Below are 72089 nucleotides of genomic sequence, written 5' to 3' on the forward strand. Positions count from 1 at the left end.
GTGTGTGGTGACTCGTGTATGTTTATAGTAGGTACTGATACCTATAATAACATGACCTTCTTTGTTGACAGGCATGTGCTCTGAAGCGTTCCCGTCATGTCTGCGGGTGACGGCATGGTTCCTATGATCCATACCTTAAGTGGCTCCCTCCCCCCCCCCCCCCGCGACTTTTTTGAATTACTTTAGTGGTTCGAGAAAGCAATTAGATTTGTATGGTTCTAGTAGTCTTCTTTCATATTTGTTTTTGTTTGTTTCCCCCTAGTTATTGTTGACGGGTTGAGATCCGCCAACAATTACTTATATTATGTGGACTTGTTTTTAATTTCGTGCCCCCGCTGAATGGTGACGAGTTACGATCTGTTTTTGTAATAAAATTGCGACGTTTTGTTTGCTTAGCCAAACTATTTTGTGATAAAATAGCAACTTAGTCTTCTTTCATATTTTTTTTTGTTTGTTGCCCCCCAGTTAATGTTGACAGGTTGACATTAGCCAACAATTACTTAGATTATGTGAATTTGTTTTTAATTTCGTGCCCCCACTGAATGGTGACGAGTTACGATCTATTTTTGTAATAAAATTGCGACTTCTTGTTTGCTGAGCCAAACTATTTTCTGATAAAATAACAATTTGTTGTCTTCGGCTAGTCATCTTATATTTGTGGTTGAATTCTAACTTGTTGTCTACTTGTAGTCAGCCCATTGTGATAATTTTTGCAAATTATTGTTTGCGGGTAGGCAGCCCGATTTTGTGATAGGTTTTCAACTTGTTGTCTCCAGGTAGTCAGCCCGTTTTTGTGATAATTTTGCAACTCGTTGTCTGCGGGTGGTCTGTCTGTTATGATTAATTTGCAACTTGTTGTCTACGGGTAGTCTGCCCGTTTTGTGATAAAATAACAATTTGTTGTCTGCGGGTAGTCAGCCCGTTTTCTGGTAGTTTTGTAACTTGTTGTTTGCGGGTAGACAACCTGTTTTTGTGATAGGTTTGCAACTTGTTGTCTGCGAGTAGTCAGCCCGTTGTGATAATTTTGCAACTCGTTGTCTGCGGGTAGTCAGCCCGTTGTAATAAATTTTCAACTTGTTGTTTGCTGATAGTTGGTCAAATGTTTGACTGAGCTGGTACCATCACAACTGGAACTGGCTTCAAATCATGAACAGGGATCATATCTATCAGTCCTCTCCGCAAATGAGATTTCGACTCTTGCCAAGTTCATGAAAAATCGATATAGGGCTTGCTTCTATTTTGATTGGCTTTCATATAGAAGTTGCGACTCATTTAGACAAAATTGCAGGTATTCATTTGCGTTTGATCATCATTAAAAACTTCGGAGTTGTGCATCATGATTAATTAGCTGGGAACCAACAAGAAAAGCCTCGATTCGTCGTTATCTTCACAAAGTAAAAGTATTGTTGATCCTTCATCATAAATCCGATGCTCTTTTTGGTTATTATATGTTGCCTGGTTGCTCAGGATAGATCCGGGACATGTTACAGGTCCCCTGGAGGCTTGACAAATTGCTAGAGAGTGAGAGTGGATCTGAAATTTTTCTCATGTCGCCATCAAGGTAATAACCAATGTTTTCAAGAATAGGATTCCTGCTGAAGCTTTATTAAGTCCTCATCTGTATTGTAGATCAAGCAATACTAGAGGACCAGAGTATTTGACTTTCCCTGGAACAAGGTCCTGGTTTGAATAAAGACAAATTCAGATTATATAGTAGCTCTTGCAAGGCTTGTATTATTTTGATAATTGGCTTGGGAGGCCTGAGTTCTTCATTCCTATTTTGTTAAGGACTTCATTTGGCTGCTTGATAATGATTGCTATCTTGTGCCCCAATTCTTTAATAGTTGAGAGAATGTTGGCCCTAATTATTATGTGTTCCTTTTGATAAGTTCTGGAAGTTTTGTCGAGCTTTTGGGGGCTTGAGATGGATTGCCCAGATAGAAATTTTGTATGACATTTTTTCATCGAGATTTGAGCCAGCAGATTAGTACAATCCTGTCTACAAACTTTTGATCTAACAGGGCTATAGTATATACCGAATAAGTCATAGAAAAGTGCAGGGGCCATGTCTTTCGAGATCACCAAATATTAAATTAATTCAGAACTCATGTGTCATTTCTGGTATAAATATGAGACTGTTATGCTGCTGAGCCTGGTATCGAGAGATTACAGCTTATTTATGACCTTTCTTTAAAAAGTTATGTTGATGAGTGAAGCTCTATTTTTGGATTTGGCCTTCTTAAAATCTTTGTTCTTCATTCTCTTTAAAGCTCCAAGTGATATGTTGTAAGATGGCTGACTTTCATGTCGATGCTTTCTTTGTATTAACTTGTACCGGTACCGGACCATTTGATTTTGCAGTTTCTGGATAACTATGGTGCATATCAAGAAACTTTGAGCTGTCTGCCGCGATCAACTGGCTTTAAGGCTGCAAGTATAGTTTATGTCGGTATAATTCTCCCCCAGTTGTTTGCTGTTGATAGAATCAGGAAGAAAAACGGAGCCCTTCCGGATTCATCTTACTGAGTTCTTGATTCATTAGCCTGCTTTGCTTGTATCACATAATTCTCTGTTGATTCTTTGCAGTTCCCTTGACAAGTCCTGGAAACAGTGATGAACAACTTAAGGAAGCTTGGAATCCTCTTGCCAAGAAGTGTAATTTTCAGCTTTTGTCTTGTATCTCCCTCAAAGCAGCAACTAGGAGAAAATTTATATGATAATCCAGCATGATAAGCTTCAGGTCAATACTCCCATTGTCATTTCCAAGAAATTTATGATTACGCTGAAATGGAATTCTCTAAAGGAATTTCCAGCAGAAATGAATCCCCACTGACGCCAAAGTTGAAATGAAAGCGTTTTTTAACCATAAAGCTTTGGATTACTCAAAGCACTGGAGCTCCCAGGACCGAGGAGACTGCGGCTGAGTAGATTTTCTTTATCTTTTCTCTTTTGCTGAGAGTTAAACTTGAATATACAAATACTTTTTCTTTTCGCCTTTGCCAATATGGTTCTGCAGCTACTTCAGAACACTTGAAATAAAGCAGAGTGAAGGCAACAATAGATGCCATATAATTATTAGGAATTTAGCTAGACTTGAAAAGTAGTTAGAGACATTTATATGCATTAAAGATGATGCTTGCAGGAGTATAGAATGTTGTTATTTTGATATGTTTACCAGACTTGCCCTTGCAAATTGATTTGTTTGGATTTATACAACTCTTTCCCAATATATCAGCGTAAATCAGTGTCAACATGGATGCCATATAAACATCCATTTATTTGAACATATATAAAGATTCTGCATACATGTAGAGTTGTAAAAACGTGCACTTCACTTATACTTTTAGAGTCTACTAATCATGTAAAGAATGAGGCCAGGACCGGATTTAATCTCGGGTAAAGAGTTTATCAGATTTTCATTTACATGCAAGTTCTCTGAATTATCTATTCCGCCAAGTTGAGAGTAGTATTACAGACAAAAATTAGGCGATTAAGAGGTTTAAAAATAAAATAATAACATTGAATTGCTCGAGTCCAGGCAGGAAGACTAAGTTGGTCGACAACCGAAGAGAAGTAATAAACTGAAAATAAACTAAAAAGCCGAGAAGAATTTTTCCATTAAAGCAATTATAACACTAAATCAACATTGCAACAAATCATGAAGCTATTTCTTATTTATGAATATAAGCAATTTATCGGTAAGTAACTATGAGTTAATTTGTCTCTACAATATTGCCAATATAAATTATAGCCTCAATCACATCATGTAGGTGATTTTTTACTAGAGCAAGTACATTGGATGCTTCTGGCCTTACAATTACCAACTAAATACCATTTAAACACAAGTATGCAAATGAATACTCCCTCCGTCCCATATTAAGTGACCTCGTTTGACTTTCACGGAGATTAAGGAAAAAGTAGTGAAAGTGAGTTAGTTGAGTTGAAAAGTGGGTAAAGTGGTGGGACCCATTAATATTTTAATAGATAGTGGAGGAAAGTAGTGGGTGTAATAGTGTTTGTTTAATAAAGAAGAGTATAAAATAAAGAGATAGTGGGCGTAATAGTGAAAGGTAGTGTTCAAAAATAGTAAGTATGATAGGTTCATTCTTTTTGGGACGTCCCAAAAAGGAAATGAGGTCACATAAAATGGGACGGAGGGAGTATAATTTCTTTCCAGGGACACATGAACGGAGGAGCTATTAATACTTAGAGCCGCAGGGGTTCCTTAATAATATTGTCGTATATGAAAGATGTACCCAACGATAGTATATACAAAAGAAAAGACTGGTTTTGGATGGAAAAACGTTTAAAGAAAGCCAAGATATTGCGAGTGAGCAAAGAAATGGTAAATTTGTTATATAAAAAAATGATACGTAGAGTTCAATAATGTAGTAAGACTAAACAATAAACGACTATATTGACAATGTTCAGAGACAATTAAGTGTGTGAAGTAGCAACATTGTGAAAGTGAACAATGTGTTGAACTAAGCTGACAAGAGTATACGCACCAAACTTGTGAAATATCATGCAAAGTATAGTAAGAAACAAAACGTAGAAGAATCAGTGAAAATGCTCCAATATAAACGCAAGTGCAAAAGTAGAAGAATCAGTGAGCTGAGTTAAAATACTTTGACAGAAGAGGATTGTGCAATAAATATAGTAGTGTTGGTCTATTTGAATAGTACGTAAAAAGAAAATGATATATTGATAGATGTAAGGAGCTTGGTACTGTAAAACACAATTTCAAGCAAGCCAGCTAGAAAAGACTGATAGATGTAGGGAGCCTATGCTAGTGAGGCTTGTAATTACCTCTGTACTCTTTGATAAAATAATAGCTTAACTACTGCTACATTAGTGAGTGTAAATTCGGTTAACAATAGCAGAAAAGGTTTAGCCTCTAGTACATGATTTAACAACAACACGCAGAAGAAGCTCAAGGCTACCAAGTCAATATATATGAAGTTCTGGGAACGTTAAATCTAGCGTATAGATCATAGATAAATATATTGAGTACTGTAATCAGAGCAAGCACTCTCAAGATTGATACCATTGCTAGTATGAATTAGTGCTTAAGAAATATCAGGCAGGGAGTCACGCCCTTTCTTTTACAAGTATATATTTAAGCTCGCATATATTAAGGCACACAAATTTGACAAAGCTAAGCAGAGTAATAAATGTAAACATCTTAATAATATGAGAGTGATTTTGGTAATTGCAATTCTTCACTTAAAACATGTGTTGAGTATACAACAAAGAAAGCAAAACCCAAAAGCGAATAAACAAGAACAAGAAAATAAACGACAATCACACAAGACAAAGATTTACGTGGTTCAGAAAATCCTACTCCACAAACCACACTAATTTTATCGATCTCTCACAATTTTGTTGTGTTGTGATTATACAATTACATGGGAGTATTTATAAGAAAAGAAATTGGCCTAACCAAAATAGGAGTCTAACTTTGAAATACCTAACTCTAATTGGAGTCCAAATATTTCTAACCAAATCATAATCCTATTCTGAATCTGACTCCGCAAACCCAACAACCTCCCACTTGGAGTCTGACCTCATCTTCACTTCACTTTAGTACTTGTAAATCTAGTAAAATCCACTACTTCAATCAATAACTCAAACTAGTGTAGTGCCTTCTCATCAATCAATTCTGAAGGCTAGTTAAAGCTATGCAAAGCTTCAACTTTTCACTGGTAACCACCATAGTCAACATATCTGCAGGATTCTTTGAACCAAGGGTTTTCTTCAAGGACAAAGTATCATTGCTAATCAACTCTCTTGTAAAGTGATATCTTAGCTGAATATGCTTTGTCCTAGCATGAAACACAGGATTCTTCGCAAGATGAATGCACTCTGACTGTCGCTATACAAAGAATTGTCCGCCTGTTTCTTACCCAACTCCTCAAGAGAATTCTTCAACCAAATCATCTACTTGCTTGCTTCAGAGATAGATATATATTCTGTTTCTGTGGTTGAAAGAGCAACACTCTTTTGAAATCGAGACATCCAACTCACTGCGGTGCCACCCAAAGTGAAAATATCCCGTAGTACTCCTTCTTGTATCCAAACATCCACCCAAATCTGCATCAGAGAACCCTTCCAAGATAACATCTTTCTTTTTGTAACATAATGCAATATTGGATCTACCTTTCAAGTAGCACAACAACCACTTGACTGCTTCCCAATGCTCTTTCCCTAGATTAGACATGAACCCTCTAACAACTCTCACTGCATGAGCAAAGTCTGGCCTTGTACACACCATAGTATACATTAAACTACCAACTGCAGACGCATATGGAACTTTAGCCATATATTCCGTGTCTTCATCTGTTTTAGGTGACTGCTTCTTTTTAAGATTAAAGTGAGTTGCCAACGGTGTACTTCTGGTCTTCGCATCATGGATACTAAATTTCTCCAACAATTTCCCGATGTAATTCTCCTGGGATAATTTTAATGTACCTTCAGATATATCCCTCATAATGCTCATACCAAGTGTCTGTTTTACAGCACCCATATCTTTTATCTCAAACTCTTCAGACATCTGTCTCTTTAACTTGTTGATTTCCCTCATGTTTGATCCTTCTATTAACATGTCATCAACATATAAAAACAATATGATATATGATGAGTCAAACTGTTTAAAGTAATAGCAATGATCCATTGCACTCCTTGTGTACCCATTCCTCATCATAAAGTTGTCAAACTTCAAGTACCATTGTCGTGGTGCTTGCTTCAAACCATACAAGCTTTTTATTAGCTTGCAAACAAGGTTTTCTTTCCTGGCCATCTGAAAACCCTCTGGTTGTACAATGTAGATGTCTTCATCAAGATCACCATGTAAGAACGCGGTTTTAACATCTAGTTACTCTAGATGTAATTCCTCAGCAGCCACAATACTTAACACAATTTTGATAGTAGTCATCTTAACAACCGGAGAAAATATATCAGTATAGTCAATACCTTTTTTCTGTTGATAACCCTTGACTACTAACCTTTATTTGTACCTCTTGCTACCATTAGGTTCATCTTTGATCCTGAACACCCACTCATTCTGTAAAGCCTTCTTCCCTACTGGTAATTCCGTTAAACACCAAGTATCATTCTTCACAAGAGAATTCGTCTCTTCTTCCATAACTAATTTCCAATTAACTGAATCATCCACCTGAAGTGCCTCTGAATAACACTGAGGCTCTACATCCTCAGTCAATAACATATAATATGCTAAAGGTGAAAATCTTTGTGGTGGCCTCACAGTTGTGCTAGATTTTCTTACCTCAGCCTCTGGAGTAACTGGAACATTATCAAAACTCCCACTATTTCTTGCAAGATCTTCTTCTGTAATATCATCAAGCACTGCCTTCTCTTTTTCAGGTTGTTCCTTTGTAAATTCAAAATCAACTACAAGCTTATCCTTATATACTGCATTCTCATTAAAAGTAACATATCTACTTCTAACAACCTTCTTCATGTGTTCATCCCAGAAATGATAACCCATATCATCTGAGCCATAAATAATGAAGATACACTTGTCCCTGTCAGATTCTTTAATGCGTACATAAGAAACACACCCAAAAACTCGCAAGTGTGAAATATTTACCTCCTTTCCCTGCCACTCTTCTTCAGGAATCTTAAACCCCAAAGGAACTGAAAGTACGCTATTTATGAGATACGCTGTTGTGTAAACTGCGTCTGCCCAAAACATCTTTGGCAACCGTGCATGTAATCTCATACTCCTGGCCTTCTCATTCAAGGTTCTATTCATGCGCTACCCAACCCCATTCTGTTGTGGTGTCTCTGGAATAGTTTTAATCATTCTAATCTTATATTCCGCGCAATAGCTTTTAAACTCATCACTACTATACTCACCACCATTATCTGAAATCAACTCTTAATCTTCAAACCAGTCTGATTTTCAACTTCATTCTTCCACTTCTTAAAAGTTACAAACACATTTGATTTTTTTTCCAGAAAATAAACCCATACCTTTCTGGTGGAATCATCAATGAAAGTAACTTAGTAGCAAGATCCTCCTAGTGACACAACTGTTGTTGGACCATATACATCCGTACGAATCAGCTCTAACTTCTCCGCCTTGGGTCTCCTCTCTGATTTTGCAAAAGTAACCCGTTTCTGTTTTCCAAGAACACATGGCTCGCAAAAACCAACTTCCACATTCTTCAGCTCTAGAATCTTCCCCTTGGAAGCTAACAGCTTCATACCCTTTTCACTCATCTGTCCAAGCCTTTGGTGCCACAAAGTTGAAGAACCAATCTTATCTACAATTGAATTTACTTCACACCTAGATTGTTCAATTATATACAACCTCCTCGTTTTCTCTCCGCGAGCAACAACAAGATTCCCCTTTATAACCTTCTGATTGTCCGTCTCCAAGGTAACTCGATACCCTTCCTTGTCTAACTGACCCACAGATAACAACATCTTCTTCAGTTCAGGAATGTACCTTACATCTTTCAACATCCAATCAGTTCCCAAAGAGGTTTTGAGATTAATATCTCCCATTCCCACAATATCCAAAGTCTCATCATCAGCAAGACAGACTTTACCAAAATTTTCAGCTCTGAAATTTAACATCAAATCCTTGCAAGGGGTAGCATGGAATGACGCACCAAAATCCATAACCCATGATTCAACAGAACATTCAACACAACAAATCAACGCATCGTCATTCACCACTTCTTCAACTATATTAGCCGAATCATCTTCTTTCTTCTTACCTTTAAGAGCTACGGGAGCTGTACACTGATTTCTGAAATGACCCTTCTTTTGACAATTCCAACAAACTATATTTTTGCGATCTTTGGATTGTCCTCTCTTCTGTGACTTCGATCTGTGACGCCCCTAATTCTTCCCCCTTTTGGTCTTTTTACCTCTACCCTCAGCACTCAACAAGGAACCTGACGACTCTCTTGGGTTTCTCCTCCGAATTTCTTCTCCAAGAACCGAATCTCGAACTCCATCAAAAGTCATCTTACCACTCCCTGATGAATTACAAATTGCAGTGACAAATCCTAACCAACTATCAGGTAACGAGGATACCAACAATAAGTCTTGTACTTCATCATGGAATATAATATCTACAGAGTCAGTCTTGATAGTATAGAATTAAATTTGTTAACATGATCAGCAACACGATCACCTTCATTCAATTTCGTGGCAAATAACAAGCGAATCAGATATACCTTATTTGAAGCAGACGGCTTCTCATACACGTTTGATAAAGCCCTGATCAATCCATAAGTTGTCGTTTCCTTGAAGATATTGTAAGCAACGTTCTTCGCCAAAGTCAATATGACAACCCCCATAGCCTGCCTGTCCAATAACTTCCATGTTGTCTCATACATTGAAGCTGGCTTCTTCTCTTCTAACGATTCATGTAGCTTTTTCTGATATAGATAATCTTCTATCTGCATCTTCCAGAACCCAAAATCTCTTCCATCAAATTTCTCGATCTTTATTTTCCCATCTTCTGCCATCGCTCCCACTAGCCTGAGAACCTCGGCTCTTGATACCAGTTGTTGAGTATACAACAACGAAAGCAAAACCCAAAAGCTAATAAACAAGAACAAGAAAACAAACGACAATCACACAAGACAAAGATTTACATGTTTCGGAAAATCCTATTCCACAAGCCACACTAATTTTATTGATATCTCACAGTTTTGTTGTGTTGTGATTTTAAAATTACATGAGAGTATTATAAGAGAAGAAAATGGCCTAACCAAAATAGGAGTCTAACTTTGAAATACCTAACTCTAATTGGAGTCCAAATATTTCAAACCAAATCATAATCCTATTCCGAATATGACTCAACAAACCCAACAACATGAACATCCATCTTGTTCAGGCTCTCAATATCTAATAATTGGCCTTGTAATTATTTAAAATCATACCTGAGATTTGGAATTCATTCGCACATTCCTTACCAGAATTTGTGAGTTAAGATTTCCAGTACAGATGATAAGTGGATTTTATATCCACTTGGAAGCCTTTATTTTGACTTAAACTGATGATCTGGCCTCAATATTTTGATGTTTTTGTTATGTTTTAGTGTTGTGTTGTGTAGGTTTCTTGGAATGAGGATAGAGAGGAAATTCATAGCTTCAAGTGAAAAAAAAGGGCGAAGCAATCGGATGTGCGAGTCAAAAGTTATGGACACGGAAGCACCGGCAGCGCGGGGCTACGGAAGTGGCGTGCCCGCGCCACCTTTGGCGCGCCCGCACCAAGAAATCAGTGGGGTGGCGCGCCCGCGCCAATTGTGGCACGGCCGCCCCACTCTGGACGGAAAAAAAGGCCCGTTTTGCCCGTTTTTGATCCGTTTGAAGGCCCGTTTGCTGGAGAACTTAAAGAAAGGCTTGGGGAACCTAAAATACAACCTAAAAACATTCTAAGGAGCACGTGACGGCTATGGAGGAGATCGAATTTCATTGTTTTTACTTTTGTAATTCTTCGACGTAGGCATAACTTTGGATGCTCATTCGGAATTTTTTTCGCAACTCTTGTTTTACTCTTTTGATATTGTTTAGACTATTTAGAACAATGTTTACTCTTATTCCCATGATGATGAGAAGTTTGATTATGAACTAATCATTATCATGGGATTCTAGCAGATTTATTTATGGATTTCAGTAGTTGATTTGCCTTAATTATTTGTGTGATGAATGTTTGATTTCTTCGTATTGTTGTGCTTATTCTACTTGGATGCGTAGCTAACATCTAAGTTATGTGTTAATCTTTATTGAAGCGACAGTGGATATATTGATTTAGAACTTGCCATGCGAACATAGGATTATGTATTCGATATACATGATTATTGGTGTGATTTTAACCATCTTGCATCGCCTTAAGTAATCTTGATAGATAACTTGATCTTCAACCATTATGTTTGCAAATCTTATAGACATATAGGGTCTAAGCATAACTGATGTCTGTTTACCTTCTATCTTAATTGTGGATGTGAAACAGTATGGTGCACGTATATTGAAAGATAGCGTGTATCAGTTTCGTGTTATATGATTAGTTATCAACCATCACATATCGATAAAGGCATAACTCTGAATGAAGTATATATTGAAGTTAGAAACTCATGTTTTATTCTCATAAGTAATCCAGTTTAATCACTTAGTTATAATTCGAGTTTATTTAGTTAATTTAGACAAAACCAACCAAATTGTTATTTGTCCCAGCATTGAATAATAACCATACATTGTTGCATAAGTGCATATTTCTGAATACACCAGTCTCTGTGGGAACGAACTTGAATTATATTCTATATTACTTGTGACCACGTACGCTTGCGTGATTTTGTGCGAACAAGTTTTTGGCGCTGCTGCCGGGGACTCGGTGTTATAGTTTAGTTTATGTGCTTGTCATCATTGGTCGTTAAAGTTCACTGACTTGGATTCTTTTCTCACTTTTATTTCGTTTGTGTGTGTTTCAGGTACTTGAGTGACGTGTATGCGAGCACGTTCTCAGGCCCGTAAAGAAGCATTGGCAAAAGCGGAAACGATAGTGAGTACTACAATGGGTGATCAACCACCAGTGGCGAATGATACTAAGGCTCTTAAGGCTTTTTCTGAGCCTAAAATCAATGATATTCAGTCGAGCATTGTTAGGCCAACAATCCAGGCCACCACTTTTGAGATCAAACCGAGCACCATTCAGATGGTATAGAACTTAGTGCAGTTTGGGGGTTCTCCGACAGAGGATCCGAATATGCATATTCGGGATTTCATTGAGATCTGCGACACTTTCAAGTTCAATGGTGTTACTGAAGATGCCATCAAATTGAGGCTGTTCCCATTTTCTCTGAGGGATAAAGCTAAGGGATGGTTGCATTCTCTTCCGGCGGGATCTATTACGACATGGGAGGATCTGGCTCAGAAATTTCATACTAAGTACTTCCCTATGGCCAAAACAGCTGCAATCAGGAATGCTATCACTCAATTCTCTCAGCTATCTGGTGAAACTTTATGTGAAGCGTGGGAACGCTACAAGCAAATGCTTCGAACGTGCCCACATCATGGGATGCCTGATTGGATGGTGATTAATTGCTTCTATAATGGCTTGGGACCTCAATCGAGACCAATGCTGGATGCAGCATCAGGTTGAGCTCCATGGGCTAAGAACTATGATGAAGCTTATGAGTTGATCGAGATGATGGCTGCAAACGAATATCAAAATCATACTCAGCGTCTTCATCAGGGAAAGGCAACAGGAATTCTAGGTGTTGATGCTACTACAGCCTTGACTGCTCAACTTAAGGCTCTTATTATGAAGGTGGATTCTTTAGCTAATTTTGGAGTTCAACCACCACCTACTGTTTGAGAGCTTTGTGCGGGTGCACATTCTTCTGATCACTGTGCTATATCTAATGAATCCGCTCAGTTTGTGAGCAACTTCCAGAGGTCTCAGCAGCCAGCTCCTGCCAATTATCATCCCAATAATCGAAATCATCCGAATTTTAGCTGGAGCAACAATCAGAACTTCATGCCACAACCGCAGCAACAGTTTCAGCAGCAAGGAGCTAGACATTTCAACCCTTCTGGTTTTCAACAACAATTTGCACCGACGCAGCAATTCAATCACCTTGGATTCCAGCAACAAAATCATGGGGTGGTTGGACAATCTTTCAAAGAAAGATCTGCATGGGAAGAGATTAAACTAATGATTAAAAGCCAAGCGATGTCAGTCAAGACTTTGGAGAACCAGATTGGGCAGATTGCTAACGCGTTGATCAACAGACCACAAGGAACTCTTCCTAGTGATACCGAAGCCAATCCGGGCAAGAAAGAGGTGAAAGAACATGTACAGGCAGTCACCTTGAAGTCCGAAAAGGTTACTAAGGAAAAAGATTCAGCAACAGAGCATGACAAGGAAGAGAACAATCAACAGGTTGAAACACCCGTGCTCTCATCTAAATCTGATAGTGAAAAAACTATTGTTGATGCTGACAAGAAAGAAATCAACGAGGAGGCAAGCAAGGAATCAGCTGAGAAGTCTAGTCCTAAATCTGATGATGGGGTCAAGCAAGTATATCCACCTCCACCTTTTCCAAAGAGACTTCAGAAGCATAAGCTCGACAAACAATTCGCTAAGTTTCTAGAGGTTTTCAAGAAATTACAAATCAACATACCTTTTGCGGAGGCTCTAGAACAAATGCCGATTTATGCTAAATTAATGAAAGGTATTCTATCACGGAAACTCAAGCTTGAGGAGTTGGAAACTGTAGCTTTGACGGAGGAGTGTAGTGCGGTGTTGCAACAAAAATTACCTCCGAAACTCAAGGATCCGGGAAGTTTCACAATACCATGCACTATTGGCAAGTTATCTTTCGACAAGTGTTTGTGTGACTTGGGAGCTAGTATCAATCTGATGCCATTGTTTGTCTTCAAGAAACTTGGTCTGCCGGAGCCGAAACCTACAAACATGTCCTTACAACTGGCTGATCGGTCCATCACATACCCGAGAAGTATAGTGGAAAACATCTTGGTTAAAGTGGATAAGCTCATCTTCCCCACTGATTTTGTCATTCTAGACTTCGAGGAGGATAAGAAGATTCTCATTATCTTAGGAAGGCCGTTCTTAGCTACAGGCCAAACTTTGATCGATATGCAAAAAGGAGAGCTTACAATGAGAGTTCAAGATCAAAGTGTCATTTTTAAGGTGTTCAACGCAATGAAATTTCCAACAGACGAAGAAGAATGCTTTAAGGTGGAGCCACTAGAAGTTGTAACAACTTCTGAGATTGGGCAACAGCTAAGGCCAGGTACCTTAGAGAGAGTCTTAATAGGGGATTCTGATTTCGAAGATGAAGGAGTAGCAGAGCTTAAAAATTTTCAAGAGCATCTTAAACCATCTATTGAAAAAGCTCTCAAAATCGAACTCAAACTACCACCGGATCTCTTAAGTGATGTGCAGTTTAGGAGGTTGACTCGGCGTATAGATGACATGCATGACATTCACCGCCGTTTTGTAGAGGATTTGACTCAGGCTCTTGGGAGTTCTTTTCGATTCATTGGTGTTGAGGTTGATTGGCCAGTGTTTGGAGAGGGCATGGTATATTCACCACCTGATCCTCCACCCGAGGAGGGTGATCCTCCCGACATCTAGGTACGTGTCTATCCTTATTATCACCTTCAATGAGGACATTGAATATTTTAAGTTTGGGGGTGGTAATCTAAGGATTAGTGGTAGTGTGTGTTCATATAGGTTGCATGATGCATTTAGTTTAGCATATTATCTCATATAGTTTGCATATTAGTACGTGTTTTTTTTTATATATATGCTTCTGTTTAGTATGTGTTAGTAGTTTCATATAGTGCATATGCTTGAATCATGAAAGTTGTGTTCCAAGTTGATTTCCTATGATGAGTTTATGTGCATAATTTCTTGGCTAGTAGTCTTTATCATATGTGATGCCTCGTTACTTGGAAACTGCTTGTGTGTAAATTGTAATTACATTTATGCTCTAGAGATAAGACTTAGACTAACTTATTTCTCGAGTCCTCGCGTTGAGTCAAGCGTAGAGTTTGGATTATTCCCTTTTTGAACTTAAAGTTTGTAAATCTTAAGTTTGGGGGAGTTAAGGGATGAATATGTTTTTCTTAAAAAAAAGAGGGAAAAAAAAAAGAATAAAAATTATCAGGTACTCCTTTGAGATCAATGGGTAGAATTCAATGTCATGTGAAAGGGACTATCCATGTACTTGTGCTGGTATTAAGTGCAAATGTATTAGAATAAGCTAATTCTTGGTGACTTTTCACAACCCTTGATTACTGGAGAATTACTTGATTTCAAAAAAAAAGGAATAAGCGAAGTCGAATGGCGGTCGTGACCCACTTACACTGAGAAGCGTCCCAACCTTAGACTTAGGAAGAAAAAGGAAAAAAATAGAAAAAAATAGGAGAGGCATAGGAATTCTTTAGTGACCTTAAACTGTAGTTGACTCTTTAGTAAAGAGGTGTTTAAACCTTATTCAGATAAACGGCTCATAGTGAGGACTCTGTGTTTGATAGTCTTTGTTTTGTTTCACTAGAGAGCATGCTAGCACACACGATGCACTTCACACTTGTAGTGGAAGAGAGCATGGCTAATATGTGCAAGAGATGAATGCCGAGAATGTTGCATATTCTGAGGACTCTATGTTAACAAGGATCACACTTCATGATTTGATTAGATGTAGGCATTTAGTTGCATTCATGCATTTCATTATTAGTATTTGTGTGTGTGTCTATGCTTGAGGACAAGCATCGATTTAAGTTTGGGGGTGTGATAAGTGGATTTTATATCCACTTGGAAGCCTTCATTTTAACTTAAACTGATGATCTGGCCTCAAGCTTTTGATGGATTTGATACGTTTTAGTGTTGTCTTGTGTAGGTTTCTTGGAAGGAGGATAGAGAGGAGATTCATAGCTTCAAGTGAAAAAAAAAAACAGCGAAGCAATCGGATGTGCGAGTCAAAAGTTATGGACACGGAAGCGCCGGTAGCGCGGGGCTGCGAAAGTGGCGCGCCCGCGCCAAGAAATAAGTGGGGTGGCGCTCCCGCGCCAATTGTGGCGCGCCCGCCCCACTCTGGAGGGAAAAAAGGCCCGTTTTGCCCGTTTTTGATCCGTTTGAAGGTCCGTTTGCTGGGGAACTTAAAGAAAGTCTTGGGGAACCTAAAATACAACCTAAAAACATTCTAAGGAGCATGTGACGGCTACGGAGGAGATCGAATTTCATTGTTTTTACTTTTGTAATTCTTCGAAGTAGGCGTAACTTTGGATGCTCATTCAGATTTTTTTTGCAACTCTTGTTTTACTCTTTTGATATTTTTTAGACTGTTTAGAACCATGTTTACTCTTATTCCCATGATGATGAGAAGTTCGATTATGATCTAATCATTATCGTGGGATTCTAGCGGATTTATATACGGATTTCAGTAGTTGATTTGCCCTAATTATTTGTGTGATGAATGTTTGATTTCTTCGTATTGGTTGTGCTTATTCTTCTTGGATGCGTAGCTAACATCTAAGTTATGTGTTAATCTTTATTAAAGTGACAGTGGATATATTGATTTTAAACTTGTCGTGCGAACATAGGATTATGTATTCGATATACATGATTAGTGGTGTGATTTTAACCATCTTGCATCGCCCTATATAATCTTGATAGATAACTTGATCTTCAACCATTATGTTTTCAAATCTTTTAGACATATAGGGTCTAAGCATAATTGGTGTCTGTTTACCTTCTATCTTAATTGTGGATGTGAAACACTGTGGTGCACGTATATTGAAAGATAGCGTGTATCAGTTTCGTGTTATCTGATTAGTTATCAACCATCGCATATCGATAAAGGCATAACTCTGAATAAAGTATATAATGAAGTTAGAATCCCATGTTTTATTCTCATAAGTAATCTAGTTTAATCACTTAGTTATAATTCGAGTTTATTTAGTTAATTTAGATAAAACCAACCAAATTGTTATTTGTCCAAGCATTGAATAATAACCATACATTGTTGCATAAGTGCATATTTCTGAATACACCAGTCTCTGTGGGAACGAACTTGAATTATATTCTATATTACTTGTGACCATGTACGCTTGCGTGATTTTGTGCGAACAACAGATGCAAAAATGAGACGTGAAGTTCACTATTAGGGCCGAGTTGAAGTGCTGAGCCAAACTGAGTTGCCGAGTTAGGGCCATTTAGCGAGTCACAACTGAGTTGCTGAGTCAAAAAACGAGTTGGACCGATAGTACTCTCTTTTGCTCAGATCTGCAACGATGCTTCCCAGGAAGCTTTAAAACAAATACAAATCCTAAGGTGCATGTTTCAGCGACGCCAAAAAACTTGATTTTTACCATACTTTTGGCAAATCCAGTAATCACTCCGGTCTTTTCATCGCCCGTCCTGGACTAGGTTGTGGCTTTAGGTGTGGTTTGTGGGTGTGATTTTCTTCCGACGCTTTGTAACTTAGGGAAAAGGTCAGGGGAGGAACTTCCACAAATCCACCCCCTTCCTGGCGTGCCAAATGATAAGTACATATTTGTTCCCCCATCTTCCCAGGACTGTGACCGGAGTGATCTTTGTTGTCCAGAGGTTCCTGCAAAACAATGACCAAGGGTGGGGCCCGTTCGGCACCTCCGGCGTGATAATCAGATGACCATTTATTTATGATTTTATGATAGTAGAGGTTGCTAGTGAGAATCAACTTACCTCCAATCTCTCACCTAAGGCTCTTATTTATAGAAGATGCAACACCCGCATCCACTTGTCACGTGTTGGATGACGGGAACACCCGTTGTCTGATGGCTTCTAAGCTATCTGCGGGGAGGCCATGCTGGTGATAACGGGGGTGTAAAGTGGGCCCTATCAGTTAGTAATTTCCTTAAGTGTAAACTCTCCAATTTGTATACTATATGAGCATAAATAATTTCACACCTCTATTTTCTACAAACTTTGTCTCTTTTCCTTTTTCTTTATTCATTTTTGGTTTTGTCTTTCCTGCAGTTGTAGTTTGCATATTTACCAAAATATATAACACAATAAATGCACACCAATCACAGATGTAGTAGAACTTACCCCGAAGCCTGGATTTTGTAGTCTTTGTCTGTGGACCATTACTACCTTTAATAATGAATTAAGGTGATAATGGGGCACCAAATATCTTTGTTTTTGACAACATTCATCAGTATCATGTGATAAATATGTCTTCCTAGGTAGGTTATACATGATGTAATCTAGTAAGAGACGTCGTAAAACATACATGTATTCATCGAAAAAGGTGATAAGGGGCTCTTGAATAACCTTGTTCTCACATTCCCTTTAGAAAATGTCGGATGTTACTTGTGACCCACTTTTGGCTCATGCGTATGTATCGAAGTTAAAGAAAAACCTTCCTCAATCGAAGGCGTGGCTTGTAGCTTCCCCAAACTTGTTGGTATCCTAGGACTATGTTTCTCTAGATTGTGATGCGTACTTGGAAGAAGCACATTGTTTGCAAGAATTGTAATACTCCCTCTGTCTCTCTCATTTCTTTACAGTTACTATTTTGGGATGTCCCTCTCATTTCTTTACGTTACTATAAATAGTAAGTTTTTCTCATCATTACACCCACTATCTTCCCCTACTATCTCATATTTAACAATAAAAACTACTATTACACCCACTACTTTCCTCCACTATCTCAAATCTATTATTAAATCCACCACTTTACCCACTTTTCATCTAACTTTACTCAGTTTTTATACATTGTCTTGGTCTCCGTGTCCCCCTCCAATGTAAACAATTGAGCGGGACGGAGGGAGTAACAATTACTACTAATGTAAAAAGTCATGGAATTTATGTGGAAAACAAACCTTGACTTTGTCCTGGTGTGACTGATAGTGGTTTTTGGTGCCTACGAGGCAACCTTAAGCTGAGAGAGAGAAGCTAACATTTTCAATTTCTTAAAAGTGCTTCTACTTATTTAGACAAACGGGTCAAGAAAAATAGAAAGCAGAAGCAGAATTTGATTCTGCAATACAAACAGGGCATTACCATAATCTATATGAATCAAAACTAACCACCAAACTGTTGTGTACTGGCGTTGGCCTGTGCCATATTACTGGAAAATGATAAATTCTCTTTGTTTTGTTCCATTTCCTTATCATCCGTAGAATATTGTACTTTGTTTAAATCCATACAGTATATTGGTCGGTATACCTAACAATGCGGAAGAAGCCAAACTTATAATCTAATAATATAGGTCTAATATCGGCTCCCTTACTTTTCTAACCAGCTTGAACGTAAAGTTTTCAAAACTAATCAGTTTACGTTCAACTTTTCAAAACTAACCAGTCTAATTCAATTCAACTCGGGCGACCCAAACTAAATTTTGGCCAAAGCATGGGTCGCCCCAGCCATGGACGACCCCTGTATGTATTTTTTTCAGCATGGATCGCCCGTGTATAGGGCGACCTCAGTGCTGGTTCTGGTTTTACAAAGAAGAGGCACATGGAATGGTAAAGCAGGCATGCATGTTACGTTTTTGATTTTTTTTTTTTTATGTAATCTTTGAATGGACTTGAGAATAACCACATATTTGTAAAATAATAACAATAATATAATAATAATATTATTTATAAATATTATAATAATAATATTTGTAAATTCCAATTATAATAATATCATCTTACGAATATTTTTTTTACAAAAATATTTTCTTTTTATTTCCAATTTTGTTTATTATGTTAACCATATTTGTAAATATAATCCGAATAGTTAATATTTTTAAATATTAAATAATAATATTTGTAAAAAAAGAATTCGAATAATATTTTTAGAATAATATTTGTAAAATAATATTGTTATAATCAGAATTTATAAATATTATTGTTATAATCTGAATTTTCAAATATTATTGTTATAATCGGAATTTACAAATATTTGAATTTTTTTTACAAAAATTATTGTTTAATATTTACAAATATTAAATATTTGAATTATATTTACAAATAGGGTAAACATAATAAACAAAATCGAAAAAAAGAGGAAAATATTTTCAAAAAAGAAAATATTTGTAAAATAATATTGTTATAATCAGAATTTACAAATATTATTGTTATAATCTGTATTTTCAAATATTATTGTTATAATCGGAATTTACAAATATAACAATACTCCCTCCATCCCTCTGATTTCTATACACTTTCCCTTTTTGGATGTCCCACTCAATTCTATACATTTCAAAACCTTCTCAAAGTGGTAACCTTTTATAATATAAAAATTCCAACCACCCACTACTTCCATATACTTTTACAAATTTATCAATTATATATTGATGGGTCCCACCACTTTACTCACTTTTCTTTCTCTTTCCTCTCATTTTATATTACTTTATACACTTTTCTTAGTCTCCGTGTCCAATCCAAACGTATACATATCAAAGGGACGGAGGGAGTAATATTTTTACTAATATTATTGTTTAATATTTACAAATATTAACTATTCAAATTATATTTACAAATAGGGTAAACATAATAAACGAAATCGGAAAAAAAAAAAGAATAAAACATTTGTAAAAAAAGAAAATATTTGTAAAATAATATTGTTATAATCAAAATTTGCAAATATTATTGTTATAATCAGAATTTACAAATATTTGAATTCAATATTTTTACAAATATTATTGTTTAATATTTACAAATATTAAATATTCGAATTATATTTACAAACGAAATCGAAAAAAAGAGGAAAACATTTGTAAAAAAAGAAATTTTTTGTAAAATAATATTGTTATAATCAGAATTTACAAATATTATTGTTATGATCAGAATTTTCAAATATTATTGTAATTATCGGAATTTACAAATATTCGAATTCTTTTTTTACAAATATTATTATTTAATATTTAAAAAATGCTAACTATTCGAATTATATTTACAAATACGGTTAACATAATAAACGAAATAAAAAAAAGAAAATATTTTTTAAAAAAAATATTCGTAAAATGATGTTGTTATATCGGAATTTACAAATATTATGGTTATAATATTTATAAATAATATTGCTATAATATTATTAGTATTATTTTATAAATATGTGGGTATTCTTAAATTCATTCAAATATTACAAAAAAAAAAATTAAAAAATGTAACAGCTTGAACTTGTAGCTTCCCCCTTTGTAGAACCAGCACTGAGGTCGCCCTGTACACGGGCGACCCATGCTGAAAAAAATACACACAGGGGTCGCCCCGCTTTGGCCAAACTTTAGTTTGGGTCGCCCCAGTTGAATTGAATTAGGCTGGTTAGTTTTGAAAAATTGAACGTAGGCTGGTTAGTTTTGAAAACTTTACGTTCAAACTGGGTAGAAATGTAACCGTCTAATATCCTCCTTCGTTCTTGGTGGATGGTAATGTTCTTTCATCATTCTGACGTTGTAATTAACTAAGATATAAAAGTAGTCTAGTATAAAGGAAGAAGTCCTAAATCCTTCACAATAGAGACACTCACAAACATTAGACACTAGTGGTTCCTTGTTAATCCGATTTCCCGTAATCAGATGCCAATGGTGTATGACATATTTTGAGTGGACATGGGATTACCTTGTTTGATACGACTGAAATGATTGAGTTGCTTGGGTTGATTCTCGTTTCTGATCAAATCAACATGATCAGCTGTTGATCGGCCGTATTCATTGGATTTCATGGAGGGCGTTGATTTGAAAAACAATGTGATTCAAACTATATATGGACCTGAGTACGCATAAGCCGGATTTGAATCAAGTAATTAAACGCCTAACCAGAAGAAACAGTTTTGGCGGAGCAATTCAAAAAAGACTACAGGGAAGCATTTTTTATGATCGGCTGAAACCCATGTAGAATAGAGGAGAAATAATTAGAAACCGGCTGCACGAGGTCTATACGGTGAGTGTGTACAGCTGTGGCACACTGTTTGAACATACCTGTAAGAATGCAACGAAAGTGAAGAGTGAACTAACACGTGGTTACTATACTGTATTTCTTGTGTAGAGCAATGGCATGCCTTGTAAATACAACACTTTTTTGGAGGATGTTGTAGTTTTTATAGCATGGAAAAGCTTTCGGGTTTTCTATACTTGGGTGATTGCTCTCCATGACTCTACAGTAGGGCTGTAAACAAACCAAACAGTTCGTGAGCTACTTGAACTCGATTCGGCAAATATTTGAATTCGATTCGTTATTAATCGAGCCGAGCCCGAACTCGAACAGTTTGAGCATTATGTCGAGCCGAACCCGAGCTTACAAGTATTTGGTTCGTAGGGTTCGCGAGCCTATTCGAGCTTTAGTTTTATTATATATATTTTAGGATTATGTGTCAATTTATAATTTATGTTTATTTATTATCAAAATTAAGTATTTAAAACCCTAGTATTATTCTTATAATGTTATACGTTCTCTTTAGTTTTAGACTTTTAGTCTTCAGTCTTCACCCACTCCTTCAGAATTCAAACCGTCACTTCCTCTCTTTTCTTGTCCAGCATGTCATCAGAGCCACAATTAAACTCTCCCGATAATGATGTTATTCATAATACCAGTACAAATGACATTCCTGCTAGTGTTGAGAACAATGAGAATGCGGATAAGATGGATATTGAAGAAGAAGAAAATTCCAAGTTTTAAAAGAAAAAGAGACAAAAAAATTCAAACGTGTGGAAAGATTTGAAGGAAATCACTCTTCCAGATGGTACTCTCAAAGCTAAATGTATTCATTGTAAAACAAAGCTTGCAATATTGGAACGTAAGGTTACCAGTCACATGTCAAGGCATTTAAAGACTTGTACACAGAGGAAACTCCACATGAAACAGCAACGAAGACTCAACTTCCAACCATCTTCTTTATGTGAAGTGGCAATGGTGGCTCCTACACTTACTGATGGGAAATTTGATATGGCTAAGATGAGAAAAGCAGCTGCAAACTGGGTGTTAATGCATGAGCATCCATTTTCAATTATGGAGGAAGAGGGGTTTAATATGATGCAAAAGACTAGAAATAAAAAGTTACTTTGTGGCGGCAAATTGCTTCATGTTCGATGTACAGCACATATTTTTAATCTTATGGTACAAGATGGCCTTTCCAAAATCAAGCATATCATTCAAGACATTCGTGATAGCGTCAACTTTCTGAATATATTAGAAGCTCGACTTAATTTATTTGCTGAAATCGTTCAACAGTTGCAAGTGTCTCATAGGATGCTTATTCTCGACTGTAAAACCAAGTGGAATTCAACATTTATGATGTTGTCAACTACAATTAAATTCAAAGATGTGTTTCCAAGATATCAAGAACGTGAGCCTAGTTACTATTGATGTCCAAGTGCTGAAGATTGGTTAAAAGTGGAGAGGGTCTGTGAGCTTTTGGAGGTGTTTAATTCTTCCACTAACATCATTTCAGGAAGTGAGTATCTGACATCAAACTTATTTCTAAATGAAGTTTATCGTGTGAAGGTCGTGTTGGATAAAAAGCATTCAGAAATCACAGATGAAGAGGATTTCGTGTATAGTAATGATTGAAGCTATGAAACAAGAATTTGATAAGTATTGGGGTGAAGTTAATTTGCTAATGGCTATTGGGGCTATTTTGGATCCTCGATGCAAGATGAGAGCCATTGAATTTTGCTTCCCTAAAATGTATCCCGGAAGTGCAGCAAAAGATAATATTTCTAAAGTTCGAGAGGCTTTATATGAGTTATATGATGAATATGTGGCTGAATTTCAAGCTAACAGTGGTGAACAAACAGGTGAAACACATGATGGTTTCCGAAAAGAAGCTAATACTATTCAAATTTCATCCTTTGGCTGGTCGGAATTTAATGATTTTGTGAAAATGATTGAAACGGTACAACATTAAAATCTGATCTAGATATTATTTTGAAGAAGGGTATTTTTTTTTTTTGCTAAATAGAAGAAGGGTGTTTTATTTGTGAAGATTCAAAATCTTTTGATGCTTTAGAATGGTGGAAAGTAAATACGTTGAAGTATCGCATTTTGTCTATTATGACTCGTGATATTCTTGCCATTCCTATCACGACGGTAGCCTCTGAAGCTACTTTTAGTGCTGGTGGAAGAGTCATTGATACATATCGTGCTTCATTATCCCCTGAAACGGTCCAAGTACTTCTTTGTGGAGAAGATTGGTGTCGCAGTCTTCATGGGATTAAATTAAAGAAAGAACAAGGTATAATTTATATTAAATTTCTCACATAAATCAAACTATTTATTTTGACGGAATCATGATATTTATTATATATTGATCATATATTTTACTTGACCAGGAGAATAAACCAACTGAAATTTTGCTGCCTAATATTGGATGAGAGCTAAATAGTTATGATTTTGTCATTCTGAACTCTCAAGGTTAGTCATCTTTTATCCTATTACTTATATAAGTTATATCAGTATGTGCTTTATGGCATTTCAGGTTCTTAATTTCAATTTATTTTCATTTCAGGCTTCAGCATAAAGTTTCAGACAGTTAGTATATGCAGGGGCAATGAAGTTTGGTTATTGCATAATATCTCAATTCCCATTTTAATTACTAATGTTTGGACCTGAACTATCTTAGTTGAACTTTTTCTATTTTGATGGTCGGTTGTGTCTTCTGGAATTAAATATTATTAGTTGCTATGTTTATTGAATCTGCCTTTAAAATTATGTGAAACATGGTGAATCGTTGGTGGAAGTATTATTTTGGTTGCGTTGCAATGTGGTTTTGTTTTGTTTGAATTTTTCTGTTGCTGGCTTGCTACTACTAAGGCATCTGGAGTTTTGTTAATGCGGAGAAATTTATCAATGATGTTTTTTGCATAATGGGGTTTACATATGATTTGATTTGTGGGAAACGTAGTAAAAAGATTGGTAGTGCACTGGTGCCACTGTGCTGTTTTGGCACAACCAAATTATGATGCATGGTTTGTCATTTTAATTTATACCTTTATTCTGCTTCCTGCGTCCTGCCTTCCTCTGCTTGCTCATTTTTTTTATATCTTTTAATGCTAAGTTTGCTTTTCTTATATGTGTATTTCTTTGCCAGATTTTGGTGGTGTTGGGTTTGGTTTGTGCTGCATTTCGGTCTGGCATTGATCTTTGCTTGGACTTCTTCTTTTTTTAGTTTTTTGTGTGGTTTTTTCAGAGTCACTAGTAAAATTTGTTTTATCATTTTGTAGTTTTTTCGAACTTTCGAACCGAACTCGAGCTTATCGAATATTTGTCGAGTCGAGCTTCGAGCTTAAAATTTTAGGTTCCGTCGAACCCGAGCTTCGAATTTTTTGACCGAGCCGAACTCGAGCATGTCACTATTTGACTCGGCTCGACTCGTTTATAGCTCTACACTACAGTCAATGGTTGTACAAACAATTGAATATATGAAAACAAAGAAAAAATGAAAAAAGTAATAGTAAAATTAAAAACCTGTTGTACTTAGCAATCATGTAATTTATATATCTAATAAATTCCTTTTTAAGAAAAATTTAAAATTTATGGATTAAAATCTAAGGGTATTGCTAAATGCAGTAAAAGTTTACTTTGTGCAGTAATCAGAAATTACTTTGCTAACCTTCTAGTATCTTACCTGTCATTAAATATAAGACCTAACTTTTAGCGCTGGTTGACCATGAATCTAATACACCTTTAACCAGGTTATGTACTCACGAGGCAGCCATATATCTCATTCTCTATGAGATATTTCAGTTGTTTTGAAAAGTTTTAGTGTTAAAAGGTCAAAATTTTAATACAAGAATATTTTATAAACTAATTACCCAATTTTTTATTATTTCTTTTAATTACAACAATTGACTTTTTTTAAGGTAAATCGTCGAGAACGTGTGGAAAATGTAATAAAAGGGATTTTTACTTGTCTATTGTAACATAAATTTTTATATACTTTTACGATAAATTTTTACTTTTATTATATTGTCTTTATTTTCTATGTTTTGTTGTTGTTGATTTTATATTTTTCGCTGTGTCTTTCACGCAAATTAGAAACAAAAAAATTCTTCCTACCCTTTATAATTTTTTTACGACTAATTTGAAGTCTATATATAAATTTCTAATTCTCTTATATCAATTTAAATATTACTCTTTAAATATTCATCATAATCATTTTCATTAAAATTAACTTAAATTCTTAACTTTACTTTTATTCTCAAACATAAAAGGTATCAAAGAAAATCAAATATTTATTTATTAAAGAATATACGAAATTAAAATCTTTAAAATAAAAAATTATTTTGTTTTGTAAATGAATAAACTTTTAGAATTTAAATTTATGCCTGAAAATCATCTAAACAAAATTTAGTGTTTTTTATTAAATAAATATTTAATAACATAATCATTATATGAAAAACAAGGTGGGCTGTATTGCACAAGATGGATTGTATTGAATGCAAAATTGATTAACGGGCGCAAAGGATTAAGTATACACAGAAAACTAAGTCAAACAAGTGAAGGACATAACAGTAATCTCTGATTACTGCGCGAAGTAAAAAATTACTACTGCATTTAGCAATCATGAAACCTAATTGTGTCTCATTATAAAATGTTTCTAATTTAATCAAATTAAGAAAAAAAAGTTTCACCGAGTGCTATTGGCTCTCCAGTCTCCAGTCATTCCATTTCAGTTAATAACAATCCCCTGGAAGAAAATAATAACAATCCAACCCAGTAACTAAGCATGTCACTCCGGCGGCGATTCAATCTCACCACCGTGACTCGCTCACTGTCCAGCGTGTCCTCCGGCGCCGACCCATTTCTCAGCCACCCATCACACAACCATCTCTCCAGCATTAAATCTAAAAGTGAACTTGTTAAATCATACACTGTTACACCCCCTATCAAACCCTGGCCTCAAAATCTCTATCCTAAACGCCTCGTTTCCATGATTACTTCCCAACAAAATCTGGACCTTGCCCTCCAAATCTTTCACCATGCTGGTAAGTATCATCCCAATTTCTTTCACAATTACGATACTTATAATGCCATAATTAATAAACTTGCTCGAGCTCGAGCTTTCCAAGAGGTGGAGATTTTACTGGGGGACTTGCTCAAGTTGAATATTAAGTGTGGGGAGAATTTGTTTATTGGTGTTATTCGTAATTACGGTATTGCGAGTCGGCCTAAGCAAGCCCTTGAGATGTTCTTGAGGATTAAAGACTTTGGTGTCGAGACTTCGGTCAGGTCGTTTAATACGTTGCTTAATGCTTTGATTCAGAATAAACAGTATAAGTTGGTGCATATGTTGTTTAAGAATTGTAAGAAGAGGTTTAATGTTGTTCCTAATGTGTTCACTTGTAATATTTTGTTGAAGGGTTTTTGTAAAAGTGATGATATTGAGGGGGCGCTTAAGGTGCTTGATGAAATGCCAGAGATGGGTATGGTTCCCAATGTGGTGAGCTATACCACGACATTGGGGGGGTTTGTGTCGAGAGGGGATATGGATGGTGCGAAGAAGGTGTTTGATGAGATTCTTGATCGAGGGTGGATTCCCGATGCGACTACGTATACGATTTTGATGGATGGGTTTTGTAAGACGGGGAAGTTGATTGAAGCGGTTAAGGTGATGGATGAAATGGAGGAGAATGGGATTGAGCCAAATGATGTGACTTATGGAGTGATGATTGAAGCGTTTTGTTTAAACAAGAAATCAGGGGAAGCTGTTAATTTGCTTCAAGATATGCTTGAGAAGAAGTATGTACCTGATTCAGTATTGTGTTGTAAGTTGATAGATCTTTTGTGTGAAGAAGGGAAGGTTGAGGATGCGTGTGATTTGTGGAAAAAGTTGTTGAGAAAGAACGTTACACCTGATAATGCAATATCAAGTACACTTATATATTGGCTTTGTCAGGACAATAAGATTGTGGAAGCAAAGAAGTTATTTGATGAGTTTGAGAAGAGCTCCTTTCCTAGTGTCTTGACGTATAATACACTCATCGCAGGGATGTGCGAGAAGGGAGAATTGTGTGAGGCTGGGAGGTTGTGGGATGACATGGTGGAGAAAGGATGCACTCCAAATTCATTTACTTATAATATGTTAATTAAAGGATTTTGTAAAGTTGGTAAAGCCAAGGATGGTATTAGAATACTGGAGGAAATGTTGGACAAAGGTTGTTCGCCGAATAGATCCACTTACTCTATCCTAGTTGAGGGACTTTATGACTCGGGACAGGAAGCTGAAGTTCCTCAAATTCTTGCTCTTGCAGCTTCAAGTGTACAAGGGATTGATACAGACACTTGGGAAATTATTATAAGCAGGTTATTTGCTAATCTTGATCAGAAGAATGATGTTATTGATAGGTTAGTTAGATAACAGCACTGAGATGTCTGTCACCAAAGATTGAAGTGTAACTTTTAGAATTATATACTGTTGTAAGTTGTAACTCTGAATAATTTTGAGAAAAAAGAGCTCACCAGTAGTTCTGGGATGCTTGAGCATCATATAAGAAGTTCCATTTTTCTTTATTAGTATATTTGTCATATTTTCTTACAAATGGCTGGTATACATTGCTAATCAACTAAAGAAAAAGAGCGGATGCATAAGCCCTGATCATCAGGCAGTCTTTCACTGTTACATCAAGATACAAAGAGGCAGAGTCCATTACATTTCCAAACAAAGCAAAACAGTAATATCATTAAACATAGAAGGAAGTAATACATCCAGGTGAGCTACACAACACATAATAAACTTGGTCCTTGATCCTCATTTGTGAACATGAAAGAAGGATCCAGGAATTGTACAACTTAATGGATCTGTCATGCACTAAACTTAAATTTGTGTTCAACAGATCCCTCAAACCAGTAATTGTTCATAATTTGTAAAAAGAAGCAATCACATAGATGTGCAACAAGGCTTATATATTGTGCATGGGAGGTACTCCCTACTATTACAACCAACATCAGAATACTTTTATACAACTGTTCTAAACATTAAACAATGACTATCCAATGAATACTCAGGACTAGGCACAAAAATTTTGAGGCACAGCACCAACATCTCCTTCAATAAAAACAAACGATAGTACTCAAAATTATGTGCAAGACACAACAGTAAGGCCTTGCACTTAGTCCGCTCTGGATTGGCCAGCTCTTGAAGACAAAATGATGCCAACAATGAGACCGTACAAGGCTAGAGCTTCAGCAAAAATGAGAATCAGAATCATGCCAACAAAAAGCTTTGGCTGTTGTGCATTAGCCCTGCAAAACACGATAATTTTTGAAGTACAAATTAATTTGGAAGTTCCAACTATTACTTCAACAATAAATTTGTGTTGCCATGTTACTGCAGACCACCCTTATATTAAAGCAAACCAGAAACCATCTTTCCCTCCCGTGAATCACATAAAGTACTAGTACGATCTTCAAGTCAGTAGGGATGGCAAACGGCTCGGTCGAAACGGGTTTTGGAAAAACCAAACCCGAACCCAATTTTATATTGTCAACCCGAACCCGAAAAAACCAGAACTATGTAAATCCAAACCCGAACCCGTCGAGTTTTATTCGAGTTTCGGGTTAACCGGAAACTCGAAAAAATTAATTATTTAGAAAAGTAGAGCAACACTATTAAACTTTTCGTGTTCAATTTATTTCAATTGTATATATGCTATTTATAAATATATATTGTTGTGCTGTGGAACTGATATCTGAATGTCGGAGCCTCTAGCTCCGGTATGTGAAGTCTGCGGTAGACTCCCGAGACCTTAAAGACAAGTACAAGATCTGATCGTGTAAATTTTGTACGTTACAAAATAGTGTGGATTCAGAGAAATGTATGGCATGTGATGAGTTGAGGTATTCACATGGTGCACCTGTGACAGCCCCCGCGCCCAATATTGGTACCTGATGTGGAATACTTGTGAAGAGCATATTTTTGCTTGGGTTAAATTTACCATATCCTGATAAAAAGCTCGTGACAAGGCATTATTGGTGGTTCTGTCAGCCTATTTATAAATTTACCACAGTCTACACATGTACATATTATTAATAAATATTAAAATATATTAACACAGGTTTCGGGTCGGGTTCGTGTTTGAGTTCGGTTAGAAACGGGTATCGGGTTTTCTGGGAGGGTATGAAACGATATGCCCTAAACCCACGACCCGAAAGTAATTCGGGTTTAAAAATCAAACCCAAATCCGAACCCAAACCCGAAATATTCAGGTTCGGTAAAACCCAATCAGATCGGTACGGATCAGGTGTCCATCGGTTCCGTACAAATTGTCATCCCTATTCAAGTAACCAAATTTGCTATCCCAGACTCCATATTGGATAATAATGCAACTAACATCCTTCGGAGCGTGCTATATGTTAAGTTGTGTTTGGTTGGGGAGAATGGAATAGAATGGAATTTAAGGACTAAAAATATATGAAAATAATAGAAGTAGGAGGGAAGTTATGGAAAAAGATTAAGTGAGTGCAAAATTGTTATGATGAGATTTGAGAAGATATTGAATAGAGGAAATGGAGCATTACTTATCAAATTGAGGGTGTTGATCTCTAGTATATAGTGTAAGGAATGGAATGGAGGAAGGAAGGAATTTATAAATAATTGCCCATAACATAGTTCAAATTTCATCCCATTCATTCCAAATTTATTAACCCCGACCAAACACAACATTAGTGTCTACACACGGTCGGTATGCGTATAAGCTTAATCCCTTATTAGCAATTTATCAACCATAAATTCCATTTGAGTCGTGGAGTTTTTATTGGCTTGTCTAAAAGATACTATTATTTACTTTGAGTTTAAAAATATTGGCTAATTTCAAATCATAATGGTAGATTTCAGCTACCCTAACTTTTTGCCGTGGTGCACTAGGCCAATTTAATTACTTAAAAATGAAAAGACATAAATAGTACCTAACACCAGCATCACCAACAATTCCAATTGCCATTCCAGCAGAAAGTCCAGCAAGACCGCAAGCAAGCCCAGACGAAAGGTGTGCGTAGCCATCAAAAAGATAATACGACTTTGCTTTGGGGTTAATGCCTGTACTAATGATGACTGCAATAATCAAACCATAAATACCCAGGACACCCGCCATAACCACCGGCACAATTGACTTCATTACCAACTCTGGTCTCATCACTCCCATTGATGCAACTCCTACCCCACTCTTCGCGGTGCCATACGCTGCCCCCATACCTAGGCCAATATCAATTAAATTCATTATTAACCAAAAACCTCTTTACAAATCCCATTGATGAAACTGGATTCTGCCTTTCACTGATTAATTTAGTACCTGCATGCATCCCTAATTTCTTACCAACATATAATTACATGTTTACAACCAGAATTCTTCCAAGTAATAGTTGCATACGATTATATGCACACTGAATCTACCTGGGTCAAGTTCAAATGAGAATGAGAAGCACATGTTGTAAAAAGCGAAACAGAAAAAATAACACACAAACACATAGTAGGAGTGGAATGATGCAGAGATTACATGAGAAAACTAAGGCCGCAGCAGCTCCAAGAAACCCAAAGAAGGGGGCAGTTTCATCACCACTGAATGCTGTTGACATGTTTCTGTGGATTCAAAAACTCAAGCTACTTCAGTCGTATTGATTCATTGATTGGATCTAAGAGCATCTCCGATGGCTGAAAACTGTTAGCTAAAAATCTATGTGTCATTCTATGTGTCATCTACGTGGCTCTTTTACATAATATATAAAAAAAGTTGCACTCCAACACTTTAGCAAAAAAATTATAGATAACAAAGAATGATTCAATAGATTTGTTGAATCAATTAGGTTGTTAGGTATAATTTTAGCTTATAATAATTTTACAACTGTTAGCAAAAAAATTGTATTGTCCATTTAGATGAGCATTATAGCTAATGAGTTTACATATTAACCTTGGAGATGCTCTAAGATTCTAAGCAATTAATATGGATTTCAACAAATTTTTTTTTTTTTTGAAATTAGATTTCAACAATTTTTTAATATTCTTTTTGTCATCTTACAGTAAACTATGTGTTTTTATTTTTTTGAATAATACAGTAAACTATTTGTTAATGTCTTTTTCCAAAATAAATGAGAGAATTAAAATCACACAAATATTAATTTTATATGCTTATATATAAGTAGTAATATTTTGGCCGCGCGATGCCCATGCAATTATTTCATGATATTATAGAGATCTTTCTTTTAATTAAGTAATTTGATACTTAAATAACAATTTTTTCTAAATTATTAAATGAAATTTTGTTTTGGTATTGTAAATCGTTTTTTGTGTATTCACTTCTGTTATAATATGTTTATTGAACTAGGAAATGGTCAATTTTGTTATAGATTTGATTTCTTTGAACTTTTTCCTTTTGTAGAAAAATAATATGCAAGCACTATGTTGGTTTATATCTATATGATATTTTTTTTGAGTAAAATATCTAAAATATATATATATATATATATGCCAATATTCAAGAGAGGGACTCTTTATATGGAGTTACATAGTGCGCCACTATAAATCATCAATTTTATTATAAATTCTGTTATAAAATACATATAAAACGTGATTCTAATATAGAATACTATAAAATATATCTATTTTAAGTAATTTAAAACTTAAAATTTGATTGAAAAAAGTATATTTTCGAAACTGATTCTACAACAGAATAATTCTGGATGATTATGATTCTGTTATAGAATCATGTTGAGATATTGCATAATTTTAGATGATCTTTGGAATAAAAAAATTGTATATCTTCGTTTTCGGTTTAATAATCAAAATTTGCAATTATATTTCATAAAAAATATAATAGAATATATATTATGTGTATATTTATAATGGTGTGCTACGTAACTCCATATAAGAGGGTATGCTATGGAGTGCTACCTTATATATATATATATATATATATATATATATGAGTTAAGTTCAACGGAGACCACATTTTTTTCGGAGATCCGGAGACCACATATGTTCTGTAAGTAAAATATTTCATAAAAACATTGCAAAATGTATAGTTTTGCAAATCATGTTCTATGAAATCATTATTTCATTTAAAATCTTAAATATCATATAAGTTTTACATGTGGAACATTACAAAATGTTTTGTTTTATGAAATATATTTAGTTTGCAGAACATTTGTTAAGCTTGCAGAACATACATTATCTACTTATTAAACATAAATGATCTTCAACAATTTTAATGAATACATGATATTTGTAGAACATATTTTACAAAATAATTTATTTTATAATTTTTTGATTGCAGAATATACGTAGTCTCCGAGGTCTTCGATGAAATAGCGGTCTCCATAGAACTTTCCTCATATATATATATATATATATAAGAATTTATCGTCTCCCACTGTTATTTGCCTGTTTTCATTTTTATGCTAATTTCATCTGCTCTGTCATTTATTATCCAAAATTTCGTTGCAATTGCTTAGTGACATCTTTAATATTTAGAATATATTATTCTGCAAATGAAAAACACATTGTTCTGCAGAGAAAAGAGAGATTATTTTGAGGAAATGATAATTATCAGACTGTTCATATTGCATTGACTTGATGTTCTTTCTAGGTGGCATCATGTATCCCGTATGATACATAAACAAAAATGATACTCATCTTGGCCTGGTTTATGCCACATGTTTAATCAGTCTAGTCTTGGCACAATGGCAGCTATCAACGGCTTGTTAGGCCCCTCAATTGTGCCGACTGCCCAGGCCAGAGCCAACGACCAAGATACACACAAAAATTGAGTGAATGGCATATCCACATGGTTCCAACCATAATCAAAAGCTAACACAGACACGACACGACACGGAAAATGTAGCAAAATTCATGAAAGATCCATTCTTCAATCAATCATGGCGTTTAGGCCAAGACCAGAGTCGATATATAAAATGCTATGCATACATTATACATATAACAGTCAGCCAATGGAAAATCCACGACTCCTGCTTCATGCAGCCATGATGTAAGATGTAGCACAAAGGCAAAGAATTTAGCAACCACACAGGTATGAAAACAACTTGACAACATCACACACTCAAACATACTAATATACACATAAAGACAAACCAAAAGGATATTTTAAAGTACGACGCTTCAATCAAAACAAAACATGTCTAAACTATAAATCCAATATAATATAATAGTGCTTAATTTAAACTTTGTAGAGCTGAGAGCTCATGCCGGTGTACGACTAAGTTGGAATGGACAGAAAAGGCACCTGCAACTACGGATATTGAACTTGTGTGTCTTGTGATTGTTGCAAAGCTAATGAATAAATGCAATGGAGAATTACAGAGTACAAAAACTTAGAATTAAGAATTCAAGGAACCAAAAGCCATATGAGAACCAAAAGCTTCCACCTCATTGATCTCAGAAATATATTAGGTTGATGCATGCTTTGTGTTTGTGCTTTCAATCTGTTGCAGCTGTGAAGTTTGGTTCAGCTGTTGCTGCTGCAACTGATGTCCGCTGAGCTGATTAGGTTGCTGCTGGTGGAACTGGAACATCTGGGAGTTAAGAGACAGCTGCTGAAATTTAGCTGACTGTCCATTAAGATCAGCTGCTGTAATTTTCAGGCGCTGAACCTCTGAAGTTAAAGCTTCATTTAGAGCTGCGACAACAATATGGAAGGTATCAGTCATTGTCACTCAGATGACATAACATATGTGACTCGGACTCTGGTGCAACATGTCGGACACGACACATATCCGAGTGCCGGACTCAGAAACTTTGAAAATTGACGACATGGGGATACTGTCCTATTTTTGGACACGGGTAAGGGGACATGTCGTAGTCTACTCATAAACAATTATGGTAGTTTAGACATCTTAACAAAAAGTAACAATAAAAATCAAATTAGATGATTTTGTAGGGGATTTTGCAAACCAGGCGTCTTCTCTACTTTAATATCCTATTCTTGCTTCTTTATTTCTTCTCAGTTCTCACATATTTCTTTTGAATTGTAAATTTTACTCATAATTGTTATTAAATTGGTCAAAATGTTCACATTTTAGTCACAGTATTCGGCATAAAATAAATGTCGTGTCCGAGTGTCTAAGTATCCAACACGGGTACGGCAACCTAAATAGAAGAGTCGGAGTAACATATGACATAACGCCTAGAGCTATACGTTCAAGGTAAATGCTCGTATACCAATATATCCATAGATGCCTAGTGAATGCTTGCATATGGAGTTCTACAACATTTGCTCATAAATATCAACTAATGAAGTTTTTAAAAATCTAAAATAACCAACTTGCACGGTAAACATAGAAAAAAAACTACTGCTCACTCATATGTGCACTCTAAGAATAATATTGCAATCCAATCATTATCCACATAAAACCTACATGAAGTATAAAAACTCACTGGGGATCAAAGTTGTCAAACAGTTGTGTAATAAACCAGCTTTATGCATGATCAAGCCACCATTAATGATAGACTTGTCTAAAACAAATTCAATAATTTGTCTAGCCAAAACATTTTCACCCCTACGCAACCCAAACCATGTAAACTATGCAACTTCTCTACTTCAGACAATACTTTAAACCAAATGACATATTAGTATCTGAATTCTTCCTTCACAGAATAATATGAAACTAAAGAATAGGTTTCCAAATTCTATGACATACTTAGGACAAAAGGCAGCATATTGAGAAAATACGTGTCATTTAAAAGTAACTCACTTTCACTAATCATAGACCCTTACCATCACGAAGTTGAGCTTGCTGTTCCATTGAGTGCAGACGAAACTTCAACTCATTATTCTGATTTGTGAGTCCAGCAGAGTCTCTCTATAAATAACAAATGTGAGTATTTGGTAGTAAAAAAGTATTAATTATGTTAATATAATTGAAAAACAATAAGAAATTTTGGTGATTATCAGCTTGCTTAATGTGAGTGAATAAAAGGTGGATTTCTGATTGTGGACAAAATGAGTGGAGAGGAAGTAGATATAAGACCATTGAAAATTCCCACCTGAAGAAGTGTAAGCTGTGCCGACAATGCTGTTGCTTCATTCTGCAGTGTTTGAACCTTGTGCTCTAATTCTGAGATATACCGCAGCTTCCTTTCTTTGGAACGTGCAGCTGACTGACGATTGGCCAATATCCTGTACATATCAACCATTGCTGAGGAACTATACATTATGCACCTAGAATACTGTTTAGCAAGTTAAAAACAAACATACCTTTTCACTCTCTTGGGGTCACTTGACGCGATCTCCACAAGCTTTTCATTTGCCATGATTTTTTTGAGTTCGTCACCACTAAATTCAGCATTTCGATACTCCAAGCTAAATGTATTTAAATTCTCATCAACCGAATTGCTTGGAGATAATTGACCAGGGCCTGTTCCAGGGGAAGGGGGCATCTTAGGCGATTCATCACCAAAGTTCATTTTCCCCATAAAACTATCCATTGAAATACTTCTATAATGTCTAGCAGTTGGAGCAATATCTCCGACCGCATTCCTTTTGACACCTTCTCTCCTCTCTCCAGAAGAAGAAATTCCTGCTCTCTGGATACTGGTTCCACTTTTACTTATACTGCTACTAGAACCTTCATTATCGCTGCAATCACCATTTGTCTTTGTACCACTAGCCTTGCTATCCAAATCTTCATGATTCTCGAATACCTTATTGTTACTAGTCCCAGAAGAGTTTAGAGCTTCAAGTTTATCCAGATTCATATATGCAGAAAACAGGTCATCAACAACTTCTCCTTCAGATTTCCCATCCCCCGTGGCTTCAGTTTTGCCCTCACTTCCTTTATCCCAACTTGATTCTTGCTTAACCAGCACCGCTGGTTTCAAGCCTAGATTATCTCTTGGGGATGCCGACCGTTCTAAACCACCATGGCCTTGTAAAGGAATTAGAGGAGGCGATGACTGCATTATGGTCGAGAACCCAAAAGGAATATCGCTGCTTGACCGCCTGTGCGCTTTGCGAGGAGGGAGACTATCCCCAACCCGCAATGTATTACCTCTAGTAAAAGGCGAAGGCGGTAACAAAGAATTTGCATTAACACCCTTATCCTCCATTAAAGGTAAATCAACATTTAAGCCATCACAATTATTCGTTGGAGATGAATCCTTATAAGGTATAGGGCTCAAAGGGGGCAAAGAATCAAGTGAAAAGAAAGACGGTTGTGATAAAGATCGAGCATGAGACGGACCAGTACCATGATTCTGTAACCCTGCTTGTAGAGCACCAGGCCGGCTTCCCGGGGACAAAGAGTATGGCGAAACAGGAGGCATTTGGGGATGAGACGGCGGAATACCAATCCTCTTACTACTCTCAACATAACTAGGCGAAAACTGTCTCATCTGAGTACGAAGCTGTGCAGTATTAAACTGAGACATATCAAGCTGGTTACTGAGGTTTTGTTTCAACAATGCTCCAACAGAAGACTGTCCTCTATGCATCATATCAACATTTCCCTTCTCATTTTCACCCATTTCAACTCCAATTCCCGAATTATAATCTTAAAAATTAATCTATCCTATTTCAAAGTGCCCACGAAACCAAAACCCCTGAAAATCAAACCTTTATATCACTAAAATATTAAAGCTTCAAACTTTATTACATGGAAACACAACAAACCAAAACCCTAGCCACTGCCTGCACATATATAACCACAAAATAAACAGCACATCAAATAAACATTAGAAGAAAAAAATAATAATTGTATGTATAAATTAATTAGAGTAAAGCAAAAGAAGAATTACCAGAAGAAGGCATTGGAGAAAATGGGTTTTAACACCACATTATAAGTTGCATAGGAAGCGTTGAAATCTATACGGAGAAAACGAGAAGGGGCGCAGCTTTCTCTCTCTAGAAAATACACACTTTGTATTCTGCGAAGCAGCTTTCTCTCTCTGGAGTGATGATGACGAAGATGAGTATTACACGGATTTCATGACACACTATTATTCCGGGGAGGTAGTAATAAAATTAAGTGAGTTGCATTTATGTTAATTTCAATTTCATTCCGACCGCATTTTCTTCTATGACACCTTTTATCATGGAGCAATTTGCTCTTTAATTTCCTCTTTTTATTTTCTTCCATACAAATTATCCCGGAAATAAAATAATATCACAAACATATATTTAGCAAGTCTTTAACTAAAAATTGAGTTGACATATAAAAAAATATAATCAATCTCTTTAAAAAAAACACACTCTAAACATATCTATCTCGGTCTATAATTCTAGTCAAACTCCTGTGTATAGCTAAATTTGTCGTAACAAATGTGTAGGAAGATTAATCATTTATTATCATATTAAACTGATATATTCTACTTATAGTCATCTAAATATTAATACAATATCTTTTTTTAAATTATAGCCAACCAATATAGCTAATACCATCGAAGCATAATGTCTTACAGGTTCAACAAATTACGCATAACGTCTTACAGGTCCAATTTAACCAACGATTATGGTCAACCCCATCGAAGATGCTCTTAGTATGGCCTAATTATTTGTACCGCTTAGAGCATCTCCAATTAAGTTGTATATAATGGTTGGCTAAATTGGACCCGTAGGATATTATCTAAAATTTGCTGAATTTGTAAGACAATTTGCTTCGATGGTATTGACTATATTGGTTGGCTATAATTTAAAAATAGTATGTTATTAATATTTTAAATTGTTATAAACAGAATATATCACTTTAATCACTTTAATATGTTAATAAGTGCTGTGTAATCTTCCTACAGATTTCCTACGGACCTGTAATGGATCGACAAACATAGTTATCCATAGAAAGTTGGCTATAATTATAAACAAGGGGTTGGCATGGTTGGAGTGTATTTTTTGAAAAGATTGGCTATAATTTTTGCTATGCCCACTCAGTTTTTAGCCAAGGGCTCTTAATGATTGGAGATGCTTCCATAAGGATAATTTGATAAAATATAATGGTAATCGTGTAATGCTCTGTATATTAGCAAAAAAAAACTACTGCATTTTGATTTAAAAATATATAATGAGATTTAATTAATTATTAAAAAAATTAATCGAAAAACTGATTATTTAGTGCTGTGTAAGAGCATCTCCAACGGCGTTGGTTATAATCGTTGGTTATATTGGACCTGTAAGACATTGTGCCTTCGATGGTATTGGATATATTGGTTGGTTATAATTTAAAAATAGTATATTCTTAATATTTAGATTGTTATGAACAGAATATAGCAGTTTGATATGGTAATAAATGATGTGTAATCTTCTTACAGGCCTATAGAGGTTCGACAAATTTAGTCATCCATAGGATTTTGGCTAAAATTATAGACAAGGGGCCGATGTGGTTGGAGTGCGCTTTTTTGAAGATATTAGCTATATTTTTTATTTTTGGTAAACGAACTTAATTTTTAGCTAAGGGGTCTTCCTGGTGGAGATGCTCTAATGCCGTGTATATTAGTAATTATTTAGTTAACAAACATCCATGAACTGATTAATTAATTAAAGATTTTTTTCGAGCACGATTGGATAGCCCAGTGGTGGGTTTATCCTCTGTTGACCCGGGGTACCCGGGTTCGACTCTGGCTCACCCCGAGAATTATTAGAACAGATACTAAGTTGTAAGGCATATAAGCCTGCATTGTCAAAAAAAAAAAAAAATTAAAGATTTTTTTCTAATTACCGAATCTTTAACTAGACCGAGTTAGGTTTAATTGATGGTGCATTAATTATATTTATATGATATATACACAAATATATAGGCTTGCATTTATATACACAACTAGAAACTTTTATAAAAGTAATCAATATGAATATCACATTGTAGTAAATAGATTTTATTTAGTAGATTGTTAATTAATTTAACAAATATCTACAAATAGATTATTTAATCAATAATATTTGTCTTAATTAAAAATATTTTAAGTTAGACCTGATTAAGTATAATTGCTGGTGCATGCTATTTAGCAATTTAAACAATTTTTAGTTAAGGGTTCTTCCTGGTTAGAGATGCTTTAATGCTGTGTATATTAGTAATTATTTAGTTAACAAACACCATGAACTGATTATTTAAGTACAGATTTTTTTTCCTTAATTAACCGAATCTTCAACCAGACCGAGTTAGGTTTAATTGATGGTGCATTAATTATATTGATATGAAATCCACAAGGATATCAGCTAGCATTTATATACACAACTATAAATAGATTTTATTTAGTAGATTGTTAATCAATTTAACAAATATCTACAAAAAGATTATTTAATTAAAAATATTTATCTTAATTAAAAATATTTTAAGTTAGATCTGATTAAGTTTAATTGATGGTGCATGCTATTTAGCAATTCAAACAATTAGTATAGATTGTAGAAGGGGTTGAATATAATCTAATCAATTTTATATTTTTTTTGAGATTAGATAGTATACAAAAACACAAAAAGAATAGAGAATAGAAAAGACATAAATTAGTAACAATAGTTTTTCAAAATTTCAGGCGGGTTGTTTTGTCCACTTAAAATTTTTTTATTGAAAAACCTCAAGTAAATTATACCTAACTGCTTACAAAAAGATTGAAGAGCTAACTTTCCAAATAACTTGTTAATCTATCACAGTTTCTCTTCAGTTCTTGATGTTTTTGTTACAATGAAATAAAACATTACATTGTGTATATATACTAAAGCAGACTAGTCATTTCTATACTAGTCTAGATATCATACTCTTACTCTATTTTTTGCATCCACAATTAAAGAAATTCATAATCAAGCTCTTCTCTCAGTTCTTCATCAATTTCAGCTTCCAGCTCTGCAGCCATTCTTAATAAGAAATGCTTAAAGAAAAGGAGCCCTCGAACTTATCCTCATATGTGCTGATCCCTTTAAACCTGGTTTCTTCTTCTTTGGCTTTTGAAATTAAAAGATGACCATGAAGTATACAGATGGTTTCTCCATTTCTTGAGATAAAGGCAAACTCACTTCTTCATAGATTGTCATTAGCAAGTTAAGCTATCACAAGCTTAAGCTTTTTTGATTCTTCCTTATTAGATTTACTCTTAGACTCACCTTTAGCTTCTTTGGATTCTTCTTCTACTTTCTTCTCAGCTTTCTCATACTCATTCACAGATGATGACTCTCCTTTGGATCTAATGCTTTTTTGGGATTTGAGAGTCATCTAAGCCTTTGTTTCCTGACATAGTGTTCAGGAATTCAATTAGTTTGTGGAAATAACTTCTTTTTTTTTTGAAGTAAATCGTACTTGCATTAATTCAAATCCAAATCCAGTACATGAGTAAGAAATTTAGGTGGAGTGACAACCCACTCCCCTGTATCTGACATAGAATAGACAGCTCGTGCCAGAACATGGGCTGCACTATTCGAAGAACGATAAGCAAAATCAACTAGCACAGGACAGATGTGCTTTAACATATGGATACAATCCATTACAATATTCCCAAAATAAGCCTCTCCCGGTCGACCATTACAAGCAGTGGCTAGTTCATACGAATCTGTATCAAACACACAGTGATTATATCCTTTCGCCATAACCCATGACAAGGCTTCAATCAAAGCCATAGCTTCAGCCTCTCTTGGTCTCCAAGCCCCTGCAATTTTTCGACCTCTGGCTATGACAAACTTAGTCTGACTATCTCTAATGACTGCACCAACACCAATACTACCATCAAGGAACACTGCGGCATCAATGTTTATTTTCACCCATCCCTCCTTCGGTGGACACCAGACCCTACGGCCCAACTCTCCTCTAAGCCTTCGATCCTCATCACGCACCTGAGCTTCCTTCCACTCAGCAAGAAAATTGATTGCACTATGACGAACACCAAATACCGAGCCATTAATACGTTCCCAGACCCATCTATTCCTCCTATTCCACAAGCTCCAACAAATCATAGCAATTTCAACACACTGTTCTCTCGTACCATTCTCAAATGCTCTTGTAAATATCTGACAAGGTGATTCATTCATTGTACATTGCACCAGGTGATTTACACGAGTAGTTAGCCATACTGTCCTCGCAAAATCGCACAAAAACATAATATGCACATCTGTTTCAATCTCAGAATGACACCACGGACATCGAACATCTATGTCAACATGTTTTGATGCCAGTGCCATAGCAGTAGGCAAACAACCCTTGCACAATCTCCACACCAGATTAGATATCTTATTAGGAAGTTGCAATGCCATAACTTCTTCCACAGAGCTGTATAACTATCAGTTGACTCTCCATGAAGCCACCTATAACTGCTTCTGACCGTAAATTCTCCCTTCTCATCTAACAGCCAGTACCACGAATCTCTGGTATCTCGCAGAGGAATTGGGATTCTCGTAATTAAATCAACATCTCGATCACAGAACAGATCATTAAGTAGATCAACATCCCAACTTTTATCAGCAGACATTAAGCTACTAACCTTAATGTTCTTCAGTTGAGGATATTCATCAGTGGCAATAAACCCATGCGAATCGTCTGGTAGCCAAGGCACCTTCCACACCATCGTATCTTCACCATCACCAATTTTTCTACGTGCACCAGCTCTTACTACCTCCAATGCTTGATAAATCCCACGCCACACATAGCTAGGATTAGACCCCAGTTTAACATTTAGAACACTCGAATCTGAATAGTATCTTGCTTTCATAACCGCACTAACCAACTTATTTGCTTCAGTGAGTAGCCTCCAACCTTGTTTCGCAATCATGGCCATATTGAATTTTTTTTAACTCCTTCAAACCCAATCCTCCAAAATCTTCCGGGGCATATAGTCTCTTCCAAGACAACCATTTCACTCCTTTCCCATTCGCTCCCCCCCATAAAAATGCATTCATCTTTCTCTCAATATCATTGCAAACTGTCTCTGGAATTAAGAATAAGCTCATCCAGAAATTAGGTGTTGTTTGTGCAGATGATTTGATCAGCGTCAATTTACCAGCCTTTGACAACTCCTTATTACACCATGACTGGAGTTTATGTTGGATTTTGTCGCTAAGAAAACCAAACACCTCCGTTTTACTCTTACCAATGCTCATGGGCATACCCAAGTACTTCCTGGCTTAGCTTTTTCTTACACGCCCAAACAGTCACACACCCTTACTCGCTCCTCAGCTCCTGTATTAGGGCTAAAAACAATGTCTGACTTATTATAATTTACCATCTGGCCAGAGAGCAATTCATATTTATTCAAAATATCCCGTACAATGCCAGCCTCCATCTGTGTGGCTCTAAAAAATAGATAACAATCATCTGCAAAGAGCAGATGAGATATACTTGGTGCCCCCTAGCCACTCGACATCCATGAATCAGTCCACTCTTAGGAATATCCTATCATATATCCATCATATATCCTATCAAGATATATATATATATCCTATCAAGATAGTCAAGATCTGATGCCTCTAAATACATCAGTATTTTGACTTTTCATGTTGAGTGCTCAGCTTTCTTCAGGACAATATTTTGATGTTTTCATATTTGTTTGTTGATATTTTTGTAGATCATTACTGACAGTAATTTATCAGTCTTCTCTTATACAAATTGTTAGGATCTAAGCACTTACCACACACCAAAAGTAGCTGCTTTAGGTGTACCGGTAAGTGCTTGGATCATAACACAGCTTATATCACATTTTAAGTACCAACGAATACCTCAACATGATTTTCAACAAATGATGGATTATTCGTTAATTGGTTTAATTTTCTGTTATTTATTGAGTTAATTGCATTTCGTACCCCTACACATGGGCCTAAAAACACTTTAGTATGCAAATTTTAGATAATTACACTTCTCCACCCATTGGTATTTTGTGTACAGCAATATGCACCCCTTCTGTAATGACTCGGGTTTTTCAGAATTATTTATTATTTTGTTGATGATTTTATATAAGAGGAGGAATAAAATTTTATATTTTATTCCAATTTGGTGGATTTTCAAAAAAAATAATTTTTGTGAGCTTCTGCAATTATGTGATTAGTTGATTTGATTGTGTTACGAGTCAGATGCACAATTTTAATTGTTTATTTTTGTTCGAGCGGCTAATTTAGAATTTTAGTTATTCTATTTTTTTTAGATTAAAATTGTCTTTTGATTACAAAATTATCCTTAGCAGTTTGGCATTCAATCTTCATTCTCTCAAACTCAATGAACTGTGATTCAAATAAACTGTTTCTTTCAATAAAAAAGGTTTCAGAATATTTGATTATGCTATTTTTCTCAATCGAAGATTTTAGGGAAACAGGAATATAATAAAATTTAGTAGACACTTCATCAATAGTAGCATTGCATTCATCTTTAGATAAGTCAGTTGAGTTGAATACCTGACTACTTGCAGTGTTATCCTCTTATTTATCAAACTTGTCCATGAGGGTAAGCTTGACATAGCCACCTTCATCATCTGAGTCATCTTTTGTAGCCCAGTCTTCTTTAAAAATGAATGCCTTTTCCTTTTGTTTGAGAAGTTTAAAGTATTTCTTCTTGTAGTCAACAGTCTCAAACTATATCTTCTCGACTTTGGGTTTTCTACACTCACTAGCAAAGTGGCCAGTCATTCCATAATTATAGCACTTAAATTTTGACCTATCCACCATGTTTTGTCAGAATTGAAGTCTCTTTTGAATGACTTGGCTACATTTACATTTTTTTTGAATTTCAGTTTTGAAAACCTCCTTGATAGAAATGATAGGTGTTCATCAATTTCATCCATGTCATCATCATCAGACATAGTTTTTCAACCATCTTGCCCTCGCCTTTGCTTGATCTAAAAATCTCTTTTTTTTTGTTTCTTTAATAGATACCTCAGCTAGAGTGGTGTTCTTTTCTTCCACATTAACCTTATTTGCTGCAACAAGTCGACGGAAGTAGAAGCGGAGTCATTTGAGTCTGATCAGTAGTAATATATGTCGCATTTTAACTCTCTTTTAGTTTTATATTGTACCTATCCAGTAATTAACTCGTGATCTCAATGTGGTAAGTTAGATTTACTTTTATGCATAAGTACTTATTTTGGTGTGGTTGCTAGTTGGTATAGGCTTGGACCTTTATTTTTGATATTTAGATTGTGTTTCTTGCTGAATATTGTTTGGTAAACTTTGAAATGGGAAAGTGCTATTTTCAAATGCTATATTGTCATTTTTTTTATGGAGTGTTGGCAACTATTATTATATAAAAGTGTAATTATAACTAACATGATGTTGCCTTTGATAAATTAGTCTTTCAAAGTTTAGTGCTACAATAACATAAATGGTGTTACCATAGGCCTTATGGTTACACCAGAGGTGATGTTAGAAATAACACAGTGTTGTTACCATAGGTCTATAGTTACAACTCTTTTAGTGTTACCAAAACAAAAATAAGTGTAGGCATAGAGGTTCTATGGGTACACTTTTTTAGGATTAACCAAAATTTGAAAAAGTGTTATCCTAGACTTCTATGGTAGCACCGATTTTAGTTACGATCCTGTTTTGTGAAAAAGTGTTACCATAGCCTGTTTTTTCACTTTCATCAACACTTTTTGGCCTTTATTAACACTTTTTTAGCTGTTACAATAGGCCATATATGCTTGAGAATGCGTGATCGAAGTGAATCAGAACTTGATGCCATTATCACAATACTTCATGAACTTCTCTTTATTGAATTGAGTCCCATTTTTAGTCAAAATCGTATAAGGGGGTCTATTTGCATATCACACTTTTTTTTAGTAAAAATGAGTCACTCTCTTGGTGGTTATCTTGTCTAAAGACTTAGCCTCAATCCATTTACTATAATAGTCACTCACTACTATATAAAACTTTATCTATCCAAAAGCCATCAGAAAAGGCCTAGAGACATTCATTTCCTTCATTGATCGGGTTGGGGGAACTGATGGATGTAAGCCTTTGTGGTTTTCTCATTATAGGCGTGAGCTTTTGGTACCTCTCACATCTTTTCTCAAGCTCTCTTGCATAGTTAATCATGGTGACCAGTAGAAGTCCACTTGGACAATTTTGTGAACATGTGTTTTACCCCTCTTGGTGTTGGCCTCACACATTTCAATTATTAGATCATGAAAGACTTTTGTAGAGGATTCTTACAATGAGGGCTTAGTTGAAAGCCCTTATTTAAAGCTTCATTACCTCGATGTTACTTGTTGACAATTACCAGAAATCAAGATGTGCTCTGATTGGTGCAACAAGCAAGACCTTTTCTTTATATGCGTCACAAACTTATGTCGATTGTTGGGGTTTTGAGCACCTCGTAGTAAATCATCAACTTCTGCACATAGAGAAGAAAAATAGGATTTAGCACATAGAGAACTAAATGACAAATATGGGTATCAGAAGAGTTTTTTGATTTTATGTTATGAGAGGGTTTTCATTTGAAGTTTGAATAATCATTAAAATGACATGCGATGTGTTTGAGATTTTCAAGATAAGATTTGATGACGACATGTAAGAGCATCTCTAACTATGAAGAGTCTTAACTAAAATTTGAGCTAACATACCAAAAATAAAAAATATAGCCAATCTCTTCAAAAAATCACACTTCAACCATACACGCCACTTGTTTATAATTTTAGCTAATCTCCTATAGATGACTATATTTTTCGTACCTTTACAGACCTATAAAAAATCTGCCGAACGTTACACATCATTTATCACCATATTAAACTAATATATTCTATTTATAACGATCAATATATTAATAACATATTATTTTGAAATGGGAAAATAGATTTTTTTGCCACTGAACTTATACTGTTTTTAGAAACTTACCATCCAACTATTTTTTTTCTTCTTTTAGTCACTAATGTTAGGTTTGGTTTTATTTTTAGCCACCAACTTAGGTTCGGATTTGATTACTAGCATTATGATAATTTTTTGTAGCATCATTTATACATATTGATAGTATGTAATATTTTGATGATGTGTCGTATGTTTTTATCTTTATATATAGCAATAATAATATAAAACGAGCCGATGAAAAATTAAAATCAGGAAAAATCGTAATTAGATTCTAAAAATTCAATAAATCATTAATATGGAATCAATGACTTCAAACAATCCACCCTCTCTCATAAGATAAAGTGTAATTGAGTGATATGACGCATCATCTTTCGATATTAAAGTTTCAATCGACTAGCTCAGCCTAAGATCTCTCTTAAATTTTTCTTCAAAAATTGTTATAACTTTATCTTATTACAATTTTCAAGATAAATAAATAGAGATCAAAACTTAATTTTCAATGATTGTCCTCTATATATAATGCATCATTTTATATTATTATTACTCCCTCCGTCCCTCTCATTAGTTTACAGTTTTTTCTACTGCATAGCATGTATTTCAAACTCTTATAAAACATAAGGGCCGTTTGGCTGAACTTAAAAGAAGTGACTTATTGCTTAAAATAAAGAAGTAGATTATAAGTGAAAAGTTGGTTCAGACTTGTAAGTTATTAAAAGCGTTTGGATATAACTTATTTTTGTGATTTTTTTTGTGTGTAAAAATTCAAACGCTGAATTTTCATTCGGAAGAAAAAAAATATAGTTATATATGAAACTACATCTTTTAAAGGCCATAAAATGTGTGTAAAATTCTTATCATCCAAGGTAAACGACCTTGAAGACATAAAAAATACTATATATAAGGATACAAACATATATCAAATCATCAAAATATTACAGACTACCACTATATTTAAATAATGCTACACATAAAATGTAATGCTAATTATATATTCCGAACCTAACTTCAGTGAAAAAAAAGAGCTGAATCTAATACTAGTGAGTAAAATAAAAAAAATTATAGTTGAGTGGTTAGTTTCTAAAGACGCAATAAGTTTAGTGACTAAAAAATTATCATAATAATAGTAATCAAATCCGAACCTAAGTTGGTGGCTAAAATAAAAACCAAACCTAACATTAGTGAGTAAAAGGAAAAAAAATTTAGTTGGGTGGTAAGTTTCTAAAAGCGCAATAAGTTGAGTGGCAAAAAAATCTATTTTCCCTTTTGAAATTATGGCCAACAAATATAGTCAATACCATCGATACACAATGTCTTACATAATACTTTACGGTTCTAATTTAGCGAACGATTATAGCCAACCTCATTTGAGATACGGTAAGAGAAGTGTAACAAAAAAAAATTGAATGATCGATTAATTATGACATGTGTTCAGGATTGTAAAAAAGCGGGAATCGGACCAAGTCGGTGAAAGCACCGTCTAGCAATTAAACGGATAATCAAGGATTAGTCGGAGTGATTAATCAGATCATTAATCGTAATCAATTTAATATTATTTTTAAAATTATACATATTAATATAATTATAAATACTATAAATTTATAGTCTTATAAAATCAAAAGATTAATGATTTTTAATAACACAAAACATGTCTTTAGTCTTTATATACATATACAAGTCCAGTCATCTCATATATAAACTTGAATTTGATTGAATCTGCGAAGGAAAATATTGCAGATTTTTTGTAATTAGAGTTTAAGGGCTAATATTGAAAGAGAGAGAGGTAATAAAAACAACTTTAGCTTCTGTTATTTGTCATTTTCATGCCTTTTGTTTTATTAGAAATTAAATTTTAAATTTTAATTTTTTACTTTTTATTTTAATTTTTTTTTAAATTCACCGATTTTTGACCGACTTTTTCCGATTAATCCTGATTTTGAGAAAAAACGATTTTTTCACCGATTAACGCTTAATCGAGACGGTGGTCGACCGAACAACGATTAATCGGCGATTAATCCCGATTAATCGCCGACTTTTAGAACACTGCATGTGTTATTTTCAAAAAAAAAAAAGAACATCGCATGTGTTGCATAATATGATGTGAGCGTGCTTTGAAGATTTAAGATACTCTATCGATATTTTTTAGAGTAAATGACAAAGTGGTGGCTGAAGTTTACCAAATTTTACATAATGGTGGCTGGACTTTGAAAATTACGAAATGGTAGCTGGAGTTCACTTCCGCCTTTTAAAAAGGTGGCGGCCGTGAAGCTCCCTTAATTTTCTCCGTTAACTCCAAAAAATAAAATTAAAGAAAAGGGTAGAGAAGGAAAATCACCCCAAAATCCTCTAAAAATTGTGTCTCTCACCTCTACCTCTCTCCCTATCCTTTATATTGCATTTCCTCTGTGGCAATACACCATCTCCACAAAGCTACTGCCGCCTTACCCATCAGCCACCAACCGTCGGTGAACCCTTGTCACAACTATCTCTCCTTCCTCCCTGACGTTTGTCGCCATAACTCCAGTGACAACACCATCACATACACAGCCTTCAACACAATTTGCGAAAGCTAAACAAAGCTTCATTACCACTGAAGTTAGTGAATGTCCAAGCAGTAAAGCACAGGCAGTGATCTTTAGTGATGAAAGTAGCTCCAGTAGTTTAAGTAGCACAATAAACAAACCACACAAGTCAAATGATTCAAGATGGGAAGCAATTCAAGCCAACCGATCTCGTGATGGGAACTTGGGTCTGTACCACTTCAGGCTATTTAAATGGTTAGGATCTGGAGATATAGGTAGTGTTCATTTGGCGGAGCTAGGTAGGACCAGAAATTATTTTGCAATTAAAGTCAAGGACAAAGGAGCCCTAGCTAGTCTGGAAAAGCTCTTACGTGCTCAGACCGAAAGAGATATATTGCAGTCCCTGGATCATCAGTTGATTTGGGATAATCAATTCAGAGTTTTTAGCCTAAAACCCGCATTTATCCTTTCTTTTTTTAATTTTTTTGGAGTTAACGGAGGAAATTAACGGAGCTTCACGGCCGCCACCTTTTTAAAAAGCGGAAGTGAACTCCAGCTAGGGATGAGCGTGGTTCGGTTTGGTTCGGTTTCGACCGGAAACCAAACCGTAACCATATTTATTCGGTTTTTAAAATCAAAAACCAAAACCAAACCAAACACCATCGGTTTGGTTTCGGTTTCTAGTTATGGTTTCGGTTTATAATGGTTCGGTTTCGGTTTTCAAACATTGATTTGGCTTATAATGGATTATAACACTGTGATAGTGTGATGTCCACAGGACTTGCTTATTGCATCTGTCTTAAATTTCTAAAAATTACAATACACCAACTCTTCCATTAATAACTTAGAAAAATTAAATACATGTTCAATACAATAACTGGTAGTTCAAATACAAAGGGCCAGGGACAGGAGAAAAATCCTCCCATGATTGAAACCTACTCCATTAACAAAAACAAACACAGACATTACTTCATTATTCTTCTTGAAGTCAGAATAGCCACTAGTACAACATAACAAAAAGAAGTCAGAATCACTGTAATTTTCTAAGCAAACAGAAAAATATAAAAAATTGACAGTAATTTCTGCAGAAAATTTAAAGTGTCCTAACATGATCATCCCAGGCCTTGTCCTGGTTGTAGATCACAGCAGCTCCAAGACTCCTGGCAGGGTTAATGCCAGGAGTATTCTAGATAAACATAAATGTTAATGCAGATTATAGATAAACAGTATGACTCTGAGATACCAATTATTATTATTATTATTATTATTATTATTATTATTATTATTATTATTATTATTATTATTATTATTATTATTATTATTATTATTATATAAATTTATATAATTAAATTTAATTTGGTTCGGTTCGGTTTGTATTCGGTTTTAAAAAATTTAAAACCAAATCGTAACCATATTATTGGTTCGGTTTTTATTCGGTTTGGTTTCTAATTGGTTCGGTTTTTAATGGTTCGGTTTTGTCCGGTTTTTGCGGTTTCGGTTTTAGTTTCGGTTTTTGGTTCGGTTTTGCTCATCCCTAACTCCAGCCACCATTACGTAGTTTTCAAAGTCGAGCCACCATTATGTAAAATTCGACAAACTTCAGCCACCACTTTGTCATTTACTCTATTTTTTATTTCGCATTTATAAATTACTTTTTAGAATAAATGGAAGTGCATATTTGAAAACGACGACGTTCCATCTCATGTTCTTTTATCAACACATCCATCCATCCCCACCTCAAGCAAAACCCTAGTAAAGAAAAGGCAAAACCCTCATCTCCACTGCAACCCACCATGTCTACGCTTGCTGTACCAGACACTAATGGGTCGGATCATATGGTCGAAGAACCCGAAAATCTTGGTGACCCACCAGCACAAAATGTGGATACAGATACGGAACAATCATTAGCTACAGCACAAGAACTTATAGCTAAATGCATAGCTCCTGTAAAGAAACAATATTTATGTCCTTTGCCTGTTAAATCTTCGATTAAAGAAGCCAGTAACGACGCCGTTTTGGATGCCAAGCCTTCATCAAATTCTTCACTTGTCACAGAGAAAAAATCTAAACGCCAGGCCAAAAGGGAACGCAAACAGGTACACTTTACATATATTTATTTACAAAAGAAATGAGTTGGTTTGCGAGATTGTTTTATCTTATTGCTTGGTTCTTATGATTTACATAACTAGATGGTTGTTAATTTGAGTGTTAGTCAATAATATAGTAAACTACCAGGCAGTGGCAGATCCTGAAAGTTTTTTTTTACAAAAAATGCACTTGTACTTGCACAAATTCTTTTCTCAAGGAATAATTATCAGTAATGAGATCCTTTTAATTGTCAATTTATAAAATTGTTTTTTAGTTTCCTCTGTCGTAAGGTTTTTAAATTTTCCCTTCTCAGTATATGTCAATAAGCGATTATTCATCCCACAATCTCCAGTTAGTTTGCGTACTGATAAATAATATTATCTTATTTTTTTAGTTACAAAGAATAGAGGTACAGTACATAAAGATCTAAAATTAGTTAAAAAACTGATATACTATGATCCTGATCCAATCTTTCTATCCCCGCCTATGCCATTTTTCACTAAGACTATTCAAAACATTAAAATCCCAAAAGAGTACTGTAAGTATCACTCTATAATAAAACTTTTGTCTAATGTCCATTTGTGTATTGTTGTGTACATATCTGTGTTATGAAAAGTGCGCCTAGGCGCAAAGCGCACCTTAAGCACCTCACATATGCCGAGGCAAAGCATCTTCAATCAGGCGCGCTCAGGGCCATGAAGCACAATGCATGTCTAGGTGGAAATGATTGAAATATCGTGCCTAGGTGGAAACGATTGAAATATCGCACATAGGAGCGAAGCGATAGAAAAGCGTGCCTTATTGAAGCTAAGAAAATTCTGACATTATTAATGTTACCAGGTCAATTATAAGGCCCAAAAGTACAACCCTAAACAAAAATAAGAGTTATAAGCCCATATTGACTCCATATTATTGCTTGATTTTAATGAAGCAATGGAAGGTTGGGAAGAAACATAGATGGGGAATCGGATGAGGATAATGATTAGGTTTTCTCAGATTGAATTGGATGAGTGCTGGAGAGTTTATGTATATCAGTATATCTCCAGGTCACAATCAAAATGAGGCTAAAAATCAGCCTCAATATCTAATCGGTTTAAAAAAACTACGTGTGCTTGAAGTTAAAAAAAGAAAGATTGAAGGTAAGAGGCGTCGCTGTTTAGTTGACGAGGATGAAGAAGCAGAACAAGTGTTTGCATTTGAAAGAAGCTGTTCAAGTCGTGAATATGAATCAGATGGGGTTTTAAAAGATGGAGATGATTCTGATGAAGATAATGAATGCGCCTAGGCTCTAGGGGGTTTTCTGCCTTGGTGCACATAATGCTTTCGAGAACATTGGTATATATGTGTGTATGTGTGTGTAGTGTGTGTTTTCTTCAGTCAGATGAATCAAGTTTTAAAGAAAGTTTCATGATTAATATTTGTGGGGCAATGTAAGAATTTTTTTTATATAGTGGTCATGAACCCAGGGGCCTCTTACCGTAACTACCTGTGCTACTAGGACCGTGGAGAATGTAATTTTGTTGTTTATTTTATCGGATGATAAACAATGTTCTTATACAAGAATAAGAAGATAAATAATGATCACTTTTTTGTCTACTTTAAATTTTGTACTTCTCATGAGTGATATTGCTCTCTCTATACACTGAAAATTTTGTTTTTTCACAACTTTACATCTGCTAATGAATTAATGGTGATAAACATTACAAACTTCACAGGAGCAGAAGTCCGTCCTTCATTTATGTCCAGTGGTTGCAAAATCTGGAAGTGTTAGTTCGTGTCAATATGCTGACAAGTGTCGTTTTAGCCATGACATAGAAGGCTTTAAGTCAGAGGTAAAAGAAACCGTTCTATAATATTTTTTGTCAATCAACTCTTTGTTTTGAGTATATGTTAAAATGCAGAAACCAGTGGATTTGGAAGGGAAGTGTCCTTTTTTAGAAGAGGAAGGTCCATGCCCTTACGGGATGGCTTGTAGATTTTCTGGTACTCATAAAGCTGAGGCCAATGCTGAAACAATCAGTACTCGAAGGAGGGAATCTGAGACTAACGGATTGAGAAAAGATGTCCAGAAGCTGTTGTGGAAAAACAAAATGAAATTTCCCATGGCTGATGCCCAACTGAAACTACTCGGCCTTCTGGTATAATCATACACTTATAAGCCTCTCCTTAGCTTCGTGTCTTTTGCTTTATATGCGATCATATATACTTCCTACAATATGGTGAATAAAATACCTTCTGTAACGTACACAACCAGTGAACTTACTTTAGTGACTCACTGTAAAATATTTGATCTTTTGATTGATAGCAAAAACAGCTTAATTCAAAGAAGAAAGATTTGGCAGATGACGAAGAAGAGGATCTTATAGTTTCAGATTCTTCACATGTTACTGACGGAAATGGTTGTGCTGAAGTCGACATGACTATTAGATCTGGAAGTTGTTCTGAAGTGGTCGAAAAAACTGTCAACATAGATGACACTTCTATACCTGATGAGCTCAGACCTTTAAAGAAAGCCAGGGCATCAATCAATGAGAGTCAGTTGTCTGAAGCAAATAATGGTCTGTATTTCGAAATTGTCTTTATGGCATTTTACTACACTCTTGATTATCATAGAATCTATGTAAGCTTGGTGTTTTTTTTTTTGCAATAGGTTCAAGTGTCCAGGATAAGGATCCAGAGGAAGATGGGAAGCCTGCAAGTACAGACAGTTATATTTCTGCAGAGACAGATAAAAGCCTAAAAACACACGTTAGAGAAAAGAAGCTTATTGATTTCAGTGACAAGCTCTATCTTGCACCTCTTACAACCGTTGGTAATCTTCCTTTTCGAAGGGTTTGTAAGGTGTTAGGTGCTGATGTAACATGCGGTGAGATGGCAATGTGCACCAACCTCTTGCAGGTTTGTAGCTTAAAAATAATACATTGTTTTAATTGGCTAATGAAGTCAATATTGACAGCCAGTGAAGGACAAATACTTCTGAATTACTATGTTTTGAGGTATATAATTGGATTGGACAGAAGAAATAGGTGACTAAATTTTACTCTTAAATTTACATTTGTTTTTCCACGCAACAGTGTTCCTCTTGACGTATGAAGTAGCACCCATTGCATTCTTTCCTCTGATTAAATCCTCTTCTCTATCTCTTGTCTGTGCTTATAATGATAAATGTTACTAGTATGTTAATTCAGAAGTGTCCCGGTATCATTAAGCTATTAATGTTGTCAAAGTAATTGCTATCTCGTGTTCTGTGCAAAATTTTATAACAAATGATTATAAAGTACTTGAGTATGACTTACAGGGCCAAGCATCTGAATGGGCTCTGCTTAGAAGGCATTCGTCAGAGAACTTTTTTGGTGTTCAAATTTGTGGCGCATATCCAGATACAGTTTCACGAGCTGTCGAACTTATAAATCAGGAGTGCAGTGTGGACTTCATTGATATTAATATGGGGTGCCCGATCGACCTTGTAGTTAATAAGGGTGCTGGGTCAGCTCTTCTTACAAAACCAGTGAGAATAAAGAATGTCATACAGGTAGCTTCATGCACTGTGGACAAGCCAATTACTGTCAAGGTATGAAGTAATATTTTTTTGATGCATATTAAGATTTTGTTTCCCTAATTTCATAAATATTTAATGTGTGCACTAATACCATTACATTTTCTTGTTTCTACAACTAGGTTTGCAACCCTTTAAGATGATTTTTACAAAATTCACATTTGATTTAATTAGATATAAATAAATTACATTGTCATTTTTTTACAACTAGGTTTGCAATCTTTGTACAGGAACTGTGCCAAATTTACGTTAATTTAGTTTGACTAAATTTAAGACAAAACCCGCAGACACGTCCAGTTATCTGGTCATTTTTCTGTTACTGTTAATGTGTATCATGTAGCTGTCTATGCATATTATGTTGTTGCAAAGAAATATATATGAAAAAGATTGGATCAAATTGATGCGGAACAGAGGAATAAAATATTAATTTGTATTTACTTTACATTATTATTTAGGATAAAACTATGGTTTGTATTTACTTAATTACTTTACGCTATCATTTAAGAATAGGTTCAATTTTAATTCATTATAAAGTTCAATTATATTGTAGATGAATAGAAATATTCTCGATTATGAAAGAGAATAAACAAGGATTTGTTTCTTATATTATGAAGATTTTACTTGGTCCATAAGTTAATTTATTCCTATACAATGGGATGTAATCTGTCATTATTGGGGGATTCTGATTATTAATGAATTGAGATTATTTTCTTTTATGTTATGGGTGCCATCCATGCAGTTTACTCTCTTTTGCGGTTGAGAAATCCTGGGGGTAGTGGTTCTTCTCCAGTTGGATCACCTTAGGGCGTGGGTTTTAAATCCACATTATTTTTTTTTTCTATGCTGTTGTCTTGCATCAAAGTGTTAGGAGAGCTTAGGTTATGTATAAGTCTCTAAAACCAATATATATTAATAGACACAATTAATGAGTACTGTTCATCAGCACTTTCCACAGACACTGTTCACTGGATCATTCACAGCCCTGGAACAAAACTTCCATGGCCAGAATTATCAAGCTACTTAATGATAAGATAGTAACTGGCGCTAGTATTATCGAGGACCATAAGGGGGTACTTTCTATGGTTGATGACTTAATAGTAGCATGGGGTTCTAAGGGAATACACATCACGAGGTTATTAATTCACATAGTAAACATGTGATGGTTAAAGAGAATCATAGTGTTGAATCTTGTACAATTCATGTGTTAACATTGAAAAGAAAAAGGCAGAGTAGGCTTCTAATAAAGTTTTAACTTTGAAGAAGAAGAAGTTGAGCCTTTGTTCATTGCGGTGACATTGAAAAAGTAGAGGTTAAAGATGCATCTGGAATTGAAATAATCTTGACCAATTCAGGTATCATGATTGTGGAGCATATAGATTTTCTTGAAGACAATATATTGGGAACAGAGGATAAAAATATTAGTTCGTATTTATTTACATTGTTATTCAGAAAGAGTTTTAGTTTTAATTCATTTTAAAGTTTCTAGTATATATAGATTAATTAAAATAGTCTGGATTATTAAAGAGAACAAAAAAGGATTTGTTTTCTTTATCAGGAAGATTTTACTTGGTCCTTAAGTTTGTGAATTTACTCCTATATAAGGAGATGTGATCTATCATTATTGGAGGATTCTGATTATTAATGAATTGAGGTTGTTCTCTCTTGTTTTATGGATTGCGATCTATGCAGTTTATTCTCTTCTGCAGTGGAGAAATCCTAGGGGTAGTGGTTCTTCTCTATTTGGATTGCCTTCGGGCATGGTTTTTTAGCTGTTAACCTAAAAAAGATGTATCCTTTTACTTGTTTTATATTGTCGTTCTGCATCCTGAATCAATGTTTAATACAATATTAACTAAGGAGTTAGTAGTCGGTTTTCACTTCTAAAGTATCTGATGTGGTGGTGCATTGTTAAACTCTAATAAAGAAATCTTATACAGTTATTTAAAATACAAAAGTCTTAGTATGTTAACCTGTGTACTGTAGTAGCTTACCTGTTTTATGTTTTGATCGCTTTCAGCATAAAGCTGCATCTGTTACTTCGGATTTGAGACGTATAAACTTGTGCTGATCACATATGTTTAAGTTTAAACTATGGTTTGAACTTTAAAATACTTAATTGAAGCTCTTTTATTGTACCTTAGGTACGAACAGGGTACTTTGAGGGGAGAAACCGCATAGAGGGTTTGATAAATGATATTAGCAACTGGGGAGCTAGTGCTGTAACTATACATGGCCGTTCACGTCAGCAACGTTACAGCAAGCTACCCGATTGGGAGTACGTATATGGGTGTGCTAGAAAAGCTCCGGATGCATTACAAGTCATAGGAAATGGAGATGTTTATTCTTATGTGGATTGGAACAAGCACAAGACTGAATGCCCCAAGCTTAACACTCTCATGATTGCTCGAGGTGCACTGGTTAAGGTTTGTAACTGTAGCCTTAGTCAGGGAAAATTAAAATACATTTCGGGTGTGTTTGTTATATTGCCTATCACATTAAAACGAGAATCCTTTTCTATTGTTTTTATGATTGCAGCCCTGGATTTTTACTGAAATCAAGGAACAAAGGCATTGGGATATTACATCTGCAGAGCGACTTAACATATTAAAAGATTATGTGCATTTTGGTCTTGAGCATTGGGGTTCTGATACAAAAGGTATGTTCTGTATATTGAGTATGTCTACATTGGTTAATTAATAAAGTAGAAGGTTTATAGAAAAACTACATATGGGCCCAAGATTACAGAATTTGAAATCTTGAACTGTTTGGAAGAGGCTTAGTTCCTGTTGGTGGTAGTTGTTACGGCATACTGCTTCTGTTGTCTTTCTATATTTATTAAACCAACATTATCCTTGTTACTCCAGTTATTACAAAGCTATATTGCCTGATCTAACAGTACGTTTGCTACTTAAATCTCACTTCTAATAAGCTATGGATTTATAGGGCTTATGAGATACGAATGAGGATAATAAAGTTTCTTGACCTTGCTGATTTTTTCGACAATAATAAGGGTAACTTGTCATTGGGTCGACATGGGGGATGTAACAAAATTTTGAGAACACGTGTCGAATTTCACTGATATAGTCTTTGTAGAAATTAATTGATAGATTGGCTGTAAATCTATGCAAGCCTGCTTTTTTTTTTATCTTACCAATTGCTTCAACAAAACTAAGACTCCAAATATTCAATTTATGTTGGTACAGGTGTAGAGGCAACCAGACACTTCTTGTTGGAATGGCTTAGTTACACATATAGATATATTCCAGTTGGTCTACTAGATGTTGTCCCTGCTCAACTGAATTGGAGGTCACCTTCATACTTCGGTCGTGATGAACTTGAGTCCTTGATGGCCTCAGATTCTGCTGCAGACTGGGTATGCAATCTTCATAGTTGGCTTGGAGCCAGCTTTAAATAAATACTATAGTCTTAATTTTAAATAAATTCTGATGTAGAGTATTGTTTTGTGTCTTTTTTGTCACACAGATTAGGATATCTGAAATGTTGCTGGGCAAGGTTCCAGCTGGATTTACGTTTTCACCAAAACACAAATCAAATTCTCATGACCGTGCAGAAAATGGCTAATTTTGAGTACATGATGATGCAACATTCGTACCTCTTGACATATCAAGGATTTTTACCATCAACTTGCGACATTGCAGTTGGGTTTAATACTTTAATGATTCATTTTAGTCGGTGCCAACTGATAGCCCAAAAATATGAAGACCATTTTCGGTCAAATACAAGGCGATTGGCTTATATAGTTGAGTAATTTGTCTTAAACATGTACTGTATCAAATAATGATGATTTCATATTATAGAATTCATTAAAACTCTGTGCTGTGGTGCTTTACATCTATAAACGAAGAAGCTTCAAGTTTTAGTTTAGATTGGGATGAAAATTTGTCATAAACTCTTCTCTATACCTGAAGAACGGAACATCCTTATATACGATGCATCTGCATTAAAGTTTTAACTAATAAACTGACAGGAGAATTAGTTTCGATATGTTCTGCTCATTGTATCATACTACTGATTACTAACCGCGATGCCAGGGACGATATGTTAAAAATCCTTTTTATTTTTTAACATCATGTTATTGGTGTTTTAGTATTAATAAAATGAAGTTTGAGTAAAGTGTATTAATTGACTGAATATATATTTTCTTGAAAATTTAGTTTTTAAAATATTATTATATACTTTTAATTGGTACTCCCTCTGTCCCAGTCAATTGTATACGTTTCTTTTTCACTGCTCGACACGCTTTTTAAGGCTCTTATAAAACATAGTTCTACAACTTATTTTTAAGATTTTCTTTTTTTGTATAAAAGTATAAATGTTATACTTTTATACAAAAAAAGAAAATCTTAAAAATAATTTACAGAACTATACTACATTGAAGCATTAAAGTCCGTGCCGCGCCCCCGTCCCCCAATGTATACTATTGACCGGGACGGAGGGAGTAGTATAATAACAAAAAAAAATTAATATCTATCTGTAAATATTTTTCTAATATTAATAAGTGATAATGTATTTTTCGTTTAATGTTGAATCATTTTTTCATTTTGTAAAGAAAAATATTTTGACAAATATTACTTGCGTAAAATATGCCTAATTTACAGCCCAATTTCAACCGACTTTTGCAAGAAAAAACTAATTTACCACCCAAGAACGAAGACCGAACTGGAGAGTTAGGCACGACATTGACTGATTTTTATTTTTCTTGACATAAAATAAAAGCAATTTCACAATTAGCTGATTTGTTCCATGATCGTTTCGCACAAAAAATTTAAAAATTCTTAAAGTTAAAAATGAAATCAAAGATCTTCCAAGACATCCAAATTGCATCAACATCAGTTTTTTTTTCTTTTTTGTTTGTGATCTACATACTGGTAGATGAGTTGTATCATAAATACAATAAGCCGCATCAGGGAATACTTTCATTCAATAAAGTTTATCATCTAATCAAAAAATACGCAAAGATATTGTTAATGGGAGAAATCGGTTAACAACAAATGTGGGCACTTACGTGATTGTAGGAAGAATATCCGAAGAACACGGGACGGTGAGTGATGGATGGTGTAGCTGATCTTGTGGTTTGATCCTCGAGAGAAAGAGAGAAAGTGTTCTAAGACGTTTCTCATCAAGAATCAGCTTATTAGCACAAGAGGCCTACGTACCCTTATTTATAGGGGTTCAAGCTACCATATAGTTCTTACGGGCCAAACTTCTTAGCATGGGCTAAGTGTCAGTCCGGTCCATCAGGGCCCAGGTCCGTAGGACCTTGAGGGCTGCCGTCAAAAGAGGCCCGTACTCGCATGGCCTAGGCCCATATGGCAAGAGGCTGTCATGGAGCGGGTCGAAATGTAGATAATGATCCAATAAGCGAAGGTAAAGACCTCGAGATCCATACTTGTGGGCCCAACGGGTCCAGGCACGAGCCTTCACGTCTTCATCATCCTCTATGGGGCGAGGGAGCCCGTTTATCCTCTATGGGGCGAGGGAGCCCATTCATCTTCTTACGGGGTGATGTAACCCGATCATCCTCTATGGGGCGAGGGAGCCCGTTCATCCTCGTATGGGGCGAGGGAGCCCGTTCATCATCTATAGGGCGAGGGAGCCCAATCATCCTCGTATGGGGCGAGGGAGCCCAATCATACTCTATGAGGCGAGGGAGCCCGTTCATCCTCATATGGGGCGAAGGAGCCCGTTCATCCTCTATGGGGCGAGGGAGCCCAATCATCCTCTATGGGGCGAGGGAGCCCGATCATCCTCTATAGGGCGAGGGAGCCCGATCATCATCTTACGGGGTGGTGTAACCCGAAGTGGAAGGCGTAGCCCTAATGATGAGAGCCCAAAGGACTTAGTAGAATAAAGCACCTGACCTCTCCGATGAGGCCACCTTGTAGTTGAGAGAATGGGGCCTAGAGGCCTAGCTGGTGTAGGATCAATCGGACCTTGGTCCTGCGTTTTATGATACTAATTAAAAGTTCGAACAGAATATTAACCTTAATCGCTACGGCGCAAGCGATTCAAATCCACGTCTTCAACTGTATTCCTTGATTCTTCTTAGACGAAGTGTGGCCTTCGATCTCCCAAGGTGTGCCTCTCCTTAAAGCTCCGAAAACCCAAAACCCTAGCTGTCTTCTTGAGAAAAACGTCTGCCTCTCTCTGACTCTAGGATTAATTCGTTTTTGTGTGTTTTTCAGCTTTAGGAGAACGAGAATATATATAGGCTACAGCAGGGATCATGGATCATTAGGTCAGGCCTTCTAATGACATTCCGGGTCAGGCCCAATGTCATTAAATATTAATTCTATCCACTAAAGAACTAATATTTGCACTACCTTTCCTAATTCCGTAAATTAATTATTTAATTCGGCTCCCATATTAATTGCTTATAAATTCCTCATGTTTAAGATATCGCATGTCCATTAATTAAATTAATTTCTGACAATTAATTTAATTAATATCTTTTATCCTTCATCATCCACTCAACCTTATAATTATGCAAGAACAAATCTGCCTGCAGGACTAAAGCATAATTATCTTTATGAGCTTTCAAGAGGACATCATCACCCGAATATATTTTTCGGACACGGTTTCCTTTTATAGTCAATATCCCACTCTGTATATAATGTCATTGCCCAATACATAAATTCATAATTTAAAATAAATTACTTAATTTATGAGTCAAGGCATGTGCATTAAATACAAGTGTCAATCACTATATCCGGATTAAGAACTTAAGCATTAATAACATCATAGAATCTTAGTTCTTTATTGTCAGAATTAAAGAGACAATTATTCTACTATTTTGATCCCGTTCAATATACACAAAGTATATAAGTATTATTCAATAGTCAAGATAAACTATTTCCAAATAATACTTCAGCCATTCTAGTGGTTTGTCTAACACCACCTCGACTGTGAACCTTTATTATATTATATAAGGAGTCTGACAATCTAATCTTCTGCTATCCCATTTGATACTAGATTGTCTACAATATATAATATACAGACAATGTGAAAACATGCATTGAAGATTCTCAAATAATTGTTATATATCTCAAATAATTGTTATATACTTCAAACGAATATTTCAGTATAACCCTAACAATCTGCCACTTATACTCAAGATATTCTTTGAGTATATCAGTGTCTTTTACAAGCAATCCACTACCAACCATATATAACTATGTGACAAAGTATCTGACTCCTATCGCTTCCACGTGCTCCTGAAAAGCCTTAGCTGGTAAGCTCTTCGTGAAAGGATCCGCTCGGTTATCCTTTGATGCTATATCAGCCACAATGATATCTCCTCGCTTAACGAACTGTCGTATGAGGTGATACTTACGCTCTATGTGTTTCGCTGCCTTATGGGCCCGTGGTTCCTTGGTATTCGCCACAGCACCAGTGTTATCACAATAAATCGTGATTTGCTGTGGCAGATTAGGAACCACATCCAAATCCAGCAGGAAGTTTCGGAACCATATAGCCTCTTTGGCTGCCTCCGAGGCTGCCACATATTCGGCTTCCATGGTTGAGTCTGCGATGCATTTCTGCTTCACACTCCTCCATATTACGGCTCCACCTCCCAAAGTAAAAACACATCCCAAGGTGGACTTTCTCTTATCCTTATCCGTCTGGAAATCCGAATCGGTATATCCCAGAGGCAATAAATCAGAGGACTTGTAAACCAGCATATACTCCTTAGTCCTTCGTAGGTACTTGAGTATTGCTTTTACGGCACTCCAATGTTCCTGTCCTGGGTTTGACTGGTATCTGCTAACCATGCCTACGGCAAAGCAGATATCAGGCCTCGTACATAACATTGCATACATTAGGCTCCCACATGCCGAAGCATAAGGAACTGCCTTCATGTTCTCTATCTCCTTAGGTGTCGAAGGACACTGCCTCTTTGATAGAGTAACTCCATGTCTGAAGGGTAAATTACCCTTCTTGGAGTCCTGCATGTTAAAACTAGCTAATACGTCATCTATGTAGGGCTCCTGAGATAAAGCCAACATCCTTTTCTTGCGATCCCTTATAAGTTTGATCCCAAGGATGCATGCTGCTTCACCTAAGTCCTTCATTTCAAATTGTTTGAACAACCATGCCTTTATTGAAGACAACATCTTAACATTGTTTCCAATGAGTAAAATGTCATCAACATAAAGCACCAGAAAAACCACTGCATTTCCCTCACATCTCTTATACACGCATGCTTCGCTTGGACATTGATCAAATCCATATGACTGGACTGCCTGATCAAAGCGAATGTTCCAATACCTAGAAGCTTGTTTAAGTCCATAAATAGACCTCTTCAGCTTACAAACAAGATGCTCTTGGCCTTCTTTAATGAATCCCTCTGGTTGCTGCATATAGATGGTTTCCTCAAGATTTCCATTAAGGAAAGCTGTCTTGACATCCATTTGCCAAATCTCATAATCGAGATGAGCTGCTATAGATAAAAGAATACGGATTGACTTAAGCATGACTACTGGCGAAAAGGTTTCCTCATAATCGATACCTACTTTCTGAGTATACCCTTTCGCAACAAGTCTTGCTTTCCAGGCTTTCACCTTTTTGTCTGATCCCCTCTTTTTCTTGTAGACCCACTTACATCCAATAGGTTTTACACCTTTGGGTGGTTCCACGAGCTCCCAGACCTGATTAGAATACATTGATTCCATCTCAGAATCCATTGCCTTTTGCCAAAGACTGGCATCTTTGTCCTGTATTGCCTCTTCGTATGTCCGGGGATCATCATCATGTTCACCAGAGACCAAGTCCGAAGACTCTCCCAAAAACATGAATCTGTCGGGCTGTCGAACAACCCTCCCACTACGACGAGGAACTGGTGCGGTATTAGTGACCGGTTGCACAGTCTGCTGTGGTTGTTCTACTTGTACTACAGGTTCATTATTCGTCCCTCCCACTAGTTCCTCTAAAACGATACTACTCTTGGGTTTGTGATTCATTATATAGTCTTCCTCTAAGAATCTTGCATTGGTGCTAACAGTGACATCCCGATCCTTAGGACTATAAAATAAATAACCTTTTGTTCCCATGGGATAGCCTACAAACAGCTTTACTTCTGTACGAGATTCTAGCTTAGTCGCGTTCTTGTTCAGCACATGTGCTGGACAACCCCATATCCGAATGTGTCTCAGACTCGGTTTGTCCCCGGTCCACAATTCTAAAGGGGTTTTAGGAACCGACTTAGAAGGTACTAAGTTCAGAAGATAAGCTGCTGTTTCTAAGGCATGTCCCCAAAATGACTTGGGTAAATCCGAATAACTCATCATCGATCTAACACTCTCTAAAAGAGTCCGGTTCCTTCTCTCTGCTACACCGTTCTGCTGGGGTGTGCCTGGTGCAGTCAACTGGGATTCTATCCCATTCTCTGATAAATATTCCCTGAATTCCCCAAGCAAGTATTCGCCACCACGATCAGATCGTAGTGACTTGATACTTTTATTATGTCGCTTCTCCGTTTTAGCTTTGTACTCTTTGAATTTCTCAAAGCACTCAGACTTACGGCGCAACAAATAAATGTATCCATATCTAGAATAATCGTCAATAAAAGTGACGAAATACTCATAACCACCTCTTGCTTGGATATTCATAGGTCCACATAAATCAGAGTGAACCAATCCTAACACTTCTTTGGCTCTATTCCCCTTTGCCTTAAAAGGCCTATTGGTCATTTTACCTTCCAAGCAGGATTCACAAACTGGAAATGGCTCCACTGCCAATGAGCCTAAAGGCCCGTCTACTACCAGTCTTTGAATCCTCCTCAAGTTAATATGACCTAATCTCAAGTGCCAAAGATATGTTTGGTTCATACTAGAAGGTTCCTTTCTTTTATTAGAGGTAGAAGATGTGTTATTCAATACCCTATGTTGTAGTTGCAGTGCGGGTTGACTAGGATTAATTATATACAAATTGTCTTGCAATGTACCAGAACATATAATCCGTTTATTCATCATAATTGAAACATTACGATCCAAACAAACATTATAACCATCCATAGCAAGTTTAGAAACCGAAATCAAATTCCTTCTAAAAGAAGGTACATAAAGACAATTGTTCAAAACCAAAATCCTATCAGAACCAAAAGATAAATGAATAACTCCTACTGCAACTACTGCTACTTTCGTAGCATCTCCCATGAACACGTAGATCTCACCATCTCTAAGCATTCTGGATTGCTGGAACCCCTGCATAGAGTTACAAACATGATCAGTGGCTCCAGTATCTACACACCAAGTGCTCATAGATATAGCCGCTACAAATGTTTCTGTAACTAGAGAAAGAGACATACCAGTATCGTTTGTCTTCTTAGGAAGAGGACAATCCTTTTTCCAGTGACCCGACTGCTTGCACCGGTAGCACTTCCCTTTAGGCTTTTTCACACCACCTTGAACTCCCACTGCCTTCACAGCTTTCTGTGTCTGAGCCTTTTTCTTCTTCTTATTGCCTTTCGGCTTAGAGGAAGAACCTTTCTCAGCCACATTCACTTGAACACTCTGGCGAAATAATCCTTCAGCTGCCTGAAGTTCTGTCAGCAGTTCCGCAAGACTATACTGCCTCTTGTTCATGTTGTAATTCAAGCGGAACTGCTCAAAACTCTTGGGCAAGCTCATAAGGATAATGTCAATCTGGGTTTCCCCGTCAAGCTCTGCACCAAGGATCTCTATCTCATTCAGATGTGACATCATCTTGAGAACATGATCACTTACAGGTGTACCTTCAGCCATCTGAGTGTTCATTAAAGCCTTCATGGCTACTTGCCTAGCAGCCCTATTCTGATCTCCAAAAAGTTCCTTGAGATTAAAGAGCATATCCGAAGCAGTGGCCATAGCCTGATGCTGATGCTGCAAAACACCCGACATTGCTGCCAGAATGTAACATCGCGACATCTCATCAGCCTTTGTCCACCGCTTATAATACTCTTTCTCCTCATCAGGAGCATCAGCAGCGGGCTGCTCAGGCTTGGGTTCATAAGTGCAAAACTTGTACTCCTCAGCAGTCAACACAATGTCCAAATTACGTTTCCATTCAATATAGTTAGGTCCGGTAAGTTTGTTATCCTTAAGTATGGTGAACAGTGGATTAAACCCCATTATATCCTGAGAATCATGCATGAAAAAATCACATTACACATAAAGAAGGGTGCATAAAAAATTAAGTCCTATTGGTTCCTCTAACAATTATTAAAATTAAATGCACTAACGTTTAAACACCATAAGTTTCTGGTACGTCACGATGGGTGACATGTATACCACCTAAATTTGTTTAAACGTTACTTCGGTCCTATTACTAAACAATAAGCCACGTTGGGGTGGTCTATATTATTTTTCATAGCTAAGTGTATACCATCATCAAATCTTAAATTACCCGAAACCTATGGAACTTGGTACGCCACGATGGGCGGCATGTATACCTTCCAATATTTCTCGAATAGAATACTTCAATTCAATATTCGTGTCTGGTTTGACTTCTAGGCAGTGGAGGAGTCACATCGGTCTCACTTAATACCCATAAGCCTTAGAAATCGCCCCAAAGCAGAGATAAAGAAAATTCGTATCTATTCGTATTAATTCAAGAAGTTTGTTCCAGTAATATCTATAACATTCTAGGCACCATAAATTACATGCCACGATGGGTGACGTATACATAATTTATATTCGCCTTATATGTTAAATTACATACAAACAATGATGGAGACCATGGGATTTAATACCATATTAACTCCCTCTCCCACTTAGAATTTACTTTGAGGATTTTAATCTAGATGCATCGCCCTATGTTATTTCTTCGAAATCCACATGCATACTATCATGGTTATAGCAACATAAAGAACACATAACATGGCAGCATACTAGCATATGATTAAAGCATTAATTAAAAACATCCCTATGTCCATGTCATTCTAGCATGCGAAGGGTTAGTATCACATGGCATAACAACACAGACAAGAAACACATAGTAGCAATAATCAAGAAAAAGCAGAAATTATGTAAAACATAATGAAACACATCCACTATTATGGCCCCGGAAAAACAGCTTCGAAATCATCCTTCGAAAAATTCTAAAAATCTTTGAGAGCCCGTTTGGAGGCCTAAACAGCCTCAGAACGCCCTGAAAAACTGCACCAAATGGACTACGTCGATTTGGAGCCTGTCTGTCTAGTTCTACCGTCCCCGAAAAGGTATTATGCGCCCAAATCGGACATCGTATGCAAAAGTTACCCTAAATAGCAGCGGCAATAGATCGCAGCAGCGGAAGATCTCTGTTTCTTGCAGCCCCGTTGATCAAACTATTACATACAAATTGTACAGGCGAACCAGCCTATTCTATTACATCAGATCATAATCTAAAACAATTACAAATTGAATTACAAGATTAAACTATCACGATCAACCCTCGTGATTTACAACAGCCACGATAAATCATGTGGAATCCAAACATAACAGAATAATTAAAACACGGCCATAATAGTGGACAACGACCTGCATCACAGAATCACTATATACATGCATATATAATCATGACATGGACTACATATCATAAATCGCAGAACCGCAACCTGGCTCTGATGCCATTGTAGGATCAATCGGACCTTGGTCTTGCGTTTTATGATACTAATTAAAAGTTCGAACAGAATATTAACCTTAATCGCTACGGCGCAAGCGATTCAAATCCACGTCTTCTACTGTATTCCTTGATTCTCCTTGGACGAAGAGTGGCCTTCGATCTCCCAAGGTGTGCCTCTCCTTAAAGCTCCGAAAACCCAAAACCCTAGCTGTCTCCTTGAGAAAAACGTCTGCCTCTCTCTGACTCTAGGATTAATTCGTTTTTGTGTGTTTTTCAGCTTTAGGAGAACGAGAATATATATAGGCTACAGCAGGGATCATGGATCATTAGGTCAGGCCTTCTAATGACATTCCGGGTCAGGCCCAATGTCATTAAATATTAATTCTATCCACTAAAGAACTAATATTTGCACTACCTTTCCTAATTCCGTAAATTAATTATTTAATTCGGCTCCCATATTAATTGCTTATAAATTCCCCATGTTTAAGATATCGCATGTCCATTAATTAAATTAATTTCTGACAATTAATTTAATTAATATCTTTTATCCTTGATCATCCACTCAACCTTATAATTATGCAAGAACAAATCTGCCTGCAGGACTAAAGCATAATTATCTTTATGAGCTTTCAAGAGGACATCATCACCTGAATATATTTTTCGGACACGGTTTCCTTTTATAGTCAATATCCCACTCTGTATATAATGTCATTGCCCAATACATAAATTCATAATTTAAAATAAATTACTTAATTTATGAGTCAAGGCATGTGCATTAAATACAAGTGTCAATCACTATATCCGGATTAAGAACTTAAGCATTAATAACATCATAGAATCTTAGTTCTTTATTGTCAGAATTAAAGAGACAATTATTCTACTATTTTGATCCCGTTCAATATACACAAAGTATATAAGTATTATTCAATAGTCAAGATAAACTATTTCCAAATAATACTTCAGCCATTCTAGTGGTTTGTCTAACACCACCTCGACTGTGAACCTTTATTATATTATATAAGGAGTCTGACAATCTAATCTTCTGCTATCCCATTTGATACTAGATTGTCTACAATATATAATATACAGACAATGTGAAAACATGCATTGAAGATTCTCAAATAATTGTTATATACTTCAAACGAAAATTCCAGTATAACCCTAACAGCTGGAGAGTGAGCCATGGGATGTGGACCCCCATAGACTGACAACCTTCATCTATAATGACCCCCAAGGATAATGAGGCCATGAGATAGTGAGGCCCTAGGCTCACTGTTCTATCTTCATGATGACCTTTAGGGATGATGACCCCTATAGAATCCTCCTTAAGTCTTCATAAATCTTCCAAGTAGCGGGAGCTCACCAATGTGATGGCCTATTAGAATGATGAGCTCAAGGAACTCAGTCTAGAACAATCATTGAGTCCAGAATCCGCGGCCCAATCCTCCCTCTAGGAAGGAGAACCCTTCATAAATAGAGGTGGACAGGCCCACCTCCGTGATCCATATATGACTATGAACCTGCCAAGGCCCATACTATGAACTTATAAAAATATGATACAATTATGAAAAGTTATAATGTCTAACCAAAGTAAAAACTTTGGTTAGACACACACTACTAAAGAAATCATAATACATACTAATCTTTTCTTATGAAGACAAAAATACATAAAAAAAATTTAATTTTTTGTTAGGAAAAGAATGAAAAGAATTAAAAAAATTATTTAAAAATTAAATAATATTTAAATCCCAATCAACATAAGTTTATTATTAATTATTCAATTAGTCAACAAAGGTTATCATTACATCACTAAATGTATAAGAATTAATAGATTCTAATTATATATTCAGGTACAAATTATATATTCAGGTACAAATTATCCGCACAATATTCATCTAGGACAATAATCGTGCCAACCCATAATGGTCTAAAAATATATGCCACCAATTATGGCCACCCAAAAAATGGTACAAATTCCTTGAACATAATCAAGACCTAAATAAAGGCCATCAGTTATGGCACCCAATAAATTCTAATTAATAATTAATAAATCAACAAATTTAATATGCCATTTAAGTCGAATAAATGCACATAAAGACACTTTCCAAAACACACTTCTTTTCAAAAACATGAATACAATCAATTAATCCCTTATATGTATATGTGTAAATATAAAATCGCATTTACACAAATATTTAATTCTATCTAATTTATAACTGAAGAATTAAATTCCTTCCTATCCAAAATTATTGCACACTAACATATATACATGTATAATATATAAAATTAAACCATAATTAAAACATTTGATATTCAAATCATAACAAATCAATAATCTATTCGTACTTGCAACTAAAAACAATTTTAAAAACTAAAACATATAATGTAGAAGATCAAACACGCATTAAACACATCCACCGATCAAGAACTACCAATAACACATATAGAAAAGAGTTATTAACCAAAAAACTCAACTAACTTTTCTTTTTTTTTTTTTTGCCAAAAAACCTTGAAACTTTTTTTTCACTAATAACCCCAATAAACTTTACTAAATCTTTAAAAAAAATTAACTAAAAGATGATGAAACAAAGATCTACTCTAATATCTCCAGTATGTGTGCATGACTCTTTCAAAATCACATACATGCCTTGCAGATTGCTCGTGACTATAATCCTGAACATCAAAGTCACCGAGAAGTTCTAATCATTTTCGGGATTTAGCAATTATATAATATCAAATTTGTTTGTATAAGCGTAATTTTGATAAAGATGATGAAACCACATATATTCAATGTGTTTATGAAATTAAAATATTATAAATTATTAAAGGATAAATTATTATTATTTACGAATAGGCACGACATGGCACACACGTGTATAAAAAGATATAAATCAGAGAAAGATACTTGACAAGTCAGATCGGCAGATTTAACCATGGTTTATTTTGTATTTTTTATATATTTTAATAAAGTTTATTGGGGTTGTTAATGAAAACATAAGTTTAAAGGTTTTTTGGCAAAAAAATGACAAGTTGATTGGGTTTTTTGATAAATAACTCTATAGAAAATTAAAACCAATCCGAACAAATTTCAACGAATTCACAAATGAATCCAATCACCTAAAAAAACCATATACTATCTCTACATCAGATGATCAGAATAGAAGAAAAATAAACATGCACTAATGTACATCTACTATACAAAACTAACAAAACAAACGAAAAACATACAACGAACATAAAAAAAGATGTACCTTCTAAAGAGACGTAGAGAATTTGATTACAAATAAAATAAAAGAATGATGTTACCGATTTTAAAATAAAACCCGTTAATCATCATCAGATCGGAATTCTGACGAGGAAGGAGATCGGAGCCTAAAGACAAAACTCGGCAAAATTCTTATGATGGAGGCGAAGGAGACGCCAAGAATCAAAGAGGTGATGCTGGGCCACGATTTTCGAAAGATAAAATCGTATAGAGAGACCACCTCGGATCTGCTCCTAATACTCCTTTTTAGTTCTTTGATCAATGCCTCAATCTACAAGCAAGCGAACGCTACAAGTCGTTGATGCAAGAAATGGAGTAAACTCAATAATAAGATCTTAAAAACTGTCAAAGATGATAATCAAACAGCCATTGTTCTATAGTCTTTTAGAAAATCATGTAGCTTGATTTCAGGAGCAAGTTTTTTTGAACATGTTTATTGTCTTCATCAACATCGGTTTTAGGTGATAGACATCTGATATTATCTTAAGTTAACCTCAGGTCATTACCTCAGTAACTTTGATGCTGCCTTTACCTGTTACACTCGCCACACAGAACACAATCAAAAGTTCACAACAAAAACAAAGCCCAAATGATAAGGATTTATCTTTCATACAACATTTTATCATGACACTGATGCATTGCATAAAAAATCCCCACAACAGAAAAAACATTACAAAGCCAACCAAGACTTCCCTACAGTAACACTAAATAAACTACTCATCATCCTGAATCCCATGTAGAAACCCGAAATGTTTGCTTCTGCCCTCTGCTGACTAGCAGCTTTACATACCATTATAAGCATCAATTATGCAACAACTTCATCTTCCTCTTTCACTGAGTTTATAGTCTTGCCAACTTCATTTTTAGTTCCATGGATCCATCCTTCATCAAACGAATCAATACTTCCACTTAGTCCATCATCCAAGAAGTCACCCACTCGTTTCACTTTACCAGTGGGCAGCACAGGGTAATTCCCAGAAAAACAAGCATAGCAGAAGTTCTTAGAATCAGTTCCCATGAATCCTTTCATGCTGTCGATTGGCAGAAAGGCGAGCGAATCAGACCCTATGAAGTCCCTGATTTCCTCCACAGTCATTCTATTGGATATCAACTCCTCGGAACTAGGCGTGTCCACCCCATAATAACAAGAAGCAATTATAGGTGGGCTTGAGATCCTCATGTGAACTTCTTTGGCTCCTGCCTCCTTTAACAACCTTACAATTTTTGAGGAAGTTGTCCCCCTTACAATTGAATCATCAACAACAACCACCCTCTTTCCCTCCAAAACTGCTCGAACCGGAGACAACTTAAGCTTGACCCCGAAATCCCTAATCTTTTGTGAAGGTTCAATAAAAGTTCTTCCAACATAATGCGACCTGATCAACCCTTGTTGAAATGGCACCCCTGCTTTTGTAGCATAACCAAGAGCGGCTACAACTCCTGAATCCGGGACAGCAATCACAACATCACAATCAACAGGTGCCTCAGTAGCAAGTATTTCCCCAAACTTCCTACGGGATTCATAAACAGACCTCCCAAATACTACCGAATTAGGCAAAGCAAAATAAATATGCTCAAAGATACAAGCTTTCGGCACCACATGTTTCATTAAACAAAGCGAAGACTCAATTCCCGTATTATCCACCACAATAACCTCACCAGGTGCAACTTCCCTCTCATACCTAGCCTCAATCAAATCCAATGCACAAGTCTCAGAAGCAAACACAACAGCCCCATTACTCCTCCTACCCATAACCAAAGGCCTAAACCCATAAGGATCCCTAACCGCAACTAACTTCTCCTCAGTCAAGAACACCATGGAATAAGCCCCTTCAAGCTTCCCACAAGCCTCAACAATCCTCAAAAAGAACGGCCTAGCTT

At 35.7% G+C, this 72089-nt stretch overlaps 7 protein-coding genes and 1 non-coding gene across 16 annotated transcripts in view; 3 read left to right on the top strand and 5 right to left on the bottom strand.

Annotated features, from left to right (window-relative positions):
• Positions 1-11952: 11952 nt before the first annotated feature.
• Positions 11953-12059, bottom strand: LOC135147437 (small nucleolar RNA R71). The gene has a single exon (XR_010285014.1). It is a non-coding gene; the product is annotated as a small nucleolar RNA R71 (small nucleolar RNA).
• A 130-nt stretch (positions 12060-12189) lies between these two features.
• LOC135147178 (uncharacterized) lies at positions 12190-14142 on the top strand. The gene is made up of 2 exons (XM_064080030.1): positions 12190-12351; positions 12418-14142. Exons 1-2 carry the CDS (start codon positions 12190-12192, stop codon positions 14140-14142), a joined length of 1887 nt encoding a protein of 628 aa, XP_063936100.1.
• Positions 14143-26101: 11959 nt separating this feature from the next.
• Positions 26102-27995, top strand: LOC108228051 (pentatricopeptide repeat-containing protein At5g16420, mitochondrial). Its single transcript, XM_017403520.2, has one exon. The coding sequence runs from the start codon at positions 26209-26211 to the stop codon at positions 27838-27840; it is 1632 nt and encodes a 543-aa protein (XP_017259009.1). The 5' UTR covers positions 26102-26208; the 3' UTR covers positions 27841-27995.
• Positions 27996-28316: 321 nt separating this feature from the next.
• Positions 28317-31162, bottom strand: LOC108228052 (V-type proton ATPase 16 kDa proteolipid subunit). 9 transcript variants are annotated; one of them, XM_064079652.1, is made up of 4 exons: positions 30974-31128; positions 30794-30870; positions 30387-30672; positions 28317-28724 (listed from the first exon to the last, which is right to left on the bottom strand). In XM_064079652.1, exons 3-4 carry the CDS (start codon positions 30668-30670, stop codon positions 28592-28594), a joined length of 417 nt encoding a protein of 138 aa, XP_063935722.1. In that variant the 5' UTR covers positions 30671-30672; positions 30794-30870; positions 30974-31128; the 3' UTR covers positions 28317-28591. The 9 variants fall into 9 exon arrangements, with proteins under 9 accessions (XP_063935722.1, XP_063935720.1, XP_063935721.1 ...); XM_064079650.1 differs by having other exon boundaries at positions 30770-30870; XM_064079651.1 differs by having other exon boundaries at positions 30770-30866; positions 30974-31118.
• A 2443-nt stretch (positions 31163-33605) lies between these two features.
• Positions 33606-37469, bottom strand: LOC108224259 (bZIP transcription factor 29). The gene is made up of 5 exons (XM_017398779.2): positions 37222-37469; positions 35684-37114; positions 35473-35605; positions 35204-35288; positions 33606-34105 (listed from the first exon to the last, which is right to left on the bottom strand). The coding sequence occupies exons 2-5, from the start codon at positions 36949-36951 to the stop codon at positions 33876-33878; spliced, it is 1716 nt and encodes a 571-aa protein (XP_017254268.1). The 5' UTR covers positions 36952-37114; positions 37222-37469; the 3' UTR covers positions 33606-33875.
• A 3236-nt stretch (positions 37470-40705) lies between these two features.
• Positions 40706-42168, bottom strand: LOC108225829 (uncharacterized). The gene is made up of 2 exons (XM_017400784.1): positions 41750-42168; positions 40706-41663 (listed from the first exon to the last, which is right to left on the bottom strand). The coding sequence occupies exons 1-2, from the start codon at positions 42166-42168 to the stop codon at positions 40706-40708; spliced, it is 1377 nt and encodes a 458-aa protein (XP_017256273.1).
• Positions 42169-50390: 8222 nt separating this feature from the next.
• On the top strand, positions 50391-58173 carry LOC108192980 (tRNA-dihydrouridine(47) synthase [NAD(P)(+)]-like). Its single transcript, XM_017359530.2, has 10 exons — positions 50391-50792; positions 52500-52616; positions 52686-52922; positions 53090-53342; positions 53435-53682; positions 54083-54355; positions 56482-56763; positions 56876-56996; positions 57544-57713; positions 57824-58173. Exons 1-10 carry the CDS (start codon positions 50490-50492, stop codon positions 57920-57922), a joined length of 2103 nt encoding a protein of 700 aa, XP_017215019.1. The 5' UTR covers positions 50391-50489; the 3' UTR covers positions 57923-58173.
• A 12840-nt stretch (positions 58174-71013) lies between these two features.
• LOC108226790 (amidophosphoribosyltransferase, chloroplastic) overlaps positions 71014-72089 on the bottom strand; it is a 1731-nt gene continuing 655 nt past the window's right edge. The window contains exon 1 of the mRNA XM_017401785.2: positions 71014-72089. This exon is cut by the window's right edge and continues 655 nt beyond it. Coding sequence (XP_017257274.1) covers positions 71014-72089 — 1076 coding nt within the window.

Source organism: Daucus carota, chromosome 6 (assembly GCF_001625215.2).
Source record: "Daucus carota subsp. sativus chromosome 6, DH1 v3.0, whole genome shotgun sequence".
NCBI lineage: Eukaryota > Viridiplantae > Streptophyta > Magnoliopsida > Apiales > Apiaceae > Daucus > Daucus carota.

Bases quoted from the DNA above. Each gene is read 5' to 3' on its own strand.
- LOC135147178 (XM_064080030.1), top strand. From the start codon at position 12,190: ATGGCTGCAAACGAATATCAAAATCATACTCAGCGTCTTCATCAGGGA. The intron at 12,352-12,417 runs GTTTGAGAGCTT...GAATCCGCTCAG, and splicing joins GAGTTCAACCACCACCTACT to TTTGTGAGCAACTTCCAGAG.
- LOC108228051 (XM_017403520.2), top strand. From the start codon at position 26,209: ATGTCACTCCGGCGGCGATTCAATCTCACCACCGTGACTCGCTCACTG.
- LOC108228052 (XM_017403521.2), bottom strand. From the start codon at position 31,052: ATGTCAACAGCATTCAGTGGTGATGAAACTGCCCCCTTCTTTGGGTTT. The intron at 30,673-30,973 runs GTAATCTCTGCA...ATATTGGCCTAG, and splicing joins TGCGGCCTTAGTTTTCTCAT to GTATGGGGGCAGCGTATGGC. The intron at 28,725-30,386 runs GTACTATTTATG...CGTGTTTTGCAG, and splicing joins GTTGGTGATGCTGGTGTTAG to GGCTAATGCACAACAGCCAA.
- LOC108224259 (XM_017398779.2), bottom strand. From the start codon at position 36,951: ATGGGTGAAAATGAGAAGGGAAATGTTGATATGATGCATAGAGGACAG. The intron at 35,606-35,683 runs GTATGTTTGTTT...TGATATGTACAG, and splicing joins GACCCCAAGAGAGTGAAAAG to GATATTGGCCAATCGTCAGT. The intron at 35,289-35,472 runs GTGGGAATTTTC...TGTTATTTATAG, and splicing joins CACAGCTTACACTTCTTCAG to AGAGACTCTGCTGGACTCAC.
- LOC108225829 (XM_017400784.1), bottom strand. From the start codon at position 42,168: ATGGCCATGATTGCGAAACAAGGTTGGAGGCTACTCACTGAAGCAAAT. The intron at 41,664-41,749 runs GTACTGGCTGTT...ATAGTTATACAG, and splicing joins CGAGATACCAGAGATTCGTG to CTCTGTGGAAGAAGTTATGG.
- LOC108192980 (XM_017359530.2), top strand. From the start codon at position 50,490: ATGTCTACGCTTGCTGTACCAGACACTAATGGGTCGGATCATATGGTC. The intron at 52,923-53,089 runs GTATAATCATAC...TTTGATTGATAG, and splicing joins TGAAACTACTCGGCCTTCTG to CAAAAACAGCTTAATTCAAA. The intron at 56,764-56,875 runs GTTTGTAACTGT...TTATGATTGCAG, and splicing joins CTCGAGGTGCACTGGTTAAG to CCCTGGATTTTTACTGAAAT.